Source organism: Bufo gargarizans, chromosome 1 (genome assembly GCF_014858855.1).
Source record: "Bufo gargarizans isolate SCDJY-AF-19 chromosome 1, ASM1485885v1, whole genome shotgun sequence".
Taxonomy (NCBI): domain Eukaryota; kingdom Metazoa; phylum Chordata; class Amphibia; order Anura; family Bufonidae; genus Bufo; species Bufo gargarizans.
In genome coordinates this window covers 312,443,353-312,515,441 of record NC_058080.1, presented here as the reverse complement: position 1 = coordinate 312,515,441, position 72,089 = coordinate 312,443,353, and the positions used below count along the sequence as shown (strand labels likewise).

Genomic DNA, 72,089 nt, shown 5'->3' with positions numbered 1-72,089 from the left:
GGCTACTATGTCAGCCCCAGTTACAGGAGAAATCAACAGTGAAAAAAAATAAATGAAAAGTGAAGTAAATGTCCTCCAGAGGTCTTGTATGACCTTATGGGGGACGAAAAGTGTAAAATAAAAAAATAAAATAAAAAAAAAGTGAGGAATAACAAAAAAAAATTTAAAATAGAAAAAATTAAATAAAATAGACATATTTAGTATTGCCGCGTTCATGACAGTTGGATCTATAAATATATCACATAATCGACCCAGTCCAATAAACACCATAAAAAATAAAACAACTGTAAAAGAAAAGCCATTTTTGTCACCTTACATCACAAAAAGTGCAACACCAAGTGATCAAAAAGGCGTATGTCCCACAAAATGGTACCAATAAAACTGTCACCTCATCCTGCAAAAAATGAGCCCCTACATAAGAAAATCTCTAAAAAAATAAAAAAAACAATAGCTCTCAGAACATGGACACATTAAAACATAATTTTTGGGTTTCAAAAATGCTATTATTGTGTATTATTGTGTAAAACTTTAATAAATAAGAAAAAGTATACATATTCAGTATCGCCACGCTCGTAACAATCTGCTCTATAAAAATATCACTTGACTGACCCCTCAGGTAAATGCTGTAAAAATAAATAAATAAAAACTGTGCTAAAACAACCACATTTTTGGTCACCTTGCCCCATAAAGTGTTATAATGAATGTTAAAAAAAATCATATGTACCCAAAAATAGTACCAATAAAACTGGCACCTTATCCCCTAGTTTCCAAAATGGGATCACTTCTTGGGAGTTTCTACTGTAAGGGTGCATCAGGGGGGGCTTCAATGGCATCTAAAAACCATGTGGAGTTCCTTTTCTTCTGCGCCCTGCCGTGTGCCCATACAGCAGTTTATGACCACATGTGGGGTGTTTCTGTAAACCGCAGAATCTGGGTAATAAATATTGAGTTTTGTTTGGCTGTTAACCATGTGTTAAAGAAAAAATTGGATTAAAATGGAAAATCTGCCCAAAAAGTGAAATTTAAAAATGTGATCTCCATTTTCCTTTAATTCTTGTGGAACGCCTAAAGGGTTAACAAAGTTAGTAAAATCGGTTTTAAGTAACTTGAGGGGTGTAGTTTCTACAATGGGGTCATTTATGGGGGTATCCACTATGTAGGCCCCACAAAGTGACTTCAGACCTGAACTGATCCTTAAAAAGTGGGTTTTGGCAATTTTCTTAACAATTTTAAGAATTGCTTCTAAACCTCTAAGCCTTCTAACGTCCTAAAAAAACAAAATGACATTTCCAAAATGATGCCAACATAAAGTAGACATATGGGGAATGTTGAGTAATAAATATTTTATGAGGTATCACGTTCTGTTTTAAAAGCAGAGAAATTTAAATTTAAAAAATTGCTAATTTTTCTACATTTTTGGTAAATTTGGGATTTTTTCATAAATAAAGTTGAAATATATTGACTCAAATTTATGACTATCATGAAGTACAATGTGTCACGAGAAAACAATCTCTGAATGACTTGGATAAGTAAAGGCGTTCCAAAGTTATTACCACATAAAGTGAGATATGTGAGTTTTGCAAAATTAGGCCTGGTCAGGAAGGGGGCAAATGGCCCAGATGGGAAGTGGTTAAATGGAGTCAGATGAGTAACTCTGGCGAGAATAGTGTTACTTGGTCACCATATTTGCCATTGTGGAAAAATATGGGATTACACTTACCGGTAATCGTTTTTCCTTGAGCCTATGACAGCACCCATGGATAGCATCCGCCCCCTTCCTCAGGACAGGAAACAGGAAGCACAGCCTCTTCAAAAGGGAGGTACAACCCCCATCATGCCAGTCCTATTCCAAGAACTAAGGAGACAAAAAACTACACCACAAATCTACAACAGAACAAATGCTTATATCTGTGTGTAAACACACGTATATATCTCTCTCTATATATTCTAAATTTCCCCCTTTTTTTTTTTTTATATATATATTTTTTTCTTTGGGGAGGGAATTAGGCGGGTGCTGTCATAGGCTCAAGGAAAAACGATTACCGGTAAGTGTAATCCTATATTTCCCCCCTCGCCTATGACAGCACCCATGGATATCTAGGCGAGATCAATCTAGGGTGGGACAATTGCTTGGAGGACTTTACGCCCAAACCCTAAACCTTCCTGCGAAGGAAGCTGCAGCCTATAGTGCTTAAAGAAGGTATGAGCAGAACTCCATGTAGCTGCTCTGCAAATCTGGTCAATAGAAGCGGAAGCTCTTTCTGCCCAGGATGTAGACACTGCTCTCGTTGAGTGTGCTCCAAACCCGGCAGGAGGAGGAACCCCTTTAGAGGAATATACCAGATAGATGGCCTGTTTTATATACCTGGCAATGGACTGAGAGGAAGCAGGGGAGCCCTTCTTCTGTCCCTGAAAGGAAACCACAAGCTTAGAGGACGACCTCCAGTCCTGAGTGGCCGAAAGGTATTGGATTAGACACCTAACATCGAGGCAATGAAATTCCCTCTCCTTCTAATTCTTGGGTGAGGAACAGAAGGAAGGTAAAACTATATCCTGAGACCGATGAAAGGATGATGAAACCTTTGGAAGGAAGGCAGGGTCAGGAGATAAAATAACCCTATCTTCAAAAATATTGAGATACGATTTCTCGATAGAGAGGGCCGAAATCTCACTCACTCTTCTAGCGGAGGTAATGGCTAGCAAGAAAACTAATTTCTAGGTTAAGATTTTAATAGAGATGTCCTCAATGGGCTCAAAGGGATCTCCGGTTAAGGCAGACAGGACTAGGTTTAAATCCCAGGGGGGAACTCTGGATTTCTGGACGGGAGCAAGTCTAGAAATTGCAACTACAAATCTCTTAATCCAGGGGTGGTCTGCTAACTTATAGTCAAAGAGAGCACTTAAGGCAGAGATATGGACCTTTAAAGTACTAGGCCTCAGTTTCTTATTCCAGCCTTCCTGGAGGAAGCTCAGGACTAGAGGCAACTCCGGGGGTTCCAAGACATTAACTGGCTTGTTTGCAAATCGAAGGAAGGCCCTCCAAACCCTCAAATAGATTTTAGAGGTAACAGCTTTTCTGCTGGACAAAAGGGTGTCTATCACCTCCCCGGAAAGACCCTTCATCTCTAGGATCTGCCTCTCAACAGCCAGGCTGTCAAGTGCAGGCTCTCCAACTGTGGATGAAGTAATGGCCCCTGAACTAGTAGCCCCGGGAAGACGGGAAGTACCCAGGGGTCTGCTACTGACATCCTCCTTAGTCAGGAAAACCAGACCCTCCTGGGCCAAAAGGGGGCTATAGTAATTACTAGGGCCTTCTCCTCCCGAATCTTCTTCAGGACTCTCGGGAGTAGCTTTATAGGAGGGAAGGCGTACAGGAGGCCTACTCTCCATGACTGGGCCAAAGCATCCACTGCCGTGGGCCGCTCTAGTGGGGATAGAAGAACCTTTTTACTTTTCTGTTTTCCCTTGTGGCAAAGAGATCCACCACCGGGAGACCCCAGAGAGCCACGATGTCGCTGAAGACCTGTTGCTCTAGGGACCATTCCCCCTGCCGAACACAATGCCTGCTCAGAAAGTCTGCCGTCACATTCTCCCTTCCCTTTAAGTGTACTGCCCTGATCGATGGAAGGAAACCCTCTGCTATCTCGAAAATCTCCCTGGTGAGAGACATTAGATCTGGAGATCTGGTCCCCCCTTGACGATAGATATAGGCTACTGCCGTCATGTTGTCGGAGTAGATCAAAACATTTCTGCCTTTTAAAAGGTGGAGGCTCTTTTTCAAGGCCATGAGGATCGCTAGAAGTTCCTTGAAGTTGTGAGATTTGGGAACTATCTCCTGATCCCACTGCCCCTGCAGAAGTAGAGAATCTGTGTGAGCTCCCCAACCCCAAGGACTTGCGTCTGTAGTTAGAGAGAGGGGATCCTGCCTTGACCAAGGGACTCCTCTTTGAAGGCTGGAAGGTACCGTCCACCATTCTAAATCTTTTATCGTTTGAGTTGAAAGGGAGAAGAGAGAATCCAAGGATAGGGGATCTATGTCCCAAACTCCCAGGATCTGCAGCTGAAGTGACCTCGAGTGGAAGTGGGCCCATTCTACCCCCGGGATTGCGGCCGTCATTAGGCCCAGAACTGACATAGCCTCTCTTAGAGAGATGGAACAGCGAGTCACAATGTCCTGAACCCTGGAGACTAGCAGAGAAACCTTCTGTGTTGGGAGAAAACACATTTGCTTCTGGGAGTCCAGGAGCAGCCCCAGAAAGGTGCATATCTGGCTTGGCACGAGATTGGATTTCTGGAGATTTAACTCCCAACCCAACTTTACCAGCACCTCCCTGACCCAGGAAATCCCTTCGATTAATTGCCCCGGTTCCCGAGAGAGAAGGAGGAAATAGTCTAGATAGGGAATGACAATCAGATCCTTCTCCCTCAGATGAGCCATCATCTCTGCTACAATCTTCGTGAAAAGCCTGGGTGCCTGAGACAACCCAAACGGCAGGGCCCGAAACTGTACGAGTAGGAGTCTGTCCGGGAACTGAACTGCTACTCTTAGGTACTTCTGGTGACTGGGATGGATTGGGACGTGGTAATAAGCGTCCCTGAAGTCCAGGGTCGCCATGTAGCAGCCCAGGAATAAATTCGGGATTATGGAACTGATAGTCTCCATACAAAATCTCTCGTACACCAGGTATTTGTTGAGCAGCTTCAGATTTATTATGGTTCGGAAGGTGCCATTCGGCTTCTTTACAAGAAAAAGTGTCGAATAATAGCCCCTCTCCCTCTCTTGAGCTGGAACCTCCTGCAGGACCCTTTTCTTTAGTAAATCTGAAATTTCCAGACGCAATGCTTCTAGCTTCTCTGGGCTGGAGCGATAGTCCGTCAAAACGAACCTTTCTGGAGAAGTTCTCAGGAAGTTCAGGCAAAAGCCCTGTGAAATGATTGAAAGGATCCAGGGGCTGGATTCCGCCATTGCTCTGCGAAGAGGGAGAGACGACCTCCAACTGGGCATCTGGCGTCATTGCGGAGGCTTCTTAGAGGCCTCTCCACCTGAAAAAAGAAACCCTTTGCTCCTTCTGGGCGCATTACCAGACTGCCTGGGAGTTTCTCTTCTCTTGAAGTTAAATCTGGCCGACTGAGAACGAAAGGGCTTCTTAGGAGGCTGCTGATGAATAGAAGGGAAACCCTTTTTTCTGTCAGAAGCCTTTTCCAGCAGATCATCCAACGTGGGCCCGAAAAGAAATTCCCCCTGACAGGGAATAGCACACAATTTCGCCTTCGACCCTGCATCTCCCTTCCAATCTTTTCGCCAAATCGCCCTACGGGCGGAATTCGAAAGAGCTGCGGCTCTCGCTGACAGCTTCAGGGAGTCCACTGAGGCATCCGCTAAGAAGTCAATGGCACTGTACAGAGTTGGGAATGACGAGAGGAGTTGTTCCATGGGCGCTCCCTTCTTCATCTGCTCCTCCATCTCTTTCATCTAGACCTTTAAAGACCTGGCAACAGAAGTGGCGGCTATAGCGGGCCTAAAAGAACCAGCCGTCGCCTCCCAGTTCTTCTTTAAATAGACCTCTGCTCTTCTGTCCATAGCATCTTTAAGAGTTCCCAAATCTTCAAACGGGAGGGCTGCTCTCTTAGAAATCTTCGCTACCGGAGCGTCCAACTTTGGGGCTCTATCCCAATCAGCAGAGGCTTTGTCCTCAAAGGGATACTTCCTTTTTAAGGCAGACAGCACAAAAAAATTTCTGTCCGGCCTGCTCCACTCATTCTTAATAACCGAAGTTATGTTTTCATGCACATCAAAACATTTTAATCTTCTGGGACCTAGGCCCTCGAACATGGAATCCCTCATAGACTGGGGTTCTGGCTTGATCATCAAGCCCCATAGTTGCCCTGACAATCCCGACTAGAGAATTAATGTTCTCTGGGAGGAACAAGGGTCTCCCTGCCAGCTGCTCGTCCTGCGAATGATCCGAGGATGGAAGTTCTCCCTCCTCCTCTAATCCCGATAACAGCTCCTGATCTCTTGAAGCGGGAATAGAGACCGCAGCGGAAGTACTAGGGCAATCTTCAAGCAGATTACTCAAGGATTCTTTTACTGATTCTTTAACTTCATCCTTGATAATCTTCTTTAGGCTTGATAAGAGAGAGGGGGCCTCATCCTCCAATAATTTGCCTACGCAGGCCTGACATGCAGGTTTGCCCCAACCGGACGGTAGCTTTCTCTTGCAAATAGCACAGCCCCGCTCCTTGGACCTTGACCCCCTTCTCTCTTTGGAAGTCTAAACACACAAAACAAAGACAACCATCAGGCTCTGAGATAAATGGAAAAGGCAGGGCATTCGCCCCTCTTACCCCCACCGGTACCAAGGATTCGTTGGTGGTTTCAGTGGGTTCTGCGCGCTGTGTGGGCTCCATTTTCTGCCACTGGATCTCATCCATGGAGATCACTGCAGGCCAAAACACCAGCCTGCAGTGAGAGCTGGCTGGTTTTTGAACTTGCCGGGCGCGCGCCGGCACCCTCCCCTTCCGGTCCAAGGCCACGCCTCCTCCCACTGCTGAAAGCCGGCGGCCAGGATCCGGCGCCGACTGATGACGTCAGCGCCGGCCTGACCTACCCGGAAGTAACTGCAGAGGTTCGCCAAGCCGGGGATACCGGAGCAGGGAGTGACCGGACGAGAGGGAGTCCAAAGGGGCCAGACTTCAGCAGCGGCTTCCAAGGAAGACTTACGCCGCTCGGGTAGGCCCTCCTCCCACGGGTATTAACCAAGGGGCTCCCGCAGCTCCGCTCTAACTGCTGTGCATCCACCCTGTCCCTTAGGACAGGAAACAGAACTGGCATGATGGGGGTTGTACCTCCCTTTTGAAGAGGCTGTGCTTCCTGTTTCCTGTCCTGAGGAAGGGGGCGGATGCTATCCATGGGTGCTGTCATAGGCGAGGGGGGAAATAGAGTGTTACCAGAGTTGTTCTCATTAATAGAATTTGAATTCTGGCCCCAAAAAGGGGTGCATTATCTCACCCAACTATATCATAAAGGTCTCTTCAGATCCTTTAACAGTCTAAAACAGGAATTTAATCTGCCCCAACATAGTCTATACTCTATACAGATACTTTCAGCTTAGACACGCCTGTCATGCTCAGTTTTGCAGAGAACCACTAAAGCTAGAATGTGGCCCTGTGGAAGCAGTGGTCAGGAGGGTTCCTTTGGTCAAACCAGTGTCGGCTCTCTATGCATCGCTGATGACGTTACAAGATTCTCCCCTTGATAACCCATTTGTCAAGTGGAGAAGGGATGTAGAAAATTTTGAAGATACTGATATCAAAGAATTTAGCCATACATGGAGACATGGGACAGAATAATAATCATAAATCAAAGTTTCACTTTTTAATACTTGGTTGCAAATCCTTTGCAGTCAATTACAGCCTGAAGTCTGGGACGCATAGACATCACCAGACTCTGGGTTTCATCCCTGGTGATGCTCTGCCAGGCCTCTACTGCAACTGTGTTCAGTTCCTGCTGGTTCTTGGGGGATTGTCCATCTGCACTGTGAAGCGCCGTCAAATGAGTTCTGAAGCATTTGGCTGAATATTAGCAGATAATATTGCCCGAAACACTTCAGAATTCATCCTGCTGCTTTTGTCAGCAGTCACATCATTAATAAATACAAGAGAACCAGTTCCATTGGAAGCCATACATGCCCATGCCATGACACTACCACCACCGTGCTTCACTGATGAGGTGGTATGCTTAGGATCATAAGCAGTTCCTTTCCTTATCCATACTCTTATCTTCCCATCACTCTGGTACAAGTTGATCTTGGTCTCATCTGTCCATAGGATGTTGTTCCAGAACTGTGAAGGCTTTTTTAGATGTCGTTTGGCAAACTCTAATCTGGCCTTCCTGTTTTTGAGGCTCACCAATGGTTTACATCTTGTGGTGAACCCTATGTATTCACTCTGGTGAAGTCTTCTCTTGATTGTTGACTTTGACACACATACACCTACCTCCTGGAGAGTGTTCTTGATCTGGCCAACTGTTGTGAAGGGTGTTTTCTTCACCAGGGAAAGAATTCCTAGGTCATTGTAATATGCTTCAGAAGGAGCCAACAAAATATGGAGAGTTGTTGATGAAAGATAAAAGTTAAAAGGATTTAATTTGCATAAAAAGAAAAGGTTACAAAGTTTAGGAAGAGAAAAATAAAGCACAGCAGATGAATCTCAAAAGGTAACAAGCAATCAATAAAACAATTTAAAATGAGTGAAAACGTAATACCCTTAAAGTAACGTGTATGTGTGAATGTGTGTGTGTGTGTGTAGAGAGCAACAGGTGTCTTGTGAAAGAATGCTCTCTCTATGTCATGAGACAAAGCCTTTTTATAGGTTGACTCTCCATAGTTACATTGTATCCTAAATTTAACATTCTAACAAACATATATGGTTAACAAGTAAAACCCCTTACATCATGATTTTCTAAGTATTCCTTATTTGTAAAGCTAATAATCATATGCTGCGTTAGGAGGATTCCTAACCTTTCCAAATACTATTGTTGTCTCAAGAACTGTCAAAATTGACACTTCACACAAGTGCTGACCTTTCACGGTCCTTAACATACTAACACTTTTTAGTAGGATAGGGTATTTTATTTTACAGTCATCCACCACAGTTGTTTTCCGTGGTCTTCTGGGTTTTTTGGTGTTGCTGAGCTCACCGATGCGTTCCTTCTTTATAAGAATGTTCCACAGTTGTTTTGGCCATGCCTAATGTTTTTGCCATCTCTCTGATGGGTTTGTTGTGTTTTTTCAGCCTTATGATGGCTTGCTTCACTGATAGTGACAGCTCTTTGGATCTCATCTTGAGAGTGACAGCAACAGATTCCAAATGCAAATAGCATTCTTGAAATTAACTCTGGACCTTTTAGCTGCTCATTGTAATTGGGATAATGAGAGAATAACACACACCTGGCCATGGAACAGCTGAGAAGCCTATTGTCCCATTACTTTTGGTCCCTTAACAAGTGGGAGGCACATATGTAAACTGTTGTAATTCCTATACCGTTCACCTGATTCGGATGTAAATACCCTCAAATTAAAGCTGACAGTCTGCAGGTAAAGCACATCTTGTTCGTTTCATTTCAAATACATTGTGGTGGTTTATAGAGCCAAAAATGTTAGAATTGTGTCGCTGTCCCTATATTTATGGACCTAACTGTAGCTTCTGGGAGGGGATTCATGCTTATATTAATGATAAACTAGGCTTTCCTAATGGCTGCACTGAGCCGACGAGTCTGTTGGGGATAGCCAATGAGGTTGTTCCCACCAAATTTGGTAGAAAATTATACAGAATACTTCTGTTTTATGCTAGGAAAACTATCCTCCTTAATTGGAAACCCCCTAAGGCTGGGTTCACACGGGCGTGACGGATTGGCTCAGGATGCGTTCAGGGTGCGTTCAGTGAAACTCGCACTATTTTGCAAGCAAGTTCAGTCAGTTTTGTCTGAAGGTTTACAAACAACATCTCTTAGCAACCATCGGTGAAAAACGCATCGCACCCGCACTTGCTTGCGGATGCAATGCATTTTTCACGCAGCCCCATTCACTTCTATAGGGCCAGGGCTGTGTGAAAAACGCAGAATATAGAACATGCTGCGATTTTCACGCAACGCAGAACTGATGCGTGAAAAACAACGCTCATGTACACAGACCCATTGAAATGAATGGGTCAGGATTCAGTGCGGGTGCAATGCATTCACCTCCCGCATTGCACCCCGTGCCCGTGTGAACTCAGCCTAAGAGTCCTATGGTGCAACAATGGATACAACTAGTCAATGGCGACCTTGAATCATATAAGTTTATATATGAGAGACGCGGGACCCCTGAGCGTTTCATGAAGATATGGGATCCTTGGATTGGAGCCCAAACACTGATACCCTAAGAGGCAGTGATGTTTGTTCTGACCTATGAATGTGTGTATGAATGTATATGTGTGCATGCAGTACTCTTTATTATTCCAAGACATAATCTATTGGGTGCTATTCACACTATTAAGTTGATATCCGCTTCTGACCTGAGTAAGGGCTAAAGGAAGCTGTTGTGATTAATCCCATGTAAATCAATGTACTGGACTTATTTGTAGTTTGCCTGCAATTGGAGTGTTTATTATGCTTTTTGTTAAACTTTAATAAAAAGATACTATAAAAAAAAAAAAACTCCCCTATGGCTCGCCGGATGTTCTTGGCTGAGGAGGCATATGCCCAGCTTGCCTCCGAGAACGAAGATGACCCCACTTTCCTTTTGTCACCCGCTACTCCTCATCATCTAGCGATGATGATGAGCCCCCAAGGCGGCGGAGACGCCGCCAGGCGGAGCAAGGGGACCGCCATGCTAGGGACCCTGTGGCCCACACTAGTACGAGCAGCTCTGGGGCTCGTGCTAGTTCTCCGGCCCACCAGTTAAGTCCACCGAAGACCCCTGCAGGTGAACTTGCATGGTATACCCCAGAGAGTTTTGAGCCTGTGAGTCCTGATTTTGTAGGCCAACCAGGAATCCAGATTTCCACAGTGGGCTTCACTGAATACGACTACTTTAGTCTTTTTTTCAGTGACCACTTTGTAAATCTAATGGTGGAGCAAACAAACCTGTACGCCCAACAGTTTGTTGCTCAACACCTGGGCTCCTTTTTGGCTAGGCCCGGTGGCTGGACTCTGGTTAGTGCAGCCGAGATGAGGACATTTTGGGGCCTCGTGCTGCACATGGGCCTAGTCAAGAAACCTAGTGTCAGGCATTACTGGAGTGGGGACGTCCTCTACCAGACCCCACTTTACAGTACAGCCATGACACGCTCCCGGTTTGAGGCCATCCGGAAATGCCTGCATTATTCAGATAATGCAGCATGTACCCCCCCCCCCCCAAATTTGTACAGGCCTATGTACCTGGAAGAGTCACGGTTGATGAGTCTCTCATTGCTTTCAAGGGGAGACTCCTTTTCCGCCAGTATGTTAGTACAGCTTTACGCCATACCTCGCCCGCTTAGAGTGAAGCTGTACAAACTTTGTGAGAGTACCTCAGGGTACACTTACAAGTTTCGTGTGTATGAGGGGCGAGATTCCCGTGTTAGCGGAAAACTTGTGTGGGACCCTATGCACCCACTGCTAGATAAGGGTTACCACTTGTACGTGGATAACTTTTATACTAGTATCCCCTTGTTCCAGTCCCTCACCGCCAGATCCAAGTCCAATTATTTAGTAAAACTAAAAGAAAAAAAGTAGACGTATTAGGTATTGCCGCATCCGTAAGAATCTGCTCTATAAAAATACCCCATGACCTAACCCCTCAGATGAACACGGTCGAAAATATAAAATAAAAACGGTGCAAAAAAAAGGTATTTTTGTGTCACCTTACATCACACAAATTGTAATAGCAAGCGATCAAAAAGTCATATGCCCCCCAAAATAGTGCCAATAAAATCGTCCTTTCATTCCGCAAAAAATGAGCCCCTACCTAAGATAATCGGCCAAAAAAATAAATAAAAAATTACTCAGACTATGGAGATACTAAAATTATAATTGATAATGTAAAACATAAATAAATTAAAAGTAGACATATAAAGGTATCACCATGTCCGTAAGAAGCTGCTCTATGAAAATACCCCATGATCTAACCCCTCAGATGAACACAATCAAAAAATAAAAATAAAATAAAAAACACCAGTGCCAAAACAGTAATTTTTGGGCAAATTTTCCATTTTAATCTGTTTTTTTTCCCAATAACAAAGCAAGGGTTAACAGCCAAACAAAACTTAATATTTATTACCCTGATTATGCAGTTTACAGAAACACCACATATGTGGTCGTAAACTGCTGATTGACCAAACGGCAGGGCGCAGAAGGAAAGGAACGCCGTATGGTTTCTGGAAGGCAGATTTTGATGGCCCTTTTTTTGGGCACCTTGTACCATTTGAAGCCTCCCTGATGCACCCCTAAAGTAGAAACTCCATAAAAGCGACCCCATCTAAGAAACTACACCCCTCAAGGTATTCAAAACTGATTTTACAAACTTTATTAACCCAACAGTTTATGGCAAATGGAGAAGACATTTCTGAATTTCTATTATTGGTAACCTTGCCTCACAAAAATGAAATCTAGATAAACCAAAAATCATATGTACCCTAAAAATAGTCCCAACAAAACTGCCACCTTATCCCTAGTTTCCAAATGGGGTCACTTTTATGGAGTTTCTACTCTAGGGGTGCATCAGGGGGGCTTCAAATGGGACATGGTGCAAATAAACCAGTCCAGCAAAATCTGCCTTCCAAAAACCACACGGCGCACCTTTCCCTCTACGCCCTACCGTGTGCCCGTACAGTAGTTTACGGCCACATATGTGGTGTTTCTGCAAACTACAGCATCTGGGCAATAAATATAGCATTTTGTTTGGCTGTTAACCCTTGCTTTGTTACTGGAATAAATGGTTTAAAATGAAATTTGAGAATTAACTTTTTTTGGCAAATTTTCCATCTCCATTTGCCAATAACTCTTGTGCAACACCTAAAGGGTTAACAAAGTTTGTAAAATCTGTTTTAAATACCTTGAGGGGTGTAGTTTCTTAAATGGGGTCACTCTTATGGAGTTTCTACTCTAGGGGTGCATCAGGGGGCTTCAAATGGGACATGGTGTAAATAAACCAGTCCAGTAAAATCTGCCTTCCAAAAACCACACAGCGCACCTTTTCCTCTACGCCCTACTGTGTGTCCGTAAAGTAGTTTACAGCCACATATGGGGTGTTTCTGCAAACTACAGAATCGGGGCAATAAATATAACATTTTGTTTGGCTGTTAACCCTTGCTTTGTTACTGGAAAAAATGGTTTAAAATGAAATTTGAGAATTAACTTTTTTTGGCAAATTTTCCATCTCCATTTGCCAATAACTCTTGTGCAACACCTAAAGGGTTAACAAAGTTTGCAAAATCAGTTTTGAATACCTTGAGGGGTGTAGTTTCTTACATAGGGTCACTTTTAGGGAGTTTCTACTCTAGGGGTGCATCAGGGGGCTTCAAATAGGACATGGTGTAAATAAACCAGTCCAGCAAAATCTGCCTTCCAAAAACCACACCTTTCCCTCCACGCCCTACCGTATGCCCGTAAAGTAGTTTACGGCCACATATGGGGTATTTCTGCAAACTACAGAATCGAGGCAATAAATATAGCTTTTTGTTTGGCTGTTAACCCTTGCTTTGTAACTGGAAAAAATTGATTAAAATGGAAAATTTGCCCAAAAATCTAAATTCTGAAGGGTTAACGTTTGTAAAATCAGTTTTGAATATGTTGAGGGGTGTAGTTTCTAGAATGGGGTCATTTTTGGGTGGTTTCTATAATGTAAGCCTCACAAAGTGACTTCAGACCTGAACTGGTCCCTAAAAATTGGGTTTTGGAAAATTTCGGAAAAATTTTAAGATTTGCTTCTAAACTTCTAAGCCTTGTAACATCTCCAAAAACTAAAATGTCATTCCCAAAATGATCCAAAAATGAAGTAGACATATGGGGAATGTAAAGTAATAACTATTTTTGGAGGTATTACTATGTATTATAGAAGTAGAGAAATTGAAACTTGTAAATTTGGTATTTTTTCCAAAATTTTGGTAAATTTGGTATTTTTTTTTATAAATAAAAATGATTTTTTTACTTCATTTTACAGTGTCATGAAGTAGAATATGTGACGAAAAAACAATTTCAGAATGGCCTGGATAAGTCAAAGCATTTTAAAGTTATCACCAGAAATGGCCTGGTCCTTAAAAAGGGAACCTGTCACCAGGATTTTGGCCATAGAGCTGGGGACATGGGCTGCTAGATGGCCGCTAGCACATCTGCAGTACCCAGTCCCCATAGCTCGCTGTGCTTTTATTGTGCTAAAAGACAGTTTTGATCCATATGCAAATGAACCTCATATGTGTCCTGTATCCGGAGATGAGTCCAGCGGAAAGGAGCCCAGCACCGCCCCGCGTCCTGCGAATTGCCTCCTTGCTGGCTGACGTCACAGAGCTGGAGCGCCGAAATCTCGCGATGCGCCAGCTAGGCCTTCATGGTAGAATATCTGCTAGGAAACCACTGCTAAGGACAAGAAACAAGCAGAAGAGACTTGTTTGGGCTAAAGAACACAAGGAATGGACATTAGACCAGTGGAAATCTGTGCTTTGGTCTGATGAGTCCAAATTTGAGATCTTTGGTTCCAACCACCGTGTCGCTAATAGACTCTGCTTCTGAATCCGTCTTGTCTACTGATTTTTTAGATTTTTTTGAAGTTTTAAGGGACTCCTTAACCTCCGCCTTAATTAGTTCTCTAATGTCCTTCATAAAATTAGGGGATTCCTCCGCCAGGGTCTTCTCAATACAATCCTGACATAGCTTTTTGTTATAGGAAGTGGACAAGGGGCATCTACACAATGCACACTCATTCTTTTTTGATGTGGCTTTTTTAGCTGCCATCTAAAAAAACCAATGATAGATACGAAGGAATACATTAGTAACTTCATAAAAACTCTGTGTCTTACCCCTTAGAAGCATCTTCTATACCGGCTGCTTTTCAGATTCCATTTCTTCTGGTCTTTTCTCTTCCTCCATAATATTCCTGGAGGCATAGAGGATAATAGTCAATATGCCGCAGGGAACAGCACCTCTCCTCTGAGAGTTCCACATGTTCCCTGGGAGCGCCGTGCCTAAATGAAGCGGCCTCTTACTCTCACCCTTTTCGATCCCCTGGGAAAAAGGAATGTATGAATGAGGAAAAACTGGCCGCACAGAGACCTAGATGGGAAGCACAGGCCACCTCCAGCGTTCTCCTCTCCAACTGAGGGTTCCGAGCACTGAAACGCACGAGATACCTTTATTTCCGGTCACCGGACCGGAAGTAGTCAGTGGAACGCACGTCTTAAATGAAGTCATTCCTGCGACTTCCGGTTTGGCGCTCCGACACGCTCCACTGCTCCAGCTTCCGCCTGCAGTCCCCACGGGGTGCGCGTTTGGGACAGCCGCCCTCTGGCGTGTCTCCCTCTGCCGCCCTGCATCGCAGCAACACACGGTCCTGCTCCTTTGAGGGACCGGTGTCTTCAGCCCTAGGACAAGTGGCCGGCCCGGACCAACCACCATCCCTCAGGTAAAATGCTAGGTCCATACAAAAGAAAACAGCTACACGTCTCCTGCTCCAGGGACCGGAAACCTCACTGAGGTGGGAGAGTGGCTCCACCTTTTTTATGCTACAGGTTTCCTGTCCGTGGAGGCGGATCTCTCAGTGGTGCTGTCGTGGGGGAGGGGAAAAATTGTAGATTCACACTGAAGGCATCAAAACTATTAATTAACACATGTGGAATTATATACATAACAAAAAAGTGTGAAACAACTGAAAATATGTCATTCTAGGTTCTTCAAAGTAGCCACATTCTGCTTTGATTACTGCTTTGCACACTCTTGGCATTCTCTTGATGAGCTTCAAGAGGTTGTCACCTGAAATGGTCTTCCAACAGTCTTGAAGGCGTTCCCAGAGATGCTTAGCACTTGTTGGCTCTTTTGCCTTCACTCTGCGGTCCAGCTCCCCCCCAAACCATCTCTATTGGGTTCAGGTCCGGTGACTGTGGAGGCCAGGTCATCTGGCGCAGCACCCCATCACTCTCCTTCATGGTCAAATAGCCCTTACACAGCCTGGAGGTGTGTTTGCGGTCATTGTCCTGTTGAAAAATAAATTCTGGTCCAACTAAACGCAAACCGGATGGAATAGCATGATATAGCAGATATTCTACCATGAAGGCCTGATTCACACAGTCTCCTCCTAAAAGTTGTTCTAGAGAGGTGTCTGCTGCTAGAACTGTGTGGCATTGACCTGGTCTTTAATCCGAGATGCTGTTAAACCTGCGATTTCTGAGGCTGGTGACTCGGATGAACTTATCCTCCGCAGCAGAGGTGACTCTTGGTCTTCCTTTCCTGGAGCGGTCCACATGTGAGCCAGTTTCTTCGTAGCGCTTGATGGTTTTTGTGACTGCACTTGGGGACACTTTCAAAGTTTTCCCAATTTTTCGGACTGACTGACCTTCATTTCTAAAAGTCATGATGGCCTCTCGTTTTTCTTTACTTAGCTGCTTTTTTCTTGCCATAATACAAATTCTAACAGTCTATTCAGTAGGACTATCAGCTGTGTATCCACCTGACTTCTCCACAACGCAACTGATGATCCCAACCCCATTTATAAGGCAAGATATCCCACTTATTAAACCTGACAGGGCACACCTGTGAAGTGAAAACCATTTCAGGTGACTACCTCTTGAAGCTCATCAAGAGAATGCCAAAAGTGTGCAAAGCAGTAAGCAAAGCAAAAGGTGGCTACTTTGAAGAACCTAGAATAGGACATATTTTCAGTTGTTTCACACTTTTTTCTTATGTATATAATTCCACATGTGTTAATTCATAGTTTTGATGCCTTCAGTGTGAATCTACAATTTTCATAGTCATGAAAATAAAGAAAACTAACTTTTGGTCTTTACTGTAATTATATATAATTTATATTCTCTCTCATGTTGCATAATTGTAATCCTACTGACCGGAGAATGAGGTGAACAGGTCAGGTTAGTTTTGCTGCATAGGGAACATTGTAAAAACGGGAACCTTAAAACTGTGGAATTGCACGCTTCCAATCAGAAGGGACTTAATAGGATGTCTTTACACAGTCTGACACAGTCAGCACACACAGAACACAGTGTTGGATTGCATAGGGACATGCCTTAATGACAAACAGCTGCCAATTTTTTATTTTTTTTTATGCATTACCAGGTGGAACAAGGTAACTACACAATACAGAGTTTGAGGAAAAGACTATCAGGGACATTTAGAATTTACTAACACACACACACACACCTTGAGAGCTTTACCAAAGAAAAATAAGCTCAAAAGCAATGTAAGATTAACCCCTTCAAGACACAGCCTTATTTCACCTTAAGGACCAGGTCATTTTTTGCAAATCTGACCAGTGTCACTTTAAGTGCTGATAACTTTAAAACACTTTGACTTATCCAGGCCGTTCTGAGATTGTTTTTTCGTCACATATTGTACTTCATGACACTGGAAAAATTAAGTCCCAAAATTAATTTTTTTTGCATAAAAAAATACCAAATTTACCCCAAATTTGGAAAAATTAGCAAATTTCAAAGTTTCAGTTTCTCTACTTCTGTAATACATAGTAATACCCCCCAAAATTGTGATGACTTTACATTCCCCATATGTGTACTTCATGTTTGAATTATTTTGGGAATGATATTTTATTTTTTGGGGATGTTACAAGGCTTAGAAGTTTAGAAGCAAATCTTGAAATTTTTCAGAAATCCATTTTTTAGGGACCACTACAGCTCTGAAGTCACTTTGCGAGGCTTACATAATAGAAACCACCCAAAAATGACCCTATTCTATAAACTACACCCCTCAAGGTATTCAAAACTGATTTTACAAACTTCGTTAACCCTTTAGGTGTTGCACAAGAGTTATTGGCAAATGGGGATGAAATTTGAGAATTTCATTTTTTTGCCTAATTTTCAATTTTAACCCATTTTTTCCACTAACAAAGCAAGGGTTAACAGCCAAACAAGACTGTATCTTTATTGCCCTGACTCTGCTGTTTACAGAAACGCCCCATATGTGGCCGTAAACTACTGTACGGCCACACAGCAGGGCGTAGAGTGAAAGGTGCGCCGTTTGGTTTTTGGAGGGCTGATTTTTATGGACCGGTTTATTTACACCGTGTCCTGTTTCAACCCCCCTGATGCACCCCTGGAGTAGAAACTCCCTAAAAGTGACCCCATCTAAGAAAGTACACCCCTCAAGGTATTCAAAACTGATTTTACAAACTTCGTTAACCCTTTAGGTGTTGCACAAGAGTTATTGGCAAATGGGGATGAAATTTGAGAATTTCATTTTTTTGCCTAATTTTCAATTTTAACCCATTTTTTCCACTAACAAAGCAAGGGTTAACAGCCAAACAAGACTGTATCTTTATTGCCCTGACTCTGCTGTTTACAGAAACGCCCCATATGTGGCCGTAAACTACTGTACGGCCACACAGCGGGGCGTAGAGTGAAAGGTGCGCCGTATGGTTTTTGGAAGCCAGATTTTGCTGGACAGTTTTTTTGACACCATGTCCCATTTGAAGCCCCCCTGATGCACTCCTAGAGTAGAAACTCCAAAAAAGTGACCCCATTTTAGAAACTACGGGATAGGGTGGCAGTTTTGTTGGTACTAGTTTAGGGTACATATGATTTTTGGTTGCTCTATATTACACTTTTTGTGCGGCAAGGTAACAAGAAATAGCTTTTTTGGCATCGTTTTTTTTATTGTTGTTTACAAAATTCATCTGACAGGTTAGATCATGTGGTAATTTTATAGAGCAGGTTGTCACGGACGCGGCGATACCTAATATGTATACATTTTTTTTTATTTATGTAAGTTTTATACAATGATTTCATTTTTAAAACAAAATTTTTTTTTAGTTTCTCCATAGTCTAAGAGCCATAGTTTTTACAGTTTTGGGGCGATTATCTTAAGTAGGGTCTCATTTTTTGCGAGATGAGATGACGGTTTGATTGGCACTATGTTGGGGTGCATATGACTTTTTGATCGCTTGCTATTACACTTTTTGTGACGCAAGATGGCAAAAAATTGCTTTTTCTACACCGTTTTTATTTTTATTTTTTTACGGTGGTCACCTGAGGGGTTAGGTCATGTGATATTTTTATAGAGCCGGTCGATACGGACGCGGCAATACCTAATATGTATACTTTTTTTTATTTATATAAGTTTTACACAATGATTTCATTTTTGAAACAAAAAAAATGATGTTTTAGTGTTTCCATAGTCTAAGAGCCATAGTTTTTTCAGTTTTTGGGCGATTATCTTAAGTAGGGTCTCATTTTTTGCGGGATGAGATGACGGTTTGATTGTTACAATTTTGGAGTACATGCGACTTTTTTGATCACTTTTATTATCTTTTTTGGGGAAGTAAGGTGGGCAAAATTTCAATTTCATCATAGTTTTTTATTTTTTATTTTTATGGCGTTCACCGTTCGGGAAAAGTAACATGACCGTTTTATAGATCAGGTCGTTATGGGAACCTTCCCCGTCTGCTCAGTTATGTTCAGAACTGCGCAGACGGGGAAGGGTAAGGACGGGGCTCTGGGGGGGCTGTCTGGGAGCTCTCTCCCTCTCCATTCGGGGGGCTGCAAAGGTACAGCAGCCCTCCGATGGGAGAGGGAGGGAGCTCCCTGAGCTGTTAACCTTTTCCATACCGCGGTCCGTACGGACCGCGGTATGGAAAGGGTTAAACGGCTGACATCGCATCACCGATGTCAGCCGTTTATACCAGGGTGCCAGCAATGTGCTGGCACCCTGGTATAACCCACTAGAAGCCAACGATAATTATAATGGGAGGCGGGCGGGGGATCGCGATCCCGCCTGCCGCACCGCCCGCCTCCCGCAACTGCCACACCGCCCACAAACCGCCCCCTGCACCCCGCCACATAAATGGAATTCAGGGGTGCAGGGGGGGGTAAAAAAAAAATCGATTTGGGGCAATTTTTAGGTTTCTGATCCCTGCGGTCAGGGACCGCAGGGATCAGAAACGACATTGAGCGATCGCCCATAGGGGGGGGGGGGTCGCCTAACTACCCGATCGCCGATACGGGGGTCACAGGACCCCCCTCGGCATTGAGCCTGAGTGCCTGGCTGTGTGTAACAGCCGGCACTCAGCGCTGTCACCATGTCTGCAGACATGGTGACAGTTAAATGGGATGAGGAGTATACTAGTCATGGAGCGCTAAGTAGCAGTGCTCCATGACTAGTATACATATGTCAGGTACTGTAGATTGTCACTCTCTCCTTCTCTGATCGCTTCCCTGACAGGAATGGGGACGATCAGAGAAGGAGAGGCACACAGTCCCTCCCTAACCCCCCCTTACCTGCCCCGATGCGCTGCGATTGGTCCCTCTGCAGTATTGGACCAATCACAGCGATCGTGGGCGGGTCAGGGGTCTAATACAACTCCTTCCGGCTTCTAGGGTTGCCTAGCAACCCCAGCACGCCGGCTTCACTGAATCTTCAGCGCTTAGGTCCCTGCGCTGACAGTGAAGCCGATCACGTACATGCACGTGGGGATGCGGTGAGGCACCACATTCCCCCACGTACATGTACGTGATGTTGCGTGAAGGGGTTAAGGAATCAACTTTAGTTCAAACCATCACAGACGTTAAAACCAATAAAATACACGTGAACAGTAATTGAAAAAAAATTACATTTATTTAAAGCAAAGACCAAACACTACTATATCGTTCTACCTGGAGGAGGAAGATTGAGCCATATGTAAAAACCATACGTAATTTAGCTTCCTCAAGAAACAACATTAAGAACTAGAAAACTAAATACAGATCATGCTTTGCAGCTATACAGCCTTGCAAAGTAGGATGAAAACTGCTTTAACACTTTAATGACTACTAAAGTCAACATTAAAATAGCATTTAATATTTATTTTTACACTTTGGCATGAACACATATACTATGTGGTCATCATCCGTGGAGCAATGCTCATGGACATCAACTCTTGAAAAAGAAGTTTACAGGCATACGGCATCCGCACCAACGATATCTATGGAGGGAGAAAAAACAAACATTAAGCCATGGTATGTTATGACCCATTTTATTCCTCAAGATTACGTAACCATCTAATCTTTAACACATTAGGGGAAAAAAATATGGTACTGTGAAAATTAAGTCTAGGACACTTAAAGGGGTAGGCCATAAATATCAAATCAGTGGGGGGGGGGGGGGGCTCACACCCTGTAAGCCACTGATCAGCTGTTAACTTTGTAGTTCTGGAAGTACAAGCCATGTCCATTATGTAGTGGAGGGAGGTGGTAACTGTAGCGCTACTCCTACTTAAGTCAATCCTGAGGACAGGCCATCAATACTAAAACACTGGATAGATGCCAAATGTTACACTCACCTGTGTTTTGTTTCTGCATCCTCTGCATTCATACGTGTGAGTCCTGGTATTTGCAATTGCCATCAAACCACAGAGATTGCAGACATGAACTTGATAAGGATCAGAAGCTTCAAATAATCGCTCTCGCAGAAACTGGGCAGCACCATGTGCAATCTGACAATCTCGCTCCATTTCTCCGAATCGAAGACCTCCATCACTATTAAAGGATTTTTAATAATTGGTATAACAATTAGTACAGTAGAAAAAAAATTATATATATATATTATATATATATATATATATATATATATATATATATATATATATATATATATATATATATATATATATAAAAAAAGGATCAAATAGTTTCCTTCTATTCATCTAGAGGAAGTAGGAAACCCAGTGCATGAACCAATGTGCCCTATTAAAAATATATATACATATATAAATAATCTGGGGCAGCAGTTAGAAGTAAGCAGTCACCTGTTGCTGCTATGACCAGATCCTGAGCTGATAAAAAAGCTTGCCCTGCATGTTAACAGACTGACAACTAGATGAGCATCTACAAGGAAGGGGTTGTTACAGCTATGATATGACCATGCTACGTATGTAACAGTCATATTACTCATTATGCACTGAGAAACAAGAATGTGCATTTGTTTATTGCTCCTTTAACATCTTGGTATAGATGTACAGCCTTTACATGCAATGTAGTATATGATGTCTAAATCGAGTTAATGACTTCCAATTTTTTTTTTCAGGCTTGATTTAAACAACACTTACCGTGATCTACCTTCCATAGGCTGTCTGTTCAGAATCTGAATGGGACCTCTTGCACGGGAATGAATTTTATCATCTACCATGTGCTTCAATCTCTGATAATAAGTAGGTCCAATGAAGATCTGTGATGTGATTTTACGTCCTGTGAATCCATTATAGAGAACCTACACAAAGTAAACCATTAATGTACAGATGAGAATGTTTATGTTCTAAGCGTTAACATTTTAAAATCTCTGCATTTCCCTACTGCGAAACAATAAACCACTCCACTGCCATATTTTTTTGTTCCACATTCTCTCAATAAAGAAAAAAAGGATGGAAGTAGAGGATGGCACTCCTCGGGAGGAGCGATAAACACCTGTTGAAGACCTCAGTACAAGGTTCAAACAAGTATCTAATGAACTAAGAATCCACTTCCTCAGAATTCTTGTAGGCCGACTCCACATTTCTATTGGCCTATTTCTAAGTCACTTTTTTGTCTTTAGCATTTTGGCTACATAAAATAGGAATACATATCCCTTAAATATATTTAATTATATTGCAAATTAAGACCGGGCATAAAATCTGGTTTATGCAGATAAACAAATACACATTACTTGGGTCATTTTAAGGATTAATAAAACATTTTTACGTTCTTTTCTGAGCATATAGTGTGCTGTATAATCAGACTCTAGGTCTAATAGTGATAATTAAGGCTGCAATAATTAATTGATGGAAAAAAATATATATATAAAAAAAAAAAAAAAAATCCTCAATGCGATTTGTTTAAATCTCATGACCAAGGAGCGCGAGTCAAGAGAAGCCTCTGACTCACCGCTCCGTGGCCTCCTGTCCGTACCGCGCTGCCAGGGCCTTACGTGCACACATAGTCAGCGCGCTGGCTGATGCTGTGTGCGACGTCAGGTCCCGCCCAGTGCATGCTGGGAAGTGGGAAGAAGATGTGGTCCGTCTCCTGCGTGCCACATGTCAGCGCACTGCCTGGAAGGTTAAGTATAAGTTAGCAGGGGCCCAAATCTACCGGTGGGAAAGGGGGTTGGGGGGCTGATGGCAATGGGGGGCATGGCAATGGATGGCAGGGAGGCAGTGGGGGGCATGGCAATGGATGGCAGGGGGGCATGGCAATGGAGGACATGGCAATGGATGGCATGGAGGCAGTGGTGTATCTTGGTTTTGTGCTGCCCTAGGCAAGACTAAACTCGGGCACCCCCCTAATATAAATTTGACCCACCCCTTCCTGTCAAGGCCAAAGCCCTTTCTCTCTAAACCCCACCCCTTCCTGGGTGCCATCCATGGATCCCCCACCCCTTCCTGGGTGCCATCCACAGATTCCCCCACCCCTTCCTGGGTGCCATCCACGGATCCCCCTCCCCTTCCTGGGTGCCATCCACGGATCCCCCTCCCCTAAAAGGGTGCCATCCACGGATCCCCCTCCCCTAAAAGGGTGCCATCCACGGATCCCCCTCCCCTAAAAGGGTGCATTCCACGGATCCCCCTCCCCTAAAAGGGTGCATTCCACGGATCCCCCTCCCCTAAAAGGGTGCATTCCACGGATCCCCCTCCCCTAAAGGGTGCATTCCACGGATCCCCCTCCCCTAAAGGGTGCATTCCACGGATCCCCCTCCCCTAAAGGGTGCATTCCACGGATCCCCCTCCCCTAAAGGGTGCATTCCACGGATCCCCCTCCCCTAAAGGGTGCATTCCACGGATCCCCCCTCCCCTAAAGGGTGCATTCCACGGATCCCCCTCCCCTAAAGGGTGCATTCCACGGATCCCCCTCCCCTAAAGGGTGCATTCCACGGATCCCCCTCCCCTAAAGGGTGCATTCCACGGATCCCCCCTCCCCTAAAGGGTGCCATCCACGGATCCCTCCTCCCCCTGACGCTCACAGGAAAACATTTAAAAACAAAATCAGTAACCTAAACTTTATTCATTGGTGATGTCTTTACTGTATACCTTACTCTGTCTTTCAGCTTCGGTAACAGCAGGCAGTGCGGGCGGGCTGCGCTCACTCACGTCACGCGCCTGCTCCTCCCACTAGGCGGCGCAGGCGCGTGACGTCAGTGAGTGAGCGCCGCCCGCCCGCACTGCCTGCTGTAACCGGAGCTGAAAGACAGAGTAAGGTATACAGTAAAGACATCACTAATGAATAAAGTTTAGGTTACCGATTCGTTTTTAAATGTTTTCCTGTGAGCGGCGGGGCCCTGTATATTCTAACCCCCAGGCAAGCGTCCCTGTCACCATGGGAATGCCTGGGGGTTAGAATATACCATCGGATTTGTGTTTTCACGCTCTCACTGAGAGCGTGAAAACTCAGATCGGATGGTATATTCTAAACCCCAGGCAAGCGTCCCCGTCACCATGGGAACGCCTGGGAGTTAGAATATACCATCGGATCTTCTGAGTATACCGGAGGCAGATGAGACCGATGAGACAAGGGGCAAACAAGGAATTTTGCCGCCCCATTGGCAAGTGCCGCCCTAGGCAAATGCCTTGTTTGCCTCATGATAGATACGCCACTGCATGGAGGCAGTGGGGGACATGGCAATGGATGGCATGGAGGCAGTGGGGGACATGGCAATGGATGGCATGGAGGCAGTGGGGGACATGGCAATGGATGGCATGGAAGCAGTGGGGGAGTGGGGGACATGGCAATGGATGGCATGGAGAGGCTGATGGCACTGGGGGGAACGAAGGGTGTTGAGGACTGATAGCAGGGGGTCTTATGAGTTTTTCTAAAGGAAGACAGTCTATTAATTCTTTTTTTCTTAGAGTACTCAATCGTTATATACTATATATATATATATATATATATATATATATATATATATATATATATTCAATTGCTAAAATAGTTTGCTGCAGCCCTAGTGATAATACAGTCGTCAATTATGGCAATTGAAAATACATGCGGTCATGTCAATGAGCCCTAACTGTGGATAATATTACCTTGGAAAATTAGCTAGCTAGCGTCCTGGCCAAACATACAATGGAAACTATAAAAAGACACTGTCAAGTGTCAGTTAGCTTTTAGGACAGAATACAATATACACCCAATGATTGCAGCAATATTCTAAAATCAAATATCAAGTCAAGTTTCACATTCACAGTATAAAATAATGGTGTACCTCATTTCCTCTAAGATGATAGCCATAATCCGATAATAAATTAGAAATCTTTTGCACGTTGACAGCATCATTAAATGGCGTAGCATCTCCAATTTCTCCCTTGTTTGCCGACACCTACAGTTAAAAAGTGTATATAAATAAAATAACCCAATAACTAAGAATAAGCAAATTAAATGATATACTTGTCAATGGTAAAGGGCTTGTCAGGGATTTTGATATTGATGGCCTATCCTCAGGATAGTCCATCAATATTTGATCACGAGGGTCAGACTAGGGCACCTGGTTGTTTGAAGAGGTCTTTGTGCTCTGATGTGCAGTCTCCTCCTCGCAGCTTACCAAGCACAGCTTGGCTATGCTTGGTATTACAGCTCCAGCCCATTCACCAGAATGGGACAGAGGCGCCCCTAGGCCATGTGACATCAATGGCCTATCAAAAGGCTGCAGTGATCACTGAAGCAGCATGGCCTCTTCAAACAGCTGATGGGCAGGTACCCTGGGAGACAGACCCCCACCAATCAGATCTTGACGACCTATTCTGAGGATAAGTCATCAATATAAAAATCCTGAACAACCCCTTTAAGGTTTGTTCTTTACCTTCCCTTGAAGACATTCAATCAAGTGACCAATAGTCATACGAGAAGGGATGGCATGAGGATTGATGATTATATCTGGCGTTATACCTTCACAAGTAAAAGGCATGTCCTAAGATGAAGAAATAAACATATTAACACGACTAAGACAAATAACATGTAGACAGAATAAGGCCTCTTTCACACTACAGTATGTTGCATTCAGTGTTTTGCGTTCCGTTTTTCACGGATCCGTTGTTCCGTTTTTTGCTTCCGTTGTGGTTCCGTTTCCGTTCCGTTGTTCCGTTTTTCCGTATGGCAAATACAGTATACAGTAATTTCATATTAAAAATTGGGCTGGGCATAACATTTTCAATTGATGGTTCCGCAAAAAACGGAACGGATACGGAAGACATACGGATGCATTTCCGTATGTGTTCCGTTTTTTTTGCGGCCCCATTGACTTGAATGGAGCCACGGACTGTGATTCTCGGCCAAATATAGGACATGTTCTATCTTTTCAACGGAACGGAAAAACGGAAATACGGAAACGGAATGCATACGGAACACATTCCGTTTTTTTGCGGAACCATTGAAATGAATGGTTCCGTATACGGACCGTATACGGAACGCAAAAAACGGACCGTATACGGAACGCAAAAAACTGTAGTGTGAAAGAGGCCTAACATTGTAGGTATATGACTCCAAGTCTCCAGTTCCATCAATGTACAAACTGCTAAGAACGCCAGTTATGTGGCGATGAATGTACATGGTGAAATTTGTACTTGCTTCTATCAGGGAAGTGGACATAAAAAAAAAAAAAAAAAAAAAACAGAAGCAGCAATGCTAGAGTCTTGAGGACAATACAAATCTAAGAAACTGGAAACTTACTAATATACTATTGTGCGATAATATTTCAACTATAACCCTGACATTTAATAGAGCAAATATAAAAAATAAAATATTAAAACTACATACCTCCTGCCTGTACTGAATTCCACAGGTTCCTTTCTGCCCATGTCGACTAGCAAACTTGTCTCCAATTTGAGGAATTCGAACTGACCGCACCTAGGGCAAGGGAAAAACATGGTTCAAATACATTATACAAACGTTGATCAGTCTATCCTGAATATAGGCAGCCCATATTTCATTCCAGCAAACCCCCTTTAAAACTACATCTGCCAACTTCTAATTGCATAATCTCTTCAAGTCTTTCAGTTTGATGACCGTGCAGATCTAATGCTAGCCACAGATCCACTGATCATTCTGTCGCTAAAGGATTATCCTTCAAACCTGACCAAGTTATTATCCCCAACATTATGCATAAGGCACAATAAGATTAGAAATACACCAAACTGCAAAGAAAAAGACTTTGATTACACATAAATATTATGCACATGGAAAGCTAAGCTTTTGAGATCCCAGTACATTGTGAAGTTGCTGGAGGAGTCCAGTGTCAAGGAGGCTTAGCATGACAGTAGGGGAGCTATTGGGTTGCTGGTTTTTGCTACCTGCAGCTGCTGTAAGTAATTCTGCGACAATGCAGTGCTGCGCTAAATTACTCTGAGACCCACATGAAAGAGGCCATCATGTCGTGAGTGGGCCTATGCGTTTTGATTAAAACGTATACTAGGTGCCTCAATGTCCGGTCTATAAATTATGCTTAGATGTAATGGGCTTACCCTGATTTTGCAAAACTTGTATCCTTCTTGATTAAGGGTAACCATGACTTGATCCACAATGCCAGTTTCACTGGTACGCAGAAAAGTGCTGCTGTCTCTCTTTGTGTACCGTCGATTGGTACTTTCTAGTTCATCATCATTTTCAGCCAATGTCACCGTTTTACCAATGATTACATCGTCTCCTGAAACTCTAACACCAGGTGCTATCAAACCATCGTCATCCAACTTGTCGTAGATGGCGTGCCTCATGCCTATAGGAAATTAAATTAAAAAAGCACAAACAACAAAAGGCAAAAGTTTAATACCTTGTAAAAATGTCAACTTTAGTGTTTTAAATAGGATTCTATAAGCAAAGCGTTCTCAAAATGCAGATGGGGCAGCAGGATCTGTCTCTGCATAGGTAAACGTAAACCAGATTTCCCATTCACATAAGGAGAAGCGAAAGTGCCCCTATTTTAGCTTGACTACCCATGTAGAATGTTGTGTGCTGGCAGTGCCCTGCACAAATACTGTTTTTACTTGAAAGGCAACCATTATTAAAGACGCACAGGAATAATAAGTGTACATACACTTTAACTTAAATATTATTCCAATACAACCAAAAGTCTACTACATCTGGAGAAATGAAAGTAGGTGCACTTTACTCTCTCCTTACCCTGGCATGTCTCACGGGTAGGTTTCTCAAAAACTTCTTCTTGGTCAAATCCTTTTTTGGACTCCTGCTCTTTGTAAGATCGATAGAAAACAGACCTGCAAAAATTGTATAAGAATAATACACCATTGAAATAATGAATTCACCAATATGCACACACAGGGACAGCAGTGATCATGCTTTCTTCAAAACAGTTTTCTGATTAAAGGGGTTATCCAACGTCTCCAACAGCCCCCCCTTAATGTGCTGGGCCCCTCACAGAATATATACTTACCCCGCTCCTCCTTCAACCTGTACACGGATAAGAGCAGCCAATGGCAGGCGGGGAGGGCACGGGGATGAGCTTCCCTAGCATCCGTGTACAGAGAGAAGCACAGAAAGCGGGGTAAGTATATTACTTGGAGGGGCTTGTCTGAGACGTTGGATAACCCATCTAAGGCTACATTCATACAACTGGAAAAACAAAACCACAACAGTTTTGTCATGGAAATAATAATAATAATAATAATAAGTCATATTTTGCCCATTTTCGACAGCCTTTATTCACAGGTTCTTAAAAAACAGAAGTAAATAGACCCATAGACTGCAACGGTTCTGAAAAAGGGCTGTGTGACGGCGGTTAAACAAAACATGTCATTACACAACTTTTGATTGTTGTGTGAATTTACCCTTAACCAATTGTTCTAATCATGGTTTTCCAGGAAGCCTTCTCCAGAAGACGGTCAGGAGTTACTTGGAAGACCAGTGTCAACAAGTGGTAAGGTCATCTTTAACAGGGTGCCCAGTTTATCAAGCTCCATGTATTACTGGGTAACAGTGCCTGCACCCCATGTAGCCATTGCTTATCCTGGGAGGTTTGGTATAAGGGAAGCAAAGCAGTTAAACGTTTTCTGCTACAAATTCTGAGAACAGAAGGTTTTTCCACTACTCACAGCTTCTATGAGCCACAAATAGCTTAGCGAGACACCGGCTTAGACTTCTGGATAATTTATAGTAATCCACATTTTCTACCCTTAAAGTAAATTGAAAACAAACTTACCGGAAAAAGCCTCTGTCCACAGCAGAGCGGTTCATGATAACAGAGTCCTCCTGGTTATACCCAGTATATGAGGCAATAGCCACAATAGAATTGATCCCTAGGGTTCAAAATAAACAGTATTCAATAAATCTATCACCCGTGCAATATACCATCTATGAAATTAACAGGAAAAAAAAAAAAAAAAAAAAAAAAAAAAAAAAAAAGTGTATAGTGCTGTAATAGGGTTCTCTCATCTCAGACACTTATGGTTTATTTACAGAACAGACCACTGTAAACAGGGGACCCGAAGCCTGTCCCGCAGGCCGTCGCATCCAGGTTTGAGAGGTGAAGGAGTTTACAGGAATAGTCAAACTTACTTTACTACAATGTTTCAATAACTACCATAGAAGTGAAGGGAAGTTACAGAAGATGCAGAGCTTAGCAAACAATGTTTCTGCAGCATGCGAGATGCAGAAGCCATGTAGCTCGCTACGCTATGCCTCTTCCGAATGAACATCACCGCTAGTAACGCAAGACTGTGGGAGTTGCGCACATGCACCATTACTGCAAGTAGGGATATTATTTGCATAGATCTTTAAACCACTCTCTCATAACTGTGGTACATGCACTTTGGTTTTAATCGACCAGGCCAAAGCTTTTGATTCAGTGGAATCTAGATGGGTGACGATTCGTTTCCTCAGTTTCGGGCAGACATTTCTTAAATGGTGACAACTCCTGTATACCCCACCAGTAGCTAGTATTAAGACTAATGCTCACATCTGATAAGAGAAAGTGCGATACAGCAAGACAAGCACCATAAAGCAGATAAGTCGTAAGCATTTAGCCCTGAGGGAAGCTGGTAATTAGTCATTGTGTAGTTATCTATATCATAGTACCATTCAGAATACAATCACCTAATAACTTACCAGCAGGTAATTCTCTGAATCGCAAGTACTCCATTGACCGTGTAGTCACCAATGGTTTTTGAGGGTAATATAGGACATGAGCCAGTGTATCCATCCTTACGTGGAAATTTGTGATGTAAACACCCATGGCTTGTTTACCCATAGCAGACTGGTAAGTGTTCCTAGGTGACTGCAGAGATATACAGAATCATTAGGGCGCTTAATGCATGAAAAGGCTCACCACTCATCCAAATGAAAGATCAAACTTCAAGCTACACTGCAGATCCCTGAGGGTGAAAAAAGGCAGTGAAGTCGTTACACTGACTGTTAGAGCCAATAGTATACAGCACAAGGCCTCTCAGGCCAGTGACAGGCTGCACCGGTCATGTAAGGGAAACAGGCACTACAGTCACAAGAACAAACCCTGGCGGGATCGGAGTAGTAGTGCTGGAATGGATGGGGTGTGGAACAGTGAGCATACCTTCGTTTTATTATTTTATTCCTAAAAGGTAGGTAAGCTAACTAAAAACTAGAATGAACTATGTTGCCGACATGCTTCAATGAGGTTCCTTACAATGGTATGTTCAAAAGATCCTGGTCCCATGACACACTGCCTATTCTAAAATAATCAGTGTATTCTATGTATCAAAGTGCACAGATAAAGGAGCCCATCAATGACTGGTAAGGGGCTAAATAATAAACTTTAAAACAATGAAGTACCTGGTTATGATCAGGGAATGGTATAATTGATGCACAGACTCCTAGGATCATAGAAGGATGAATTTCACAATGTGTATAGGTTGAACAATATGCAACACCCTTTTCTTGCAAGTCATCTGGTGCCATAGCAAGCATGACAGTCTCCTCTTCAAGGGTATCTATATATTCCACAACACCACTTGCTACAAGGTCCTGCCAACTACACAAAAGGGAGGAAATTAGAAATAAAATAAAATCTATCTATATTTTAAACTTTGTTTTAATATACACCAATGTGGTGTGTAGGGGTGAACGCCAACACTGGCCGCCTCGGCAGGTCCATGGGTAGTAGGTCCTATTTTAATTTTGATACGATGCAGCTGCATTATTATGGAGAAATTTTATCCCTTTATGTACTGAGCCCTTGCTGCACTTTATATATGACCCTTGACATCACACTGTTTATGGTCAAGGGTCACTTTTTACCTTTTTCTACTGTTGTACTTTATTGTATATTGTTTTACACTGAGGTATGAGCACAGATAATATGAATTTTGCAGTTGTATTTTATGTAACAGCTATGGAAGCAACACGAATATGTATTAGTCACTGACTGTCATGTGATGTTGTTACTGAAGATCATGTAAGCACTATTGTATAGCTTGATAAAGGCGAAACGTTGCTGGGATCTTCACCCTGTCACCGAAAGCTGGAAGTGCTGCCTCGTTATTTGGAGAGTGAGAAATATAATATCTATCTATCTGGAAAAACGAGCGTCACTCCGATAGATGAAAAAAAAATGGGTGCATAAAGGTTCACTTATTTTTTCATCTATCGGAGTGCCGCTCGTTTTTCCGGATTTATACATTGGGGTAAGAAGCCTATTCCCCTTGGGACGTGCACCCTATTCTCTGCATTCTAGAACACCAGTGCCGCCATTTTTCTTGAAAATAATATATTAATTATACATATACACAAAAAGTCCCAAAGAGTATTGTCCGAATCTCACCTGTAATTATTGTACTCCCTCTCTTTTAGCTGGTCAATATGTCTCCTTTTCAGTAGCAACTTCTGCTTTTCCACTATCAGCAACGGTCTGCAAATCCTGCCAGCATCTGTGTAGATCCTTATCTCTCGCTCTCTTATGTCTCTGATCATAGACACCTGAAGAAGGTAACATTATGTAGATCAGTATGTATCGGTAGATCCTACCCCTTTTACATTTTAATCTTCCTAAAAATGGACATAATATCAAACACTGTACAGTCACTTGACACAGTCGTATACCTTCAGAACACGTTCTCTGGAACCTTGTCCTTATGCTCTCTCTGGGTGTTTTATTTTTATATTGTACTTTGATATAAATCATCTGTTGACTATTCTGGAGATTTGTTACTTACTGGATTATTTTTTTACCTTCTCACTGCTTCTACCTTCCCTATCCTTCCATGTGTGTTTCGTCAATCGGGCTCAATTAACATTTTTCTTTTGTCTGTTTCTTTATGTGAATGATTCATTTGGAGTTACACTGATTACCTACAGGCTTCACATCTTTCTCTATAATTTTGAAATGTTCTGTAAGCTTTGGACCTATATAAGGGCCTGTTCACATCTCGTTTTTGCTGTACTTCATGCGGATATGTTTAGACATGCAGTATATTTAAAAAAAATATGTGGTTATCTTTTTTAAATTTTTGACAGATGTGCATATGTTTCAGTACGTCCGTGTACTTTTTTTAATAACTGTATAAGTTTTTGTGAAACTTTTTTTTTTTTAAATAAAGATTTGAAGGCATTAACTGGAAAAAAAGAAAAATGAAATGTAAACCTTGAAACAGTCACTTTTGAACTGTGTTTGCCCAATTATAGTCTATGGGTACATCATCTCTGCATTCAGAGAACGTTTGCAGCATGTTTTATATTATGCGTTTTTTAACACAGTCCTGGCTCCATAGAAATTAATGGGGCTCGTATGAAAAATGGAAGCCATCTGGATGCAAGGAGATGTCGATTTTTTATTTTTTTTATGCGCCTGAAGAATAACAAACTGCATCCGTGTAGGGGGGAAAAAAAATACAGAACAAATAGTGCAGGAAGGGTTTTCCAGAAGGGAGACAGATGGGTAGTTGCCTCCACTGATGCCCCGCCACTGCTCTGCAGTCTGGCTGTAACCAGAAACGCGAAATACTGGTGTGAGGGAAAGCATAAGGTGTCCTTTTTCTATACATATTCATTTTATATCTATGTATAACCTGCACTTACACAAGAGGGGGATTTAGCCTTGGAAGGCAGGAGTACAAATTCCACAGTGGGCCCCAAATCCCCCTATGCTGACCATTTATTTTCTTATCTGAAACCAAACATAGTAACTCAAACCTTGTCTACATCTAGGACACCTTTGTGTTTGTCTGGGTATAAATACTTGCACTGCTCATTACAATAAAGGGCCATTACGAGAAACACATCTTGCTGTGTTCTGTGTCTTGACCTCGAGCCGGCTAACTCAACTTCTGAACTATTAGGACACTGCATCACATCAGAAGGCTGGTTTGCGACAACACTTGCCTTAGGCTACTTTCACACTTGCGGCACTGTGATCCGGCGGGCAGTTCAGTCGTCTGAACTGGCCGCCGGATCCGCCTATCTTGCCACTGACTGACTGATCCGGATCTGTCTCACAAATGCATTGCAAGGACGGATCCATCTCTCCGCTTGTCATGCGGACAGACTGATCCGTCTTGTATATTTTTTCACATTTTTACCGGTCTGCACATGCGCAGGCCGGATCCGGCATTTTGAATGCCGGATCCGGCGCCAATACATTCTTATGGGAAAAAGTGCCGGATCCGGCATTCAGGCATGTCTTCAGTATTTTTCGACGGAGATAAAACCGTAGCATGCTACGGTTTTATATTTTTCCTGATCAGTCAAAACGACTGAACTGAAACATCCTGATGCAAACTGAAAGGATTACTCTCCATTCAGAATGCATGGGGATAAAACTGATCAGTTTCTTTTCCGGTATAGAGCCCCTGTGACGGAACTCTATGCCGGAAAAGAAAAACGCAAGTGTGAAAGTACCCTTAGCAGTGACCCTCCTCAGCCACTTCAAGCAAAGAAAGGAAGTATAAAGCAGCAGGGACTGTAGCAGAGTTGTGGTTCGGTTAAGGATAGTGCTGACTAACAACTTCTGGTCCTGCTTTTTAAACAAAAATAAAATCTTCCAGGAAAACCCCTTTAAGAAAATGTTTGTAGCTTTATTGGATCTTTTTGCATGCAAGGTGCTAAGCAACTTAACAGCTGTAAAGCGACAAGAAATATGGTACATTAAAAATTATTTACCTCAGACACAATGATGTCCATCTGACGACGCAGTTTTCGAAGAGTATTCATCAACTGTTCTGGATCCTTATGTATGCCAACCCAGCAGCCATTAACAAATATCTTTGTGGCACTGAATTAAAAAAAATATTGGAATAACTTAAAATATCAAAATATCCACTACATATTTACAAGACTTATCCCGGCAATCCTCAAGTATCAGGAGGTTGGGGGTCTTCTCCAAGACCATGTAAATAAACTTGGTCTGACTGCTCTGAACATTAGTAAAGTTTCCAGGGGACACTTTCCACATGTACATAGTGTTACATGCTGCATACAGTACACTCACTCTGCAATTGCTGCTGGGGAGATTTCTTCAAGGTTTTCCATACTCCATTCTTCCAAGAACTCCAAAATTGGAGACGGTTGAGACCCAACAGAAATATAAGCCATCAAAGCCAAATTTTTCACAAGTCCCACAGCGTGACCCTGTGAAAGCAAAAAGTAGTACAATCAATCACATGCAAGTGTTCTTTCTATAGTAATACACAATTAAAGCCATTACAGCCATGACTAAAAAGTGGTAACGTCAAATTATTAAGTCTGAACACTAGGAATGAGCGAATCGACTTCGGATGAAACATCCAAAGCAGATTTGCATAAAACTTTGTTTTAATACTGTACAGAGCGAGCGCTCCATACAGTATTAGAATGTATTGTCTCCAATGAGCTGAAGTTATTACTTTGCAAAGTCTTGTAAGACTTTGAATAATAACTTCAGAAATTGAATTATACTGTAAAAAACTATTTTCCGAACTCGCGTTCAGTTCCAAGTGGTACGCTCGCTCTGTACAGTATTGAAACCAAGTTTTATGTGAATAGACTTTGGATGTGTCATCTGAAGTCGATTCGCTCATTCCTACTGAACACCTTCAATTTAAATAGTGGACACTTTTCGGTCACTAAAATTCTGATGATCCAGCCTTTTTGTGGCCACAAAAATATGAATTGGCTGCAGCAACCAGCACGTAGGTAAATATACGGTACATCTGCCTGGAAGTGGCACCATTTACTATTAATCTTGCTCCAAGAACTTTCATAGGCAAATGCGCAAACAAAACAGATGAATTGCTGTGAAAAGTCAAAGCGGTTCATTTCGTTTTTAAAATGCAACAACGTTGGCATGCAGTTTTGGATTTCACACGTTCATAGATTTAAAAAAAAATTGCACTTTGTTCGGTGTAAATGATACAAATAAAGACAAATTCCAAGTTTGTTTTAACTGTGCCTGAAGCCTTACCTCAGGAGTCTCGGCAGGACACACCATACCCCACAGAGTGTTATGCAATTGCCTGGGCTTGGCAAGCTTACCATCTCTACCAATAGGAGAGTTCAATCTCCGCAAGTGAGAAAGGGTTGATGCAAAAGTCAGTCGGTTCAACACCTATAAAAATTTAAGAAAATTTGTTTGGCTTAATTCTGCATTTGCTGAAAGATACAGAAAAACACAGAACATTCCTGGAGGATAACAAATCTATAATAGTAGAAGGAAAGTCTAGCTGCATCTAAAGCTACTTTCACACTCGCGTTTTGTGTGGATCTGTTCAGATCTGTTCAAAGCCAAGATGGATCCGTCTTGAACACCACCGAATATCAATGGAGGACAGATTAGTTTTCTATTGTGCCAGTGAAAACTGATCCGTCCCTATTGACTTACATTGGGTGTCAGGACCGATCCATTTGGCTCAGTTTCATCAGACAGACACAAAGCGGAATGGAGACTAAACTGATGCATTCTGAGCAAATCCTTATTCATTCAGAATGCATACTGATCAGGGCTCTCGCAAACGGTTCAAAGCGGAACAGATCTCAAACGGAAAGCCAAAACGCCAGTGTGAAAGTAGACTAAACCACACTTCAGTCTACATACAGTAGTGATTGAGATGGCTGGCATGAAACGTTGATCTTTTATCTGGAAATAAAGCAGGGCACACCTACTGTACAATGCTAGCCTTGTAGGGTTCTTTAAGAGAAAAGCTCTTTCATTGTTTGCCCAGTCACAGCCTCCTTGCTATAGTTGTATTAGGGTAACTAATGGATATTGTCCACTGTGGTTCTTTGTTTTGAGATGTACTGCCACAACTTTCATGGTGGCATTGTGTACACTGGCATGGTAAGAGCCAAACGTATCATCAGTAAACAGTCTAAAAAATAAACACCTGTTCTTAGGCTGTATGATCTTTATTTATTTTTTTATCTCCAAGGTAAAAAGGGAACTTCTGCCAGAAAAGGGTGTTTTTTTTTTTTTTTACTCAATAGCCATAGAAAACAATTTGTAGAATTGTGGGCTGTTAAAACTTAAATGCTAAATATTGTCATTCTGCAGAAGTCAGCTCGAAGAGATAAAACTCCTATACAAAATAGATAATCCACTATTAGAAGCACGCAATTAGTTATAATTATTAAATTATTGGCACTAATGTCCGAGTTCAATAAGAATAAATTCCTATTTACATACAAGTCAATGGCCACTGATGAAGGATCTAGTCCATCAGCAGCCTCCATTCACATACTGGAGACAGGGGAACTAGCACATGCGCAGTCCATGTTCAGTGTAAATGAATGGAGGCCACTGATGGACAGGATCCTCAATTAGCAGCCATGTTCTAAGCGTAGCACTGGCACACAGGTCAGCGGACCTGCGTGTAAACATGAAGTACTCATATTAAACTATCGGACATCACTGCTGATGTTTGCACTTTAAGATTAAGAATATTTTACACTAGAATGAGAGTTGTACCAAAACTATAATACAAAAACTGCAGACTTACCTGAGATACACCAGCTCTAGCTTGATGAGCTTTCTTTTGGTCACCCCAATTACCAGTAGCTAGAGAGTATTTCAAACCATCTGAAATTATACGGGTCTTAATCGCCAACTCCAAATTAAAATCTTTTCCTCGGTCAATAAATTTCTGTGCATAAATCCTTACTTCTTTTAACAGGTTCTTAAACATTCTATGATAGGAGGAGGAGGAAAAAAAAAAAAAAAAAAAAAAAAGTTATATTATGGAAGATTCAGAAAACACTAAAAGGAGTTCTGTTAGAAAGCTACTAAAACCTTACCCCCTAAAGAGGAATGCTAGCAGAGGTCCTGCAAGATCCAGCCTCTTATTTCCATAATGATCTCTGTCATCTAGCTCTCTCCTTCCAAGAGCTGCAATAAGCAGCCGATGAACCATGTATCTTAAATACAAACCATAAAAGATATTATGAAAGAAAGCGCACAAACACTAGTAAGTAGTATAACAACACAATTGAATAATTCTTATTCAAACCTTACCCCAAAAAATAGGCTTTTTTGGTTTCACAGAAGTCACTGACACCGACATGTGGAAGCATTTCTTTCTGCAGAACTTCCTTGGCATATTTGATTCTTTTCTCCTTGGTGACACCAGGCTTTGCTCCTCTTGAACCAATGAAGTTCAGAGCCACATTCTGTTCTTGGATAACAAAGGCTTCATCGAGGGAAGGCTTTACCTATTACAAAAAAATAAATAATATATATATGTATAAAAAAAAAGCCCTTTAAAAGAGGGACGCTGAGAGAGATTCATCCTTCCCCACAACATCATACCAGTTTATTACTGTATTGCGGCGGCGGCAGCGCATGGCGTCATAGCAACCAATGACGCCGTGCGCTCCTGCACTCAGCAGGAATCCAGGCCGCGGTTCCATGGACCGCTCACGGCCGTGTGCATTCGGCCTTACTCTGAACTTCTGCACCTTTTAAAGAAAGCAGGGAAGATAGCGTTCTGGGAACCTCTGTTCGGTTCAGCTTGATTGACAGGTCTCTGCATAGTTGTGGCAGGGAGAAGCTAGTGGGATGTCTATAGTGACAGATTCAGAGCAAGTCCTGGCTGCATGTAACAAGGCTTGTCAAGACTACATGAATTATTCAGCACGTTTTGGACACACACACCCATGATGTCCACATATTCCAGAAGCTTGCATCTGCCAATTTAAACAGCAAGTAAATAAACAAATTGGCATACATTAGAATTATGATCCATATTTGGAGGGGGTAAAATCGATTTGAACATACCGTAAGGATACTGCCTTGGCGTGTTCACAGCTTTACGCCATTGGCTGCACGAACTGCAGCACTGCCTCCCATTGAAAACAATGGGAGGCAGACACCCCACGGCTGTTGCCAGACCATGGCAAAATTTTGCGCCATTTGAACGCCACCTTATAATACAAAATAGTAACACCCTTCTTACTAATAACCTATTTATATAAATGGTATTAAATCATGAAATATACTTTTATTTAACTGCTCTACTCACCCAGAGCATTTAACCTGATAATATAGTTCAGACTTTGAATGAAGGGGTGGTGGGCATGCTTGACCACTGCTCCAACATACGGCCCCTGTTCATGATTCACAGGGGTCCCAGTATTACGACCCCTACCAATCTAACAGATGCATCTTATCTAGTGGATAAGGGATAACGCACTTTAACCAGAATACCCCTTATTGAAAATAAAATGTTACAGCGAAAAGCATGGCATAATCTGGCCCTGAGAGCGCCAAAAAACAGAATATATAACTGCCTTAGGCCTCATGCACATGACTGTTTTTTTTCGGGTCGGGTGCTGACCCATTCACTTCAACGGGGCCACAAAAGTTGCTCCATTCCGAGGCCCCGCAAAAAAAAAAATATATAAACATGTCCTATTTCTTGGCCGTTTTACGGACAAGAATAGGCATGTCTACAATGAGCCGCCCTATTCCGCAAATTGCGGAAGGCACATGGGTGGCTTCCGTTTTTTTGCAAAACGGCATGGTCGTGTCCATGTAGCCTTACATACAAGTCATAAAATTAAGAATATTCAATTTACCATTTCCATCATTTCTGGATCTTCAAAATCATAGATTATATGTTCCAGAATGTCTCTATCAGACACAAACCCCAAAGCTCGAAACACAATGATGATCGGCACTTCTTGTTTGATATAAGGCAACGTTGCAACAATACGTTGGCCAATGGCACTTTTCTTTGCACCCTAATGAAGACACAGACAAAAACTTTATTATAGCAAAATTGTAGTAAAACAAATGTATCTCTAGTAAGTTATACTTCAAGCAACATAATGGATTGGACATCCTAAAACAAAATGGAAAGTAATTCATATTTATAATTGAGGAACATTATAAAATAACTGAATCACAGCCAAACCATTTAATCTGAGAGCTAAGATTTTACTGGGGGCTCAAAGCCCAGTAGATGCTATCAGAATTGTTCAGGCTGCAAAAAAAAAAAAAATATAGTTTTTTGCACATCCACAGGTTGTCTTCCACTGCTGTGGGAAGAAAAAAAAAAGGCAATTGCGTAGCACCGGACAAAGCTGGAGAAAGGTAAATCCCAGGGTCAGGATGATTGCTATGCATGCCGCAAGAAACAATACATGTCCTTTAAACCTTTGTAAATGTTTCTTTAATATACACAAAGTTACCATCCTTAGTTGTGTTGCACTATGTATTTTGCCATTACAGGGGTTGCCTCAGCTCAGACATTGATGGCATATTTCTAGGATATGCCAACGTCAGATAAGTGTGGGTCACAGGAGGTGGGACCCACAACCATCTCCAGAATGGGACCCCAAAAAGGAGAACGAGGGCAAGTGCATCCACGCTCTATTCACTTCTACAGGAGTTTTGAAGATAGCCGAGCGCCATTTTTAGAAATCCCATAGGAGGTGAATGGAGAGGTGGCAACACATGCGCGGTGTGCTCTCCATTCACTTCTATGAGAGTTCTGGAAATAGCTAAGCATGCTTGCTTAGTTATTTTCTTAACTCCTAAAGTCAATGGTGAGCAATAAAAGCACACAGAGCTATGGAGACTGGGTATTGCAGATGTGCTGGCGGCCATCTAGCAACCCATATCCGCAGCTCTATACACAAAATCCCGGTGACAGGTTCCCTTTAAAGGGGTTGCCTCATCATCGACAATGGGGGCATATCGCTAGAATATGCCCCCAATTGTCTTATAGGTTTGGGTCCCACCGCTGGGACCAGCGCCTATATCCGGAACAGAGCTCTGAAAGGTGGTGGCTGGAGGACTCCATTCCTGCCACCACCAACCCGGCTCCCCATAGAAGTGAATGGGAGCGCATCGTGCATGACAGGCCACCGCTCCTATTCACTTCTATGGGCTCGATGGAAATAGCCAAGCCAGCGCTTGGCCATTTTCCCCGGCCACATAGAATATGAATGGAGGGCGGCTGCGCATGCACCCTCCTTAGCTTACAGGACTCAGTTCTCTATATCTGTGTGGGTCGCAGAGCACCTATAAGACAACGGGGGCATATCCTAGCGAAATGCCCCCATTGTCTATGATGAGACAACCCCCTTAAGTTGTAGTATACAAGAAAAGGCTCACATCAAATGCAAGTCATGTGAAACTACAGAGCCCAGCTCGGAGCTTGAGCACAGTGGTGCAGCACACAGGTGTTCCAAGGCACTGGATATCATTAACTTGGAAGACAGAGTTGGTGTGGAAATTTGGTGCAACAAGTGAAAACCATTCCACTTACTTCTTTGTGTTTAAAGGGGTTGCCTCACTTCAGTAAGTGACATTTATCAATCATGTAGAGAAAGTTAATACAAGCCACTTACTAATGTATTATCCATGTTGCCTCATTTGCTGGATACATTTTTCCCCCATCACATTATACACTGCTCGTTTCCATGGTTACAGACCACTCTGCAATCCATCAGTGGTGGTCGTGCTTGCATGGGACCATGGGAGCGCACATAGGCTAGTGCTTCTTCCTATATTGTGCAAGCACGACCAGCACTGATAGATTGCAGGGTGGTCATATCCATGGAAACAAGCAGTGTATAATGTGATGGTAAAAATGAATCCAGCCTGCAAAGGAGGCAATATGGATAATACATATCATAATATCATTAACATGATAATGCCACTTACTGAAGCGAGACAACCCCTTTAAGGGAATCGCCTTTCAATCTATCCTAGACTGTTTTCTAGGACTGGTGACTGGCTCATGCAGCTTTATATCTGCTCCCCTATTTTCCCAAGATGGCTGGACCATTGTACAAAACCATCACTTTTACCTTTTGTGTCTACCCCTTTCCCCTCAGATTGTAAGCTCTTGTGAGCAGGGCCCTCATTTCTCCTGTTCTAATTATGGACTTGTCTGTTGCTACGTTATTTATGAATGTTTGTACATGAACGCCTGAACTGTAAAGCGCTGCGGAATATGTTGGCGCTAGATAAAGATTATTATTGTTAGGACTATTCAGTGGTAAAATATGTTTATATCAAACTGAGGTGCAGCAGCCATCAGCATTATGGGATATAAGGCTCACTGAACTTCTATCACAAGCTTGCAATATTGTTGAGCGAATCCAGCTTTGGCTCCTAGATTCGAAGGCTATTCACTCCAATTTTTGTTTTAATGCTGTATGAAGACCAGTCTCCATACAGTATTTGAATGTAAGGGCTCTGGTGAGGTGAAGTAAATTATCACTGAAGTCTAGCGAGACTGCGGTGAATAACTAACCAATTTTTAAAACTTCAAAACATGGATCCGAAGTTGGCTTCAGTACAGACTGGTACCTCGGTACTGAAGCAGACTTCGGAGCCATGTTTTAAAGTTTAAAAATCAAAGTTATTTTCCGAAGTCCCGCGAGACTTCAGTGATAATACACTTCACCTCGCAGAAGCCCATACATTCAAATACTGTACGGAGACAAATCTCCGTACAGCAGTCAAACAAATTTTTGACCAAAGCAACTTTGGATCTATGATCCGAAGCTCTGTTCGCTTGACACTAAATACCAACAGTTGGAGTTACTAGGTTCACAATATATCTGAAGTTTTGATAACCTAAGTCATTAGGGTTATTACAAAGCTAGACAAACTGAGTGAGAAATCAGATCCTCCATACCTGGCCTCCTCTTGCCAGCATGCTGACCCATATAGAACTTGTTGGTCTTGATGAATTCTCCAGACAAGACCTACATTCTGCAGTGTATGCATATTTTGAATCTTTCTTCGCAAACACATATACTGTGTTTGTTGCCATTTTTTCTTGTGCAATTAAGACCTACATTAAGGAGAAAGGAAGATAGGTGTTACCACATGAAAGAAGTCTGGAAAGTGACCAGAGGTACTGCACACATACTGGGCAACATCTTCTGAAACTCTCAGCGACTTAAAGGGAACATGTCATACTTTCTTGGTTAGGGCACCATAAACACCAAGAGGCTCCCTTATTACAATGAGCTATGGGGTAAATTTATTAATGCTGTCTAATATTTAGCGAGCATAAACTTAGAGGAGGAAGTCAGAAGATGCACCAAAACCATTAAAGGGGTTCTCTGGGAATTAAGAAAATAAATTACTTTAGTATAAACATATTCCCAAATACATTTCATTAGCTATAATGGTTCATTTTGTCTAGGGAGCAATCATTAGGAGAAATAAAATGGCCGCCTTCCTATTAGTGTACACAGAACCTAAGTTACTTTAAAACACTGAGGTAAAGAGCTGCCCCATCCTCCTCTCTGCTCTACTTGTCAGGAATTAGATCCTGAATACAGATATTCAGCTGAATCTCTGTAGGAATTGAGATAATGAAGTATAGAGAGGACAGACAGGACAGACTGTGGTAATGGAGACTGCATACAAGAGCTGCTGCTTATTATCTATACCCCCCATTATCCTCTCTGTACTTCATGTCTCCTAATAAACTCCATTCCTATAGAGATTCATTTAGGATCATAATCCCCGACAAGTAAGAGGAAGATGGTGCAGCTTTTTAACTTATCCTCCTGTGTAGTTAGGACAGCGGACATTTTATTTTCCCTAATTATTGCTCCCCAAACATAACGAGCCATTATAATTAATGAAAGGTATTTCATAATATATTTATAATGAAGCAATATTTAAGCATTTTCATAATTCCCAGAAAACCGCAAATCGCGGATGGTGCGGAACGGCACGGACAGCCTTTAATAAAACTGTCTATTCTTGTCCGCAAACGCGGACAAGAATAAGACAGGATGGATAGATAGAGAAAAAAAATATATATAATATATATATATATATATATATATATATATATATATATATATATATATATATATATATATATATATATATATTTTTTTTTTTTTTTTAAGTGAACGGATCTGCGGCTCAGCAAAAACTGCGGCTCGGATGCGGACCAAAACAACAGCCTTGTGCATGAGGCTTTAGATTAATAAATTACAGGGGTACGTGTCCACTAGACAGCTCCCTTCCTGATACTCCCTGCCCAGCTTGGCTGACTGACTTCTCCCTCCGTACCCAGCGTAAAAAATATACATAAATGTTAGTGTACAATGATAATGACCACAGTGGCATAGAAAGAGAGATAAGTACCTTCTCAGATCCATTGATAATAAAGTAACCCCCAGGATCCAGTGGGCATTCATTTAACTCACAAAGATCACGATCGGTGAGGCCATTTAAAAGACAGTATGTTGAACGCAACATTATTGGGATTTTCCCAATGAATGTCTTTTGATGCTGAGTTTGAATCTGTTCTTCCCCTTCTTTTACAACTGTTTTTGTAATATCAACATAAAGTGGGGCCGAATACCTGAAACAGAATGAGAAAAACTATTGTGAAGTACAAAGAAACAATAAAGGTCATTTATGACCAAATATACGTCACTTTTTGGTGTATATTTAGCACCGATTTTGTCACAGAGGTGATCTGTGGCAAAATTTGACTTCTTCCCCTTCCAAGCCACATACGCTAATTCTAAAAGGAGGGTGAACGGACGCGGGCGTGGAAGAGGGCGGGCCAGCATGCCCGTCTAAGTTATCATTTTCTATGGCAGTTTTTGATCTGGCGTAGATTTACACAGATTGTACACCAGTGGGGGATGCGTTCAAGTTATGTAGATAACTACATAACTTATGCACATCAAGCGCCAGCATAGGGGGATTAAGACCGGTGTCTAAAATGGTCTTAAATAATGACACCAAATATGTCTAGGGCTGGGCCAAAACTACTGTAAGCAAAGATCTAGTTAGATTTGAATTATGTGAGAAGTTTGACAATGAAATGAGTTGGCATCTATTAATTATTTATTCTGTGCAGCAACAGTGTTGTACAGAGATCACCACTCACATCAGTCATTTTTCCTAATGGTGATCACCATCTAATTTCCATTTATCACACTAGGGCAATGCTTTTGAACAGGAGAAAAAACGAGATTTTTGTATAACTTACCAGTAAAATCTCTTTCTCGCTCTTTCCTTGGGGGACACAGAAGACCTTGGGTATAGCTCATCTCCATAGGAGGCGTGACACTAAGTGAAAACTGTTAAGCCCCTCCTCCACAGCTATACCCTCAGCCTGGAGAGAGAGACTGCCAGTTGCGTGTCCAAGCAGTGAGAAAAGGCAAAGCCCAACAAGGAACCAACAAGCCAACTACCCAATGGGTAACAAAAAACTCGGAAACTGTACAGAGAAAAACAATGAATGGGTGGGTGCTGTGTCCCCCAAGGAAAGAGCGAGAAAGAGATTTTACTGGTAAGTTATACAAAAATCTCGTTTTCTCGCCCAGTTTCCTTGGGGGACACAGAAGACCTTGGGACGTTCAAAAGCAGTCCAAAAGGGGGAGGGACCACAGCACCAAGGTGAAGCACCCGAAAGGCATCAATGAACCGCCGCCCGCAAACCCAGGCGGGGCAGGCAGCATCTGCCAAAGTCAGAGTATGCACCCTGTAGAACTTGTCAAGGCGTGCAAGGTAGACCTGTGGCCGCCTTGCCCAAATGCATGGCCGAAGCCCAATGCCTCCGGCCCAGGAGGCACCGACCGCTCTGGTGAAATGAACGGTGACACCAAGACAGAATCCTGCCCTAGGTGCGGAAACCTCAGCAATAGCCAATCTGAGCAAGCGGAGGACAACCACCCTGGAGTCCGTCAACCCTATGCACAGACCTCCTGGAAACCCAAGAGGCCGAACATCTACAAGAGTCGGAGATCTCCAAGTAAAAAAACGGCAAGGCCCAAACAACGTCCAAATAGGTGAGGTGTTGAAGCGAAAGGCAAACACCACCTTCAGAAGGAAGGAAGGAAGGAAGGAACGAAGAAAAACGGGATGTAGAACAGCCCTGTCCTGGAAAAGACAGAAGGCTCGTAACAAAAAAAGGGCCATTCCGGCACCCGTCAGAGACACGACTGATACAGAACACAACCGTACCGGACAGAAGGGGTAGAGAGAACCTCTGTAACGGCCCCAAGGACAAGATTGGAGCGCCGAGAGCTCAGTATATAGTCCCAGGGCGGTACCGAAGGACAGTACAGAGGAACCAAAGAGCCACTCCGAGGAAGAAGGTCTTGGCAGGCCCAGAGGGCCGGGAACGCTGGAAGAGGAAGAACAGCGCCAACACTTGACACCCCAAGTAAACGACAGAACCATGGGGAGAGAAATTCAGAGTGGGGAATGCACAGCTTCCCACAGAACCCCATACAAAAAACCCTAAGCCTTACGACAGATCCTGGACGAAACACAGCCAGGAGTGGACAGTAGCGAACCCGCTGGAGTCGCCTGGCAAGCGGGCGAAAACCCAATGTGATCAGGCGCAGACCAGTAACACGGGCAGAAGGGTCGACAAAACTAGCCCCGTCGGCCCTCGAACAACGTTGTCCCGTATCCACCCGAGTGGGGGAGCAGAGGACAGATGGAAAGAACCCAAAGGATCCGCCAGATACCAGGAGAAGACAGGCAAAAGTCCATGCTGATGTAACCACGTTGTACAGCCCCGCTGTGGGAGATCAAAGGACAATCTGGATCGAAAAAGGTAGTCCCCCCAAGTTATCAAGAAGGCAAGTCTACAGCAGGACCATGCAATCTGCACTCAGCGGGAGGACAGCACGCGGTAGACTCAGTAAATAGGCACACAGCTAATACAGCCAGTGTGAACCAGGGAGACAGCACGAGGCCAAAAGGAACACCGGAACCATCCACATGAACAACCATGCTCTCCCCAAAGGGGAGGACAGTGAAAGAACAGCCTCTGAAGTCCGGCGGGAAGCCACATCGGAGTGATCCGTACCGAGCGGGAGCCAAACAAAGCCGGCGAGATAAGGCAGTGGAGACAGAGGCCGGCATAACACCCTCCAACCGAAAGGAGGAGGGGTGGGCAACAGGGAAGCCATAGGCCAGCTGAAAAGCAGAACCCGCTACACTGAGAGACGCCCGGTCCACCGCCTCGCAGAAGGCGAATACCTTGGAGAACCCAAGGCGGAGGTCCTCCGGACCTGGGTAATCGAGCACCCAAGAGAAGTTGGGTGACCTTCCAGAGAATAGCAGCCCGAACCTGGCAGCAGATCAGACAGAAGCGCAGAGGCGCCAAGAGGAAGGACTCATACCACACTGCATCCGAAGAGGAGGAAATTGCAGCAGGCAAGGGAATCGCAGTCCTGCACGAGCCAACGAAGAATTCGAGAGGCGCTGCAGACAACAGCACTCTCGAGCATGTGACCACTAGCGCAGGGGAACAATGCCGCGGGAGGACTGAATGGGTACGTATCTAGAGACCACGAACACACCCCGGGCGGAAGGGCCACGAAAGGAATGAGTACCACCCAGCTAGGTGCAGTAGCGAACAAGTAGAGCCCGTCTACTTATAAAAAAGGTATATACCTTGAATACATTGGGCATTCATCTGCTGTTTGTTGGACACCACCTCAGGCCCACACAGTTGGACCGAATGAGCTCTTTAGAGAATAGTGCAAGGCTTGCTGGAAGCACCATATCCCAAGAGAAAAAAGTACATCTCAGGATAAAGGGGGGCATACGGACGAGTAGCCCCGTAAGCAGTGAGAAGGCCAACCCACCTATGGGAGGAGAAGGCATACACGGCCCAAACAACGGATAGAGCGCACAAGAAAGTCCGCCCACTGCAAAAAATAGTCACTCAGCGAAGAATCAGCCAGAGTCCAACCGTAACAATGGAAGTGCAAAGTGCAACCCGAAAGGTAGTCATGCACAAGACTAGTACGGCATGCGATGGAACGCAAACAGTCCGCCCAGAAAAGGGGGAAAATGTACCTGGCAACCACTGCAGAGGCCTGCCCAAAAAAAAAGGGGGGGATGCCAAGGCCAGTACCTACTCCGGAAAGGTAGGGCATACCATACTCCGCCCAGAAGGGGGCCATGCCCATGGCCGCACATATCCAGCAGAACGCAGGAAGGTCCACTTTAGTGAAAGGGGGCATGCACAGGTTATTCTATCATTAAGTGATTGTGCAAAAATCCACCCAACACCGAAAGTCGTGAGAGTGCACCACTCCGCCAATGAAGGGGGACGTGTACCAGTCCAGCACAGCATAAACAAGGACAGCCGTGGATCGTGTGAGCGTGCAAAATGCCGCCCATGGAATAATGGGGGGGTCATGCACAAGACCAGCACCGTATCCAATGGAAGTGCCAGCATTCCACCCAAGTTAGAGGGCATGCTCATGACCGGCAACGCATCCAGTGAGTGCAGTATTCCGCCCAGAAATGGGGGTCATGCACATGGCCAGCCACGCATCCAGTGAGAGCGCCGCCATGGATGAGAGTGCACGTATGTCGCCTGAGGAAAGGAGACATGTCCATGGCCGGCAGCGAATCCAGTGAGAGTGCGGCACACCGCCCACGGAAGGGGGGGGGGGGGGTGGTGGTCATGCAGATGGCCTGCAACGGATCCAGTGAGAGTGCAGTGTACCTATGAAAGGGGTTCACGCACACGGCCGGCACCGTATCCGGTGAAAGTGCAGTATTCCGCCTAAGGAAGGTTTCATGCACATGGCCGGCAGCGAATCCAGTGTTCCGCCTATGGAAGGGGAACGTGCACATGGCCGGCACCGTAACCGGGGAAAGTGCAGTATACCTCCTTATCCGGGGAGAGTGCAGTATACCTCTCATGGAAGGGGTTCATGCACATGGCCAGCACCGTATCCGGTAAGAGTGCAATATTCCACCTATGGAAGGGTTCATGCACATAGCCGGCAGCGAATCCAGTGAGTGCAGCGTCCCGCCTGTGGAAGGGGGTCGTGCATATGGCCAACACAGCATCCGGCGAGAGTGCAGCAGTCCGCCTAGAAAAGGGGGATCATGCACGAGGCCAGGCCGCAGCCAGGGAGAGTGCAGTATTCCGCCTAGGAAGGAGGGTCATGCACCTGCAGCCACCAGAACTGGAGTGGGTGACGAAGTCTGGTCAGAAAAAAATCTGCATGCACTTGGCCAGCGCCGAATCCCGGGAGAGGGCAAGAAAAAACGCCTGGGAGGCGCCGCGGCCGGGGAACACGACACACCGCCTAAGAGAGGGGGGCATGCATACAGACAGCAGTACTGAATGATGAGGCTGCCGCGTCCTGCGCAGCCCACAAGTCCAGCTATTTAAAACAAAATAATAGTATTCTTTTTTTTTTCTTTTTTTTATTATTATTTTTATTATCATTATTATTTATTTATTAATATTACAGCCTCCCTGAGGCAGAAGGGGGGCCACCATACAGGGGCACAGGCCGTACAGGCCCTCAGGAGCCGGCCAGTACCCAAAGGGTTAACAGGCATCTGGCCTGGGGGCGGCGCAGCGAACCCCTGGGGGTGGGGGAACCTCCAGGCGGGAAGAATCCGCGCCTGGAGAGTTCCCGCCCCCCCCCCAGAGGCCAGAATGTTGCGGCCTAGTAGGCCGTGAAGCCGGGGCCTAAATTTTAGCGTCGCCCGGCTGACCGGGGCCGCAAGTATTTAAAGTATCGGCCGGGCCTAAGCCGGCCGCGGGAGCCCCCGTACCGGTCGCGGGTGCCCAACCCGAGCGCCGGAAGTGCGCAGCAGGCCGCGAAGCCTGAACAAACTATGCAGCGCCCCGGCCGGCTGGAATGCACCGACGGCCGGCCGGGACCTGTTGGAACACAGCGCTATCCAATGCCGGCTGCGGGAGCCCACCCGGCAGCCGGGAGAATCAGGGACCCGAGAGGAGCGTGGAGGTGCGGCCCAGTAGGCCGCGATGTCTGGGCCCAAAGTTGCGGCGTCCGGCCAACCAGACGGATGGTCGGCCGGCCTAGTTAGAGCATAGTGCGCACATGCAATGCAGACCGCGGGTGCCCACCCCGCGGCCCGGAAGAGTCAGGGGCCCGAGGAAGGAGCACCGGATGGTGCGGGCCAGCAGGCCGCGAAGCCTGGACTAAATTTTGGCGGCGCCCAGGATTACCCATGCCGTCAGGAGCGGCAGCAGGTCCTGAGCAGCGCACCGGTAAGCGCCCCCTCCTTGCGCGCGTCCTGCACCAGCGGTATGATCTATGGCGGGGAAGAGAGGAGCAGATTGCCGCCTTGCGGCACCCCAGGGACCACCCTAGGTCCAGCAGGGCCACCCTATAGCCACTCTGCTATAAGAGACAAACATTTTAAATCTGTCTTTGGTAAAGCAATGGGTAATGCCTAAACCTTGCACCTCTCCGCTCTCGGATAGGCTACCAGTATGGGGGTCAGTCACGCAGGAGACCGGGGAGGGAGGGGACGTAGGGCTGGAGAAGCCACTCTCTCACCACAGATGTCTTCACCCTCGGTCCGTTCCAGCAGGGTCGCCCCTTCAGCTACTGGCACCGTAGTGGCAGGACGCTGGAAGAGGGGCTTGGCGTGCGGGCGACCCTTGCGCTGGCGGGATGCAGGGGAGCTGGGCTGCCCTGGTCCACCTTGCCTTCTGTGGGGGAGGCAGCAGTGCGGATGACCGGCACTGGCGCAGCTCAACCCCGGGAGAAACAGAGAGGTCTAGTGCGTCTCTGTTGTCCCGTATTCTGGAACAAAAAGAAAAGAAAAAGTAAAAATCAAAAATTTTAAAACAACAAAGGAGAAAACAGCCCTGCAGTAGCAGGGAGTGTCTTGCCTCCTTGGACACTAAGCAAAAACTGGCAGTCTCTCTCTCTCCAGGCTGAGGGTATAGCTGTGGAGGAGGGGCTTAACAGTTTTCACTTAGTGTCACGCCTCCTATGGAGATGAGCTATACCCAAGGTCTTCTGTGTCCCCCAAGGAAACTGGGCGAGAAACCCACATCTCTGCACTTTCGTCACACTATTAGTTTTCATATTGCATGTAATAAACTGAAAGCAAATAATCTTACGTTAGATTTCTAAGTCTGGCTTCATTTGGCATCATTGGTGAGGGAGCGCCATCTCTTTCCCAGTGTGTTGGTTTAGACAGGTAGATTTGCTCAAACTTTAGCAAGTATCTTGGCTGTAAAATCATTCCAAAAGTCAAGACAATTGAAGTGGATCACAAACAAAAAGAAATAAGATAATGCTTAAAGGGTTTAAAGGGAACCTGTCACCGGTATTTGGGGTATAGAGCTGAGGACATGGGTTGCTAGATGGCCGCTAGCACATCCACAATACCCAGTCCCCATAGCTCTGTGTGCTTTTATTTTGGTAAAAAAAAAATAATTAAAGATTTGATACATATGCAAATTAACCTGAGATGAGTCCTGTCTCTGACTTATTTCACGTACAGGACTCATCTCAGGTTTGCATATGTATCAAATCGGTGTTTTTTTTGACACAATAGAAGCACACAGAGCTATGGGGACTGGGTATTGTGGACGTGCTAGTGGCCATCTAGCAACCCATGTCGTCAGCTCTATACCCAAAATCCCAGTGACAGGTTCCCTTTAAATTCTGATTTTAATTTTTTTTATCCCTGGGTAGCCTATAAAGTTCTCTGGAATGATCATATTTAAGTGATGTACCTTTCCAATAATAACTTTGTTTAAAAGGGTTATCCGACCCTTTGTAACTGATGAACTGTCTTCTGGCTAGGTCATCCGCATCCGATTGGTGGGGGTCTCGCTGCTTACTTTAGGTTAGTGACATCACGACCATGGGTCATGTGGCCTAGGTGCATCTAAGCCCACTTCACATGACCGATTGTCGTGACATCACTGGCCTAGAGTAAGCAGCGAGAAGGCCACAGCGCCGGGGACTTCTAAAACAGCTAACTAGTGGGGGATCCAGGTGTCAGATCCCCACCAGATATTGATGACCTATCCAGAGGACAGTTCAGTTACAAAAGGGAACCCCCTTTAAACCAAGTTATTATTGCAAAGCTACGTTATTGAAATATAATCATTCCAGAAAACAAAAACAAAAAAAACAAAAAACACTTTACAGGCCACCCAGAGACAAAAAAAGAAATACAAATCTTGCAGAATTTAAGCAGATTATTTAATCAGGCATTTTTGGGCACTTCACTACATTTTATGCAATCTTGTGGTGCCATTAGAAAGTGCTAATTGTCCCGCAAAAAACAAGCTCTCATATGGCTATGTGAATAGGGCGGGGGGGAGTTATGGCTTTGGGAAGGCTGGGAGTAAAAAACTAAAATGAAAAAAACGAAACCTACCGGTTCTTCTACTTCTCCTGTGGCGTGTTGAGCTTCCGCCTGCAGATCTATCGGTGGGGCATCCTCCACTATTCTCTGCACTGACATTTGAATGAACTCATCAAATGAATCAAGCTGCTGACGTACCAACCCCTTCTCATCAAAATAAGAGCTAAATGGACATGAAAGACAAAAAATTAATAAGAAAAAAAATTAAATGAGTTAACACATCATGCAACTAGTGCTCCAGTGGTTCCCAAGCTAAAAAATTTGGAACCAATCACACCAGAATTTTTTTTTAAAAAGAAACACCTGGAAAACTTAATCTGATTGAGCTGAGATTGCCAACTATAAACTGCCAGTGGTGCTTAGTCAATGATCACACAATGACGGTGGTTAACTTTAGTACCAATGCAGAACCTGTGCATAGCAGATAGAGCTGGGTAATGCAGTGGAAGCAGTCTGCTACACAATGGATGGAGCTGTGTAGAGCTGGCTCTACTTTTAAACAGCTGATCGGCAAGGTTGCAAGGTATCAGAACACCATCATTCAGATAATTGATAGCGTATCCTGGAGTTTAAACTGGCTTTCCAGGCTCCTGATATAGATGACTTATCCTCAGAATAGGTAGTTACCAAAAAGTGACGGTCTGACAACCTGCACCATCACCGATCGGCTGTTTCCTGCAGCTTCCAGTGCTGGAACCAGAACCACTGAATGGAACAGGAAGCAGAGCTCCGTTGAAAGTGTAGTGGCCGTGCTGGGTTACTGTAGCTCAGCTCCTATTCCCTTCAATGATAGAGGAGCTGCAGTAACCCAACATGGCCACTACACTTTGGACAGAGGTCTGCTTCCCGTTCCATTCACAGTGGTAGTTCTGGGGCAGGGAACAGCTGATCAGCAGGTGTATGGGGTGTCAGACCCTCACCGATCAGATATTAATGACTTATCCTGAGGATAGCGCATGAGTATCAGGAGCCTGGAAGACCCCTTTAAGCCTTCAATATAAGAGTACCATAAAACCCTTTTGATAGGCTGGCAGGCAGCCAAACACTGACCGGCATAACAGACTGTAATATAGAAGTCTGACCACATGTTTACGTACCATAGTAGTGGGGAGACACAAACAAAACGCTTTACAGACATCAGCATCACTCCGTCCCCAATGGGGCTCACAATCTAAGTTCCCCATCAGTATGTCTGTAGAGCGTGAGAGGAAACCCACACAAGCACAGGAAGAACATACTAACTACATGCAGATGTTGTTATTGGTCAGATTCAAACCTAGGCCCCCAGCACTGGTAACCACTGAGCCACCATACTATTACTGCCCAAAAAGACAAAAAAAACTCCACAAGAAGCAATCCCACATAAAAGGGACTAGAAACCACTTATTATGTGCACCCACAATGGTACAACTTGTCCCTGGAGATGGAACTAAACAGTTTCTCCAGAAAGAAAGCCTGGGTTTCCACTCACCTTATGACGATCCAGCATGCTTCCTGCCATAAGTCAGGAGTGATCTCATCATCATCCTCATCATACTGCATGTCTAACAAGGAAGATAATGTCTCAGAGTCAGCACAAACGACTAAATTATCCACAAACATCGCCACTACACTCTGCCGCCGGCAGCCTCCTACCTTCATCCACGTCGTACATGATTGCTGTTCACTGGGGAGCCGAAAACCTGAAGAAATACAAAGACAACACACAAAAAACACCAGAGCCGCCGACACTGGGGAAAGAAGTAACGAAACGTTCGTTTCCGCTTCCGGGTCTATGAAGCGCTGACCAGCGTTTCACCCGGAACAAAAAAAAAATGTAATCACACATGCGGAGTACTTGGGAAAACTGATGACGTCACGACAACAAGATCTGACTCTATGGTTCCTGGCCAGTGGAAGGCCGCCTAGCGCAGAATAGGAAAGCCTCCATTGAGTGCACCCTAGTGGTCAGATCCGGTATTCACCCGTGAAAAAAATAAATAATAAATTGGGTTTCTTCCCAAAGGTCAGGCTAGAGTTACGAAACTGATACCCTCCAAGATGAAAACTCAAAAAAAAGTTACATCAGGATCATCCCCCTATCTGTGTGCTCTACTGCTCAGCTTAGCAGGTGCAATGTCGTTACCACATTGCACCTACTGCCGCGGGGAGCATGATGTTAGTTCATCAGGAAACAGGGCTGAGATTAACACCACAGGGGCTTCACTACTGTAGGGGGGACTTAGGGGCCAGCACTATTGCAAGGAGGTAGCTTCACTATTGTAAGGTGGGCACTAAGGTGGCAGCACTACTGTAGGGGGGACTTAGGGGCCAGCACTATTGTATGGGAGGCAATAAGGGGGGCTTAACTACTGTATGGGGAGCACTAAGGGGGAGGCAACAATACTGTAAGGCAACTTTACTCATGTATGGATGGCACTAAGTGGGTGGCACTACTGTAAGGGAGGCACTACTGGGCCAGTACTATTGTAAGAGGAGCACTAAAGGGGCACAACTACTGCGTGGGGGCATGACTGCTGTTTAGGGGCACATAGATGGCATAACTACTGTGTGGGGGCACTAAGGGATCATTCTACTGTTAAAGGGGCTCTAATGGGCATAACTGCTGTGTGGGGCACAACTACTGTGTGTGGACACTAAGGGGTTATCTCTACTGGTAAAGGGGCACTGAGGGGGAATAACTACTGTGTGGGGCACTAAGGGAGTATTACTTATTCTGGGGCACTAAGGGAGTATTACTACTGTGTATGGGCACTAAGGGGGCACCTCAACTGTGAAGGAGGCACTAAGGTGAAATAACTACTGTGTGGGGGGCACTAAGGGAGAAAAACTACTGTGTATGGCCACTAAGGGGGCACCTCTACTGTGAAGGAGGCACTAAGGGGGAATAACAGCTGTGAGACGGCCCTAAGAAGGCATCTCTACTGTGAAGGTGGCACTAAGGGAGCAATCCACTGTGTAAGGGGCACTAAGGGGGAATAACTACTGTGCAGTGGAACTAGGGGGGGATCTTTACTGTGAAGGGGACACTAAAGAAGCATTCTAATGTGTGGGGCACTAAAGGGGCATTTCTACTATGAAGGGGTACTAAAGAGGAATAACTACTGTGTGGGGCACTAAGGGGGCACACAGGGCCCAAGCAGTGTACTGTAAAGTAAAATCTTGACCCTTCTTCCTGTCCAGCACTACTAAACATATTATTTTCATATTTTGTACAAGCATGGGTGGCGGGTTGTTTGGTGAACATGGTCAGTCTTCTTCACTAGATTTGTGGCATCCAAAAATGTGCTATGGGGCCCAGTCTTTTCTAGTTACACCCCATGAGATTGCCAGGTACAGTGCTCTGCTAGCTTCATCAGTCCCATAGAGATGTACAGAGCAGTGGGACACATTGCCGACCATTTAAACATAGGTGGGGGTCCATGCAGGTCGACCTTCTCTGATCTAACAGTTAACTGTAATGTCCCTTTAAAGGGAACCTGTCACCCAAAAATCGCCTATTAAGCTGTTTACAGTACCTTATAGTGCTGTATAGTCGTTTCCTGATGCACTTTTTGTTAGTTTTGCAGCATGTATGCTCAGTCAGAAATCGATGTTATATTCAGCTGCTGCCCCGTGCTTCAAGTCAGGCTTGAAGTCACGGGGGCAGCGGCCTCGGCGTCTTACATGGCCCTCTCCCCGCCCCCTGCCTCTGTGACTGACAGCCGAAATCCGATTCCGGGACCGCGCTCAACGGCCGCATGCGCAGTAAAGGGCGGCAGGAGCGCGGTCCCGGCTGCCGCGCGTACTACGCGCCGTCTTACTTTCGCCGCACTGCGCATGCGCCCGACATCCTGTATCAAACGCGCCCGCGCCCAGATGCCGGGCGCGGGCGCGTTTGATACAGGATGTCGGGCGCATGCGCAGTGCGGCGAAAGTAAGACGGCGCGTAGTACGCGCGGCAGCCGGGACCGCGCTCCTGCCGCCCTTTACTGCGCATGCGGCCGTTGAGCGCGGTCCCGGAATCGGATTTCGGCTGTCAGTCACAGAGGCAGGGGGCGGGGAGAGGGCCATGTAAGACGCCGAGGCCGCTGCCCCCGTGACTTCAAGCCTGACTTGAAGCACGGGGCAGCAGCTGAATATAACATCGATTTCTGACTGAGCATACATGCTGCAAAACTAACAAAAAGTGCATCAGGAAACGACTATACAGCACTATAAGGTACTGTAAACAGCTTAATAGGCGATTTTTGGGTGACAGGTTCCCTTTAAAGGAGTTGTCTCTGTTATGCAAGTAGAATTTATCATGTAGAAAAAGTTAATACAAGGCACTTACTAATGTACTGTGATTGTTCATATTGTTTCCTTTGCTGGATTAATTTTTCCATCACATTATACATTACTCGTTTCCATGGTTATGACCACCCTGTAATCCATCAGTGGTGGTCGTGTTTGCAGGAAAAAGCGCCAGCCTCTCTGGTGGCCCGGACCATGGAACCGCACATATGCTAGTGCTTTTTCTTATAGTGTGGAAACACGGCCACCGCTGCTCAATTGCAAGCTTGTTGCAACCATAAAGATGGGCAATGTATAATGTGATCAAAAATGAATCCAGCCAGCAAAGGAGGCAATATGGACAATCACAGTACATTAGTAAGTGCCTTGTATTAAAGGGGTTATCCGAGGCTGGAAATGGCCCCCCATACGCCCGGGCCCCCACACAGATTGTACTTACCTGGTTCCCCTCTCCCTGTGCTGCTCTTGGTCTCCGCACTGCCGCAGCTGCCTATCCCCATGCGCGGATGAAAGCATTCAGTGTCTTGGGGGGGGGGGGGGGGCAAACAATGGCAGACAGGGACGAGCCTCCCTAGTATCACCCGTGATGCTAGGGCGGCAGTGCAGGGAGCCAGGTAAGTAGAATCAGTGTGAGGGGCTCTGGTGCATGGGGGACACTTCCAGCTTCAAATAACCCCTTTAACTTCCTCTACATCAGTGTTTCCCAACCAGTGTGCCTCCAGCTGTTGCAAAACTACAACTCCCAGCATGCCTGGACAGCCTTTGGCTGTGCGGGCATGCTGGGAGTTGTAGTTTTGCAACAGCTGGAGGCACACTGGTTGGGAAACACTGCTCTACATAATAAATGTTATTTGCTGAAGTGAGACAACCCATTTACTTGTTTATACCAATTTTAAGGTTATTAAAGGTAAGGTCATATTTTTTTATATAATGACCTCCATTTTCTGACTATGCTTCTTCCTTGCTATTGCTCCAAGGACATGACTTGGCAATTCCCTTCAAAAGTCAACGCTCCCATGAGTGATGTTTTAAAGTGAAAATCAATAGTCCACCTTCAGCCCATAGCTAAATCCAGTAGTGACAGATCGCCCCAATTTCTTAATGTGTCTGTGCCAAAAATCTGTCTAAAATGTGGTATAATTTGTTGCATCTAGGGTTTCTATACTTTTTTCTGACGTGCTCGAAATGGGCTGGTTTAGGGAAAGGGGCGGGCTTCATTGGAAAGGAGGTGGAGTCTATGTTACACAATTTTGCATCAAAATTGCGCTACAATTCTAGAGTAACAATTTATCTCAAAGTAAGCCTGTTACCCTGGTGGCTCATGCCTGCCACTGCTCCATGATCCCGCGCTTCCCTGTGTATATTGGGGCTAGTGCTCAGTGAACTTCTCTGTGGTACTGCTAGAGTTAATCTTTACCTCTTGCTCTCTGTCCAGCTGCTGACTAAGGTGCTATACTGGGCTGTTGGTTCCACCCCTTTTCCTGAGCTTTAGGTAATCTAGTGTTTGCTAGTCCTAGTGAAAGTGTGCATTTTCTCTTTGTTTACCAAAAACTGATCCTTCGCTGCCTTGCCCTGATCTCAAATTTTGTTTTATGGATATGCACAAACTATCTGTCCTGATCCCGGCCTGTCTTCTGACTATGAATATTGTCTGCTCCTTTGGTGCTTAGCACTGGTGTCTCTGTGGGTCAACTGCCATCTACACCAGACTATTCCAGGAGGTAGTGGCCAGGTTGGTTTCCTGCAGCGAAGTTTAGATCCCTGTATAGGGGTTAGGAGACCACCAGGACAACAGTCTAAGGGCTCATTCAGATAACCACATGAATGAGTCCACATTGAGGAACGTGTGCGGACACATTCATTTCAATGGGGCCTTAAAAGATGCGTACAGCACACATTGTGCTGTCCGTATCCGTTGTTCCGCTCCCGTGCCCCGCAAAAAAGATAGAATATTTCCTATTCTTGTCCACAATTGTGGACAAGAATAGGCATTTTTATAATGGGCCACCCGTTCCGTTCCGCAATTTGCGGAAAAACACAGCGTGGTCATCTGAATGAGCCCTTAGGTTTCTCTCAAAGTCAAACTGTTTAGTTAGATCCTCACCTACTGTCGGTCACAAAGCCAACCAATAGTTTGTATAGAGTCAGAGAAAAGTGTCTAGACCTGCACCACATTTATCATCTAGCCTGGACCCCTGTGATAAATCTGGTGCAGGTCTCTAAGTTTACACCATCTTTAGGATTAGTAAATCTGAGCCAGTCTGCAAAATAAGAGCACATTGCACATTTGGAAACCCAGATCCTGCATCTTAATGAGGAAATTGCAGCACTTAGACACCTTGACAATATGGAAAGGAGTTTGCCGCTCACTGTGCAGACACTCAATGGGGTAGATGAGAGGGAGGATTATAGTATGGAGGAGCAGGAAAGTGAGGAAGCTACCTGTGTAACAGACAGAAGGTGAGATAGAGGGAAGAGTGACAGGGAGGCTGTCCCTGATATGACACATCCATACCTCCTAACTGTCCTGGATAGAGATTCCCATACACGGGAACCTAGAAAACCCTGGTGACCCTCAGATGCCCTAAAGATAATGACAGGGCAGAGACCACCTTCTCTGGTGAAGGAACTAGCGTCTCACTGAGGCCTAGTAAACAATCGGGGGGGGGGGGGGGAATACAAAACACGACAAGCGGAACACTTAACTTCAGAGGATGAAGGCTGAACAGGACTTCAACACGAACCACACTCCAGCTCTTCCAAGACCACATAAAGCTATCCTAAGCAAGGAGTGATGGGAAAAGTCAGACTAAATAGGGCGACGTAGAGGTCACATGATCCACACAGGACAGGAGGTGTGGACATCCCAGCAACACACAGACAAAGTGAAACCAAAAGAGGCTGTCAGATCATTAATGCATAATATTTCAGACCTTCTGGGACCTGTCACAGATGTGACAATAATGCCCCTCCATTTTCCCTGCAGTGCCAGTTATACAAACCGGATTCCCAAAAAGTTGGGACACTATACAAATCGTGAATAAAAACTGAATGCAATGATGTGGAGGTGCCAACTTCTAATATTTTATTCAGAATAGAATATAAATCACGGAGCAAAAGTTTAAACTGAGAAAATGTACCATTTTAAGGGAATAATATGTTGAATCAGAATTTCGTGGTGTCAACAAATCCCAAAAAAGTTGGGACAAGGCCATTTTCACCACTGTGTGGCATCTCCCCTTCTTCTTACAACACTCAACAGACGTCTGGGGACCGAGGAGACCAGTTTCTCAAGTTTAGAAATAGGAATGCTCTCCCATTCTTGTCTAATACAGGCCTCTAACTGTTCAATCGTCTTGGGCCTTCTTTGTTGCACCTTCCTCTTTATGATGCGCCAAATGTTACTGAAAATGTTTCAGTACCCGGATCCTTCTCCTACGCAGCCATGATGCTGTGATTGATGCAGAATGTGGTCTGGCATTATCTTGTGGAAAAATGCAGGGTCTTCCCTGAAAGAGATGACGTCTGGATGGGAGCATATGTTGTTCTAGAACCTGAATATATTTTTCTGCATTGATGGTGCTTTTCCAGACATGCAAGCTGCCCATGCCACACGCACTCATGCAACCCCATACCATCAGAGATGCAGGCTTCTGAACTGAGCGTTGATAACAACTTGGGTTGTCCTTGTCCCTTTTTGGTCCGGATGACATGGCGTCCCAGATTTCCAAAAAGAACTTCGAATCGTGACTCGTCTGACCACAGAACAGTCTTCCATTTTGCCACACTCCATTTTAAATGATCCCTGGCCCAGTGAAAACGCCTGAGCTTGTTGGGTTTCAGCTGGCAACGGCGGATGGCACGGTGGATTGTGTTCATTGACAATGGTTTCTGGAAGTATTCCTGAGCTCATTCTGTGATTTCCTTCACAGTAGCATTCCTGTTTGTGGTGCAGTGTCGTTTAAGGGCCCGGAGATCACGGGCATCCAGTATGGTTTTATGGCCTTGACCCTTACGCACAGAGATTGTTCCAGATTCTCTGAATCTTCGGATGATGTTATGCACAGTTGATGATGATAGATGCAAAGTCTTTGCAATTTTTCGCTGGGTAACACCTTTCTGATATTGCTCCACTATCTTTCTGCGCAACATTGTGAGAATTGGTGATCCTCTACCCATCTTGGCTTCTGAGAGACACTGCCACTCTTTTTGATGCCTAAATATATGGTTCATAGAATGCAGTTAGCACAATCTCTGTCCAACTCTGCAAGTGTGTTCCTTAACCCCACCCATTACCACGTGTTAATTGACTATCTACCGGTGCAATACCACAACGCCTCACCACAGAAAAAACGCAACAACTTGACTCCAGATGACCACCTCAAACCACCAGCCAATCCATGACCACTCCGGTGATGATCCTCCAGGATCCCCAGATGACAGCTAATGCTCTCTCTACGTGCCATATCGACACGTCCTCACTTTGTTTAGAATTTGTTCGATATACTTTTTGTAATTTATCTGCAAGTGCGACATTGCATGTACTGCATAACCGATCCTATATCTATTGTGAATACTATATATTTATCTTTGACACTTTGTATACTTCTCCAGTTACACTGAAGAAGGCTTCTTAGCCGAAAACGTTCTTGACTGGAACCGCACTAAATAAAAGCTTTGCATTGAAACTCAAGTGGAGTACAGGAGTCTTTATATATTGCATATATCTGGTTTGGGAACCATCTCCTAACACCCACGATATCCGATTGGAGAACGATCCAACCTTTTATCATCCCTCAGTGCCAGTTATATATAATGCTTCCCCCTCTCGTGCCCCCAGTAGATGATGACCCCCTCAGTGCCAGTTATATATAATCAATTCTATTTGGTTTGTGGGTATTCAGAATGCAATGGATGATTTGCACAGCTAGCAATGTCATACAATACCGTGAACATTTGATGGTGCTTTTTCTAGGCCCACAGTAACATCTCTGCCTATCTATACCAGGTTCACCAGCAATCTTTCCCTGTTTTAATATTTATTTTAATATTTATTTTTTATTTTAAATGTTCTAGGCAGTGATAGTATATTAAATTGGAACATAAACCTCTTGCAACCAGGGCCGATTAACGTAGGGGCTGATGGAGCTGCAGCTCCAGGCCCCTACCATAAAATAGGCCCATCCGCCAGCCAAAAGGCCGTCGGGAGCGGCCGGCGCTAAAAGTCCTCTGTTACTTTGTACACAGTGCAGGAGGGATAACCGCGGGCGCACTGAGTTCATATCCGGCGGGCCGCGGCATTACAGGAACAGCACCAGCTGCTCTGACGTCCTGCCGCCGGATATACGTCACAGGATATCCGGCGGCAGGACGTCAGAGCAGCTGGTGCTGTTCCTGTAATGCCGCGGCCCGCCGGATATGAACTCAGTGCGCCCACGGTTATCCCTCCTGCACGCTACACCACATCCCCACAGCAGTTTCGACCAGCACACGGACGGTGACGGCCCACACGGAGACAGGCAGCAGCAGGAGCTTCTGGAGGCTGCAGCAGGTATCAGATCAACTCATCTAGTTGGAAGGGAGGGCAATCATAGTGCTGCTGGTATGATTTATGGACACAGCTCTCAGCAGCACAGCCTTCTTTCTGGCTTTGCATCTTGAGAGTCACAGTCCACAGGCTGTTTCTGAGCCTGTGGACTGTGACTCTCAAGAAGCACAGCCAGATAGAAGGCTGGCTAAGCATGCTGAGAGCTGTGTCCATAAATTATAACAGCACTATGAAAATTACTGACTGGCTAAGCATGCTGAGAGCTCAGTCTAAATGACAAAACACATAAAGGAATTACTGTTTCTAGCTGCTATTCCACAGTCCACAGTCCACAGCAGCTAGAAACAGTAATTTCTTTAAAGGGATTCTGTCGCCAGGTTTCACCCCTCAGCTAAAAATATGCTGATGTTAAGGGCGTCTTCCTAATGTGGGCTTATTAATGTCATCTGTGGGCTTATTTAGCTAAAAAAAAACTGCTTTTACTAACCTGTCAGTCAAACAAATAAGGTGCCCAAGGGGATGTTAATGGATGCAAGGTGCCGGCTGCACCCGCCGCCGTTCGTGCCCAGCACCGCCTTTCTGGACTTCTGCGCCGCCTCCTAATCCTCTGTGCCGCCTCTCGCTCTGCCTCCCTCCCCCCTCCTTCTGCTGTAAGATTTTGCGCACAGGGCTCTGCCTGATGCGCCGTGCGGACTTCTCGATTTGACTTCTTACAGCGAAGTGCTCATGCGCCAGCACTTCGCTCAACCCCTGTATGCGCGAGATCTTACAGCAGGAGGAGGGGGGAGGGAGGGAGAACGAGAGGCGGCACAGAGGATTAGGAGGCGGCGCAGAAGTCTGGAAAGGCGGCACTGGGCACGAACGGCGGCGGGTGCAGCCGGCACCTTGCATCCATTAACATCCCCATGGGCAACTTATTTGTTTGACTGACAGGTTAGTAAAAGCTGTTTTTTAGCTAAATAAGCCCACAGATGACATTTATAAGCCCACATTAGGAATCGTGAAGACGCCCTGAACATCAGCATATTTTTAGCTGACAGGGGTGAAACCTGGTGACAGAATCCCTTTAATGTGTTATGTTATTTAGACCCAGCTCTCAGCCTTCTATCTGACTGGCTAAGCATGCTGAGTGCTGTGTCCATAAATCAGAACACAGCTCTATGAAAATTACTGTTTCTAGCTGCTGTTGTCCACAGTCCACAGCAGCTAGAAAACAGTAATCTTCATAGTCATGTTAAATGATCACTATAGTGTCAGCGGTTTTCCTGACACTATAGTGCCCTGAGGGTGCCCCCACCCTCAGGGTCCCCCTCCCGTGGTCCCCCTCCATGTTGCCAAGATAGACACCAAATGAAGGGGTAGTTGCAGGAACAAAATACTTTAATTGTATCGATAAAATATATATGTAATTAAGACACTGAGTGCAGTTGGCTTTTATTTGGAGATTCAGTATATGCTTGCTGTCTCTCTCTCTCTCTCTCTCTCTCTCTCTCTCTCTATATATATATATATATATATATATATATACTTTACCAATACCATTAAAGTATTTTGTTCCTGCAACTACCCCTTCATTTGGCGTCTATCTTGGCAACACAAAGGGAAGTAGTGATTCTTCAGCGAACACTTACATCTGGTTTCCAGCATTTGATCTCCAAAACATATATTGGTAAATGCACTGATAGTCTGAGCCACTTTCTAACGGCTCAGCACCACGTGAGTGGGACATTTTCTTCTCGTATAATTTATTTACATTATATACAGGCTATACTATACTATGTATTGTGTTTTATACTTTTAGGAAGTACCCAGATACATGGTAAGGCCTCATGCACACGACCGTTGTGTGCATCCGTGGCCGTTGTGCCGTTTTATGGGTTTTTTTCGCGGACCCATTGACTCTCAATGGGTCCGTGGAAAAATCGGTAAATGCACCGTTTTGCAGCCGAGACCATGATCCGTGTATCCTGTCCGTCAAAAAAATATGACCTGTCCTATTTTTTTGACGGACAACGGTTCACGGACCCATTCAAGTCAATGGGTCCGTGAAAGAACACGGATGCACACAAGATTGGCATCCGTGTCCGTTATTCATGGCCGTAGGTTACTTTCATACAGACGGATCCGAAGATCCGTCTGCATAAAAGCTTTTTCAGAGCTGAGTTTTCACTTCGTGAAAACCCAGATCCGACAGTATATTCTAACACAGAGGCGTTCCCATGGAACTGTGTACATGACTGCCCCCTGCAGACCCCCCCCCCCCCAGTTTGAATATCATTGGTGGCCAGTGTGCGGCATCCCCCGGCCCCCCTCCCTCCCTCTATTGCATTATTAAACATCAGTGGCAGTGTGCGGCCCCCCCCCCCCCTCCCTCCCTCTATTGCATCAATAACATTGGTGGCAGTGTGTGGAGGCAGTCTATTTTAGTAGCCAGTTAGTCACAAACCCTTGCCAAAATTAGTGTTCATGATTTTTGGTTGCATTTTGCACACACAAACTGCCCTTTCACCATTGATGTCATATTCATTCTACATTTTACTGCTCTAGAACACTTCTATTTGTGTTGAGCAATGCCATGTACAGGTTTTATAGGGTTTTGAAAACCTTTGGGCCTCTTTCACATGGGCGTCATATTTTTGGCCCGGATAAGAGGCGGGTGCGTTGCTGGAAAATGCGCGATTTTTCTGCGCGAGTGCAAAACATTGTAATGCGTTTTGCACTCGCGTGAGAAAAATCCTGCATGTTTGGTACCCATTGATGTTCTGAAGATTGTGGGCTAAATGACCTGTGGTGACGTCAGATCACATGCTCCAATCACATGCTCCATCACCGTGATCTGATGTCACCACAGGTCCTTTAGCCCACAGCTCATCATTCAAGAAGTAAAGAGACCGGGAACTACGCGATCAAGAGGAGAAGGTGAGTTAACTTTTTTATTTTTTTTTAACCCCTCCAGCACTATTATACTATGCATTCTGTATTCAGAATGCTATTATTTTCCCTTATAACCATGTTATAAGGGAAAATAATACACTTGCTTGCGGATGCTATGCGATTTTCACGCACCCCATTCACTTCTATGGGGCCTGCGTCGCGTGAAAATCGCACAATATAGAGCATGCTGTGATTTTCACTCAACGCACAAGTGATGCGTGAAAATCACCGCTCATGTGAACAGCCCCATAGAAATGAATGGGTCAGGATTCAGTGCGGGTGCAATGCGTTCAACTCACGCATCGCATCCGCACAGAAAACTCGCCCGTGTGAAAGGGGCCTTGGAGTTATGCTGTCCCAGACACTTCTGTGACTGGATCATTGTATAATGATGGGAGTCATACCGTACCACAGTCGGTGTCTGTATCGTACCACAGTCGGTGTCTGTATCGTACCACAGTCGGTGTCTGTATCGTACCACAGTCGGTGTCTGTATCGTACCACAGTCGGTGTCTGGATCGTACCACAGTCGGTGTCTGGATCGTACCACAGTCGATGTCTGGATCGTACCACAGTCGGTGTCTGGATCGTACCACAGTCGGTGTCTGGATCGTACCACAGTCGGTGTCTGGATCGTACCACAGTCGATGTCTGGATCGTACCACAGTCGGTGTCTGGATCGTACCACAGTTGGTGTCTGGATCGTACCACAGTCGGTGTCTGGATCGTACCACAGTTGGTGTCTGGATCGTACCACAGTAGGTGTCTGGATCGTACCACAGTCGGTGTCTGGATCATACCACAGTCGATGTCTGGATCGTACCACAGTCGGTGTCTGGATCGTACCACAGTCGGTGTCTGGATCGTACCACAGTCGGTGTCTGGATCGTACCACAGTCGGTGTCTGGATCGTACCACAGTCGGTGTCTGGATCGTACCACAGTCGGTGTCTGGATCAATATACAATTATTGGAGTTGTACCTTATCACAGTAGATCAATGTGTCCTCTGCGTGGGCCTAGGAGAACTCAAGATAATTGCACTAATAAATGAGCTGTTAAAAAAAAAAAAAAAAAAACTCCTAAAGAAAGTACTGTATTTGACCATCCTTTTTTTTTTTTTACACCCAAGGATGAAAAAACAACGTAGTGGTTGGGAGAAGCTGAAAGCTAGAAAAGAGGAAGAAAAACAAATGCAAAAAATCTTGTCTAAAACTAAAAAAAATCTGGAGCAAGCAGTGTAACTGATATACATGCTTCCGCTTCAAGTTCAACCAGTACAATTGTGGTCAGTACATCTAGCGCAACAAGTGGATCCACTGAGTTGGACTATGAAAATATAACGAAACGGCAAGAAGAAATATATTCCAATGACATTGGAGATTGGAATATTTGTGATGCCTTGAGAGAATATTTCTGTGAAAATGGGGTTACCAACTGTCACCATATGGACAGTGATTTTCGTGCCTCAGAAAAGATATGTCCAGGTGAAACTTTTACAAGGCACTGTACAAAATCTTTGTTTTTCCGAGAACAGTTGAATGGTGAAAAAGTTAAGCGTGACTTGCTGTGTTATTCTCTGAAAACTGGCAAGGTTTTTTGTGCTCTTTGCAAACTCTTTTCGAAAGACGAAACAACACATTTGACTTCAACTGGTTATTCAGATTGGCGACATGCCACAAGAGATTTAAGCAGGCATGAAAATAGTGCTTCTCATGGAAAAGCGATTGAAGCCCTTATCAGGAGAAAAACTTCTGGACAACGCATAGACAAAGATCTTGTCAACCAGTTTGAGAATCAGAAAAAATATTGGCACAAAATACTTTGCCGTATCCTGTGCGTTATAAAGCTCCTTTCATCATGAGGTCTGTCTTTTCGAGGAAGTAATTAAGTTATTGGCTCAGTACACAACGGGAATTATTTGGGCTGTCTTGAGCTGTTAGCGGAATATGATCCATTCCTTTCTGAACATATTCAAGAGCATGGCAACAAGAGAAGAGGTCACATATCGTACCTGTCATCAACAATATGTGATGAGTTTATTGAGTTGATTGGTCAGCAATTGCTACAGCAGATTTTATTTCAAGCCACGGAGGCTCCTATTGCTATCTCTTCCTTTACTACAAAACCACAGCAGCAAAGAAAAAACTTAAGAGATTAGCATATCTCCATGGTAACAAACCCCTCCCACATGGTCCCCTATATATAGTCTCTGTCACAGGAAACCCTCCTCTTTCTTACTTCACTTCACTGTGTCATTTTTTTCTAATGTTATGCATAGTAGATATATATATTTCTTTCCATTACAGGGCGCACTCTTCTTTATTCACTAACTTAATTTCTGTCAGTTTATTGTTTTTCTCTGGTTTATTTTGCCCAGGTAGTTTAAATTTTTTTAATCTACATTGCGCCCATTAGGTTTTTCTTCATACTGCTTCCCTATTGTCTTACTCTTCTATCGGCTCTCAGATATTACCCCGCAACCGCACTTCCACTTTCGCCGTACCTGACAGGGTTTCCGTCTTCCATTTGGTTCACTTCTCGGCGGCCATTTTATCAACTGTCACTTATCTTTCCTTTGAGCGCGCGTTTCCACTAAGCCACGCCCCCTCTTTTTTCTGAGGTGAATTTATTCCCTGCATCGCTTCAGATAGAACTGCTCTGCGTCTTGTGGGGTAACTGACCCTGTTTATTTGTGTGTCTTTTCTTTCAGCTACCCCATACTTTATAGTTTATAATAGTGACATTTATCACTAATCCCAGGCCCATTAATTATTCATTTATACTGTATCCTACATAGGCTATTATGGCTCATACCACATCTAAACAGTCTATGGCAGAGGATTCTGAGGTAGAATTTCACTCCCCTGCTACAGCTCCTACATTTAGTGGAGCCCCTTTAACGTTAGAACCTTCCCATGTGGATATCCTACACCTACAACGCTCTGTGTCAGAGGCTATTATGGCGGCAATGGGATCCATGTCCCATTCCCTATCCAGGTCAATTGCTGATGCACTCATAGTTCAACCTCTCCCCACCCAGGGTTGACACCCAATCAGGTACTGCTTCCCATCCAACCTCCAGAACCGAATTGATTGGTGTGTCCAAAGCCACCCATGATAGCGCGCCAGAATCGCGCAAAAGAGCCTATTCCCGCCAGGCAGAAAAGGCGAGGAGCTGGAAATGTGCCAGAGCACAACTAGAGTCAGATTCAGGATCCGAAATTGGTTCAGACTACGAGGAGGTTAGGTTCGAGGATGAGGAATTCCCAGATGCAGACCTGTCTGACTCCCCATCTGCTCGGGCCATTAATAGTTCCGCTACAGCGGCAGGACCGTCTACTTCTCAAGCTGCATCAGGTTCATCGGGCCCTTTGACCGACCCCTCTGGGGAGCCATTATTTGACCCCGACTCACTACACCATCCAAGATCGGCTGAATGGCTACCGCTGAATCATGTAGCCCAATATCTGGAATCCAGAGTCCGCTGCCCTCTCAGTAAGGAGGCACGTAAAAAGCTCAAAGCCGAATGCCCGCGGCCTTTAATAGCAAACAAAGTTTGCGATACACCAGCAGTAGACCCTAAGATGGTCCAATTTCTTTCCAAAACTCGCTGGAATCCTAGGAGAGGCCTAGATTCTGCTCTTCGGGCGTGCCAGGACAAGCTCCTGGACAACTTTGGGCCCCTAGCCAAGATTTTCGAATTGGCCGAGACCCCTAGAGCGGCTAATGAATTTGTGGACCCTGAGGTCCTCCGTGGTTGGACACAACGTGCCATTTGTATAGCCGGGAATGTTAACACTTCCCTTTCAATCGAGAGACCTAAGGCGATCTTATTTAAGATCGAGCCAAAATGATCTAATCTGGCCCTATCCGAAGCAGGTAGTGAGGCACAAGGTCTCCTTTTTGGCGACTCATTTATAAAACATATGAGCAAATATGTTGGAGCATTTACGGCCCTTGACAAGGCCCAATCCTCTATGAGGAGGGTTTTCCATCCTAGTTTTTCACACAGGGCCGGCAGTTCCAGGGGCCGTCTGTCCGGCCGCTCCTCATTCCAGACCCGGGGCTCGGGTCGAGGTTCCTACAACCACCGCTCCTTCTCTGAAAGATCCTCATTCCAGGATTCCAAACAACCATCGGGTTTCTTCCCATCACGAGGTGCTCCCAATCGTAGAGGCTTCCGTGGAGGCTCCAGCTCCCGTCGCCCTTTTGGTAAGTGTACCTCCACTTCTTTCTTCTCCAATTTGTGTAGGGGGCAGACTCCGACATTTTTCTCGTCTTTGGTCCACCATCACCACGGACACTTGGGTGCTCTCCACAATTCTTGGTTTCCAAATAGAGTTGGTAAGTCTTCCGAGTCTCCCCTTCCCTCCCCACCCTATGATCACCCCATCAGACACCCTATTTCATATAGACAGGGAGCTGATGGACCTGCTCAGAAAGGAAGCGATCGAACGTGCACCAAATTTCCCTGGGGGTGTCCTGAGCACTATCTTTCTGGTACACAAGAAGGGCGGCCAAATGCGTCCCGTCATCAACCTGCGCTCCCTAAACAGTTTTGTACGGTATCGACACTTCAAGATGGAGGGCATCCATCTTCTCAGGGATCTTCTACTAAAAGGGGATTGGATGGTAAAACTCGACCTAAAGGACGCATACCTCACTGTCCCAGTAGAAGAATCCTCCAGAGACCTACTTCGGTTTCTGTGGAAAGGAGAAACTTGGCGCTTCACTTGCCTCCCCTTCGGCCTCTCGTCGGCTCCATGGTGTTTCACCAAACTCATGCGGCCGGTAGTAGCATGGCTTCGCAGTCGAGGAATTCGACTAATTATCTACCTGGACGACATCCTTTTGTTGGCCCAGGACAGACATACCCTTCTATCATATCTGGAACTCACTTCGAACCTGTTAACCGGGTTAGGATTCCTCATCAATTACGACAAGTCCGTTTTGACCCCAGCACGGACAATGGAATTCCTAGGGTTTTCTGTGAATTCGGTAGCAGAAACCCTCAGTCTTCCGACAACAAAGATCAAGGAGATTCGCAAGGAATTACGCAGAACACTGGAAATACCACAGATTTCCCTTTGACATCTGGCTCGGATCATCAGCCTCCTATCCTCCTCCATCCAGCCCCTTTACATTACCGGGCCCTTCAACGCCTGAAGACGGCCCATTTACACAGGGGAGCCACCTACGGGGATCTTATTTGTCTAGACGAAACTCGGGACGAAATCCGTTGGTGGATCTGCAATCTCCAAGCCTGGAATGGGAAGGCGATTTGCGGTCCTCGTCCGGATTTTACAGTGGATTCCGATGCCAGCCTCCTCGGCTGGGGGGCCCACTGCGAAGGCATTTCTACCGGAGGTCCTTGGTCGATGGAGGAATCTCCTCTGCACATCAATGCTTTGGAGCTCCTGGCGGGCTCATTCGCCATTCGCAGTTTTGCGAAAGACATGATCAGAACTTGCATTCGACTACGCATGGACAACGTCTCCGCTGTCCGTTATGTCAATGCCATGGGCGGTACACACTCTCCCATGCTTTCTCATTTGGCCAGGGAATTCTGGTCTTTCTGTCTGAGCCGGGAACTTACAGTGGTGGCGGAATATATTCCAGGATTACACAACGTTCAGGCGGACTGGAGCTCACGCTATCTCAGGGATGCCAGCGATTGGAGATTAAACTCGCAGGTGTTCTCTGCCATCTCCTCAGTCTGGGGTCCTGTTTACATCGACCTCTTTGCTTCCCGTTTGAACAAACAACTACCGAGATTCTTCAGTTGGCGCCCGGACCCGGAAGCGGAAGCTGTGGATGCATTCCTTCAGGACTGGTCCGAAGACCTCCACTACGCGTTTCCGCCGTTTTCAATGATCCCGAGAACCCTGAGTCAAGTTCGTTTCCAATCAGCAGAGATCATCTTGATTGTTCCGTTCTGGACCACTCAGTCGTGGTTTCCCAACCTTTTGGAGCTTCTCATCCTTCCTCCTTTTCTCTTGCCAGATTGTCCAGATCTTCTCTTAGGTCCGGGAGACGTTCAACACCCTCTTCTTCTGGAGGGTTCTCTTCGACTACTAGCTTGCAGAGTATCAGGCGTTCCCACGAAGGCCGCGACCTTTCGGAAGCAACTTGGAGATTACTGGAGGAGTCTTGGGCTCCCAGCACTAGACGGGTTTATAAAGCAGCCTGGAGATCTTGGTCTAGTTTGGTGCGTGGACCGGAGTCTGGATCCCGTTTCGGCCCCTGTAGTGGACATCTTGAGTTTTCTTACTTCCCTATTTGAGGATGGTAAGGCCTATCGGACTATAAATCTTTTCAGATCCGCCATTTCCTCTTTTCACCAGGGTTTCGAAGGCCGTCCAGCTGGACAACACCCATTGGTCTGTCGCTTACTCAAGGGTTCCAGGATGTCCCGTCCTCCCAGACCACGTTTTTCTGCCACATGGGACGTTTCTTTGGTTTTAAATTTCTTCTCTTCCTGGCCTTCCAACTCCGAACTTTCATTACGTCAATTGTCGGCTAAGCTAGTCACTTTGTTCTGTCTTATCTCTTGCAAGAGAGTTTCTGACGTGAGAGCTTTAGATTATGACGCCAGATTTTTCTCTCCTGAAGGAGTCACTTTTGACATTTCTCGTCGAACTAAGACCCAGATTCGCTCCGTTTCTTTTCCTTGTTTTCCGGCGGTTCCCGCTCTCTGTCCGGTATCTTGTTTATGGGAATATGAGTCTCGAACCTTATCTCATCGTTCCAACGAGGTCCCTCAATTGTTCCTTTCTTATCGCCATCCGTTCGCCCCGGTCTCCACCACGACTTTGGCCAGGTGGGTGAAATGGCTCATGTCTTTGGCAGGCGTTGACACTTCCGTATTCACTGCTCATTCTACTCGGAGCGCGTCTTCCACTTCTATGATGGCAGCAGGTGCTCGTCTGGAAGACGTTATGAAAATTGCAGACTGGTCCAGGGTATTAACTGTCAGAGAATTTTACTTTCGTCCTACTCAACATGTATTTTCTTCTGTTATTGGACAGCTTTAAACTCGCAATAGGAGCCTCCGTGGCTTGAAATAAAATTGGATGATTTTACTAATTTATGACGTAAAGTCATGATTTTATTAAAGACACGGAGGCGAGTATTGCCCCCCCCCCCCCCTCATTTTCTTATTTCCCTCCCTTGTCACATTAATTAATATATTTATCTTACTATTTTGCTTTTGTATTGATTACTTTATGCTTACTATTTATCATGTTGTTTACTGCTTTGCATACATATTTTATTTTAAAGGAGACTAGTATCCCCTCTATGTGATTTCCTGTTTCTGTTCTTTCTTCCAGTGTGACTTAATCATCTTTATTGGCTGGATTACATATGATCTACGTTCCTAGTTTCCAGTTACAGCATCGCAGTTCCAGTTCCTCCGGTTTCTCGAATTCTGTTTTCCAAGGTTCCTGAAGAGTTGGAGTGGCATCCGCCAAGAAAGAGGAGGGTTTCCTGTGACAGAGACTATATATAGGGGACCATGTGGGATGGGTTTGTTACCATGGAGATATGCTAATCTCTTAAGTTTTTTCTTTGCTGCTGTGGTTTTGTAGTAAAGGAAGAGATAGCAATACTCGCCTCCGTGTCTTTAATAAAATCATGACTTTACGTCATAAATTAGTAAAATCATCCAATTGTAAATGAAATAAAACAAGCCAAATATTATTCAATTTCTGTTGATTCCACCCCTGACATTGCACATTCTGATCAACTGACCATTATATTTCGATATGTACTTGCCAGTGGTCCAGTGGAGCGTTTTACTAAATTTATCCCAATATCTGGATATACTGGTATGGAACTAGCAAACACGGTTCTTCAATTTCTGGAAGAAAAGGGTATTTCCATCAAAGACTGCAGGGGCCAGTCATATGATAATGCATCGAATATGAGTGGCAAATATAATGGTATGCAGGCCTTAATTCGGGAAAAAAATCCACAGGCTGAATACATTCCTTGTTGTGCACATTCGCTAAACCTTGTCGGACAAAATGCAGTAAACAGCTGTCCAGTTGCAGTTTCATTCTTTAATTTTGTTCAGCAATTATATTGTTTTTTTTCTTCATCAACCCATCGGTGGAATCTTC

The 72,089-nt window shown here is 44.7% G+C and overlaps 1 protein-coding gene across 1 annotated transcript; it reads right to left on the bottom strand.

Annotated features, from left to right (window-relative positions):
• Window positions 1-20,295: 20,295 nt before the first annotated feature.
• POLR2B (RNA polymerase II subunit B) lies at window positions 20,296-53,001 on the bottom strand. Its single transcript, XM_044305289.1, has 25 exons — window positions 52,844-53,001; window positions 52,680-52,752; window positions 51,221-51,371; window positions 49,947-50,059; window positions 43,205-43,424; window positions 41,727-41,885; window positions 38,650-38,814; window positions 37,088-37,284; window positions 36,871-36,990; window positions 36,576-36,762; window positions 35,045-35,188; window positions 34,094-34,233; window positions 33,766-33,877; window positions 31,433-31,587; window positions 30,445-30,643; window positions 29,746-29,914; window positions 28,841-28,937; window positions 27,805-27,899; window positions 27,150-27,400; window positions 26,446-26,535; window positions 25,493-25,600; window positions 24,899-25,012; window positions 21,777-21,937; window positions 21,012-21,207; window positions 20,296-20,654 (listed from the first exon to the last, which is right to left on the bottom strand). Exons 1-25 carry the CDS (start codon window positions 52,860-52,862, stop codon window positions 20,565-20,567), a joined length of 3,525 nt encoding a protein of 1,174 aa, XP_044161224.1. The 5' UTR covers window positions 52,863-53,001; the 3' UTR covers window positions 20,296-20,564.
• Between the last annotated feature and the right edge of the window lie 19,088 nt (window positions 53,002-72,089).

Bases quoted from the DNA above. Each gene is read 5' to 3' on its own strand.
- POLR2B (XM_044305289.1), bottom strand. The intron at 26,536-27,149 runs GTAAGCCCATTA...CCCTTGCCCTAG, and splicing joins ACAAGTTTTGCAAAATCAGG to GTGCGGTCAGTTCGAATTCC. The intron at 21,938-24,898 runs GTACACCATTAT...TACTTTGTGTAG, and splicing joins ATCATCTTAGAGGAAATGAG to GTTCTCTATAATGGATTCAC.